The 72,089-nt window shown below is 47.3% G+C and overlaps 1 protein-coding gene across 1 annotated transcript; it reads right to left on the bottom strand.

The window, feature by feature from the left end:
* Nucleotides 1-17,432: 17,432 nt before the first annotated feature.
* On the bottom strand, nucleotides 17,433-17,780 carry LOC138452850 (uncharacterized). The gene has a single exon (XM_069605199.1). It carries the CDS (start codon nucleotides 17,778-17,780, stop codon nucleotides 17,433-17,435), a length of 348 nt encoding a protein of 115 aa, XP_069461300.1.
* Nucleotides 17,781-72,089: the final 54,309 nt, after the last annotated feature.

Here is a 72,089-nt window from a genome sequence, read left to right as displayed (position 1 = left end):
TTAGGTTCGGTACAATCCAATCCTCAGCAATAGTTACAGCAAGATTCTCCCTAGTTGTATGCGCTGGGTAGTGTAGCTGTTCCAGTGCCACCCTTAATAAGGCTGTAGGCATCACTGGTTTACCAGTGCTGTCTTGTTGCCACAATGCTTTAGAGGTGTTTAAAGAACACCCTCTTCGCATCCACAAATTCTTTTCCTCTTGCGGTGTCTCTCGTTGGAGCTCTACTATCTGTGTTTTAGGCATATGTTATATCCCTCACCCACAATCATCATCACATTCATCCTTTCATTCACATCAATGGTTTCAATATTCATCATCCCTGTATCTGTATTTGCTATGCGCTTGGCTTCAGCGTCTGCTGCTTGATTACCGTGCAAGATAAAATCTGTCCCTTTCATGTGAGCTGCGCATTTAACGACTGCTATGCCCACTGGGAGTTGTATTCCCTTAATAAGCCTGTCCAATAAGGCTGTGTGCTGCACTAGCGTGCCGTCCGCTCGGATGTATCCGCTCCTTTTCCAGAGTGCTTACCCTGCATGCACCGTCGACGTCACGTAGGCGGAGTCACTGTATACTGTTACTTCCTGGTCTGCGTGATTCTCAATAGCGAGTATTGATGCCAATAATTCTGCAGCTTGCGCTGAATAATGAGATGGCAATCGAGTTCAACGAGCAGTTGAAATTCACCATTTGCCAGATGTTTTACCACAGCAACACCTGTGTATCTTTGGCCATCATTTTGATCGATTCTTGAAGACCCGGCAATGAAAACAATCTCTCCCCCTGCAAGTGCATTCTCCTTTATTCTAGGCTGCTCATCACAAAACTCTTCATAGTTTGTGCAATTGTGCATGGGCTCTCCTTCTGTGACTGGCTCAGCTATAAACATAGCTGGGTTCACTATTTTACATCGAACTATTTTAATCGCAGGATTGATATGACTACCTCATAGGCAGAAGCCCTTTGAGAAATCAACGTGCCTTTTGGTTTTTCCAAAATGGCAAAAAGTGTGTGTTCAACAAATAACGTCATAGAACATCCCATCACTATGCTTGTAGCCTTTTCTATGGCGAATTCGACAGCTGCCAAACTTTGTCTGCATGGAAAGTGACCTCTCATCATCCCTGTATCTGTATTTGCTATGTGCTTGGCTTCAGCGTCTGCTGCTTGATTACCGTGCCAGATCAAATCTGTCCCTTTCATGTGAGCTGCGCATTTAATGACTGCTATGCCCACTGGGAGTTGTAGTGCCTTAATAAGCCTGTCCAATAAGGCTGCGTGCTGCACTGGCGTGCCGTCCGCTCGGAGGTATCCCCTCCTTTTCCAGAGTGCTAACCCTACATGCACCGTCGGCGTCACATAGGCAGAGTCACTGTATACTGTTACTTCCTGGTCTGCCTGATTCTCAATAGCGAGTATTAACACCAATAATTCTGCAGCTTGCACTGAATAATGAGATAGCAATCGAGTTCTAACGAGCACTCGAAATTCCCCATTTGCCACATGTTTTTACCACAGCGGCACCTGTGTATCTTTGGCCATCATATTGATCGATTCTTGAAGACCCGTCAATGAAAACAATCTCCCCCCCTGCGAGTGCATTCTCCTTTATTCTAGGGAGCTCATCACAAAACTCTTCATAGTTTGTGCAATCATGCATGGGCTCTCCTTCTGTGATTGGCTCAGCTATAAACATAGCTTTGTTCGCTATTTTTCATCGAACTAATTTAATTGCTGGATTTGATATGACTACCTAATAGGCAGAAGCCCTTTGAGAAGTCAACGTGCCTTTCGGTTTTTCCAAAATGTCAAAAAGTGTGTGTTCAACAAATAATGTCATAGAAAATCCCATCACTATGCTTGTAGCCTTTTCTATGGCGAATACGACAGCTGCCAAACTTTGTCTGCATGGAAAGTGACCTCTCATCACTGGGTCCAAAATTACTCTGTAATATGCAAGGGGCTTGTACCCCAATGTGGTTCTCTGTGTGAGTACTGCTGTCATAATAGTACCATCTGTATGCGATAATAAAAAGAATTCCTCTGCATAATAGGGGATGCCTAAAACTGGGGCTGTGCAAATTGCTTTTTTCAATTTATCAAACCTTCAAATTCTTCCATTGCCTGAGTCCACACAATTTTTTCTTGCGTTGCCTATGCTTTCTTTAAGGCCTGTAAGAAAGGCCGTGTATACGAGCTGTAGTCAAAGACCCATGCCCTGACATAATTGCATAATCCCAGAAAACTCTGCATCTGTTTTATCGTGTTTGGCTTAGCTGGTTTTAAAATGGCCTCAGCTCTTTCAGGGGTGACCTTCTTTTCCTCATGTGAAATCAATTGGCCTATGTACAACACTTCTTGTTGACAATATTGTAACTTTTCCCTGTCAACCTTATATCCTTTGTCAGCAAATACAATCATCAGCTGAACAGAATCGCGTCTGCACTCTCCCTCTGTGGTGCAGAAAACTAAAATGTCATCTACGTATTGCAGCACAACGTTTTCTAAAGCAATATTGCTCAAGTCCATTTGGAGGACTCTGTTGAAAATTGATTGGGACTCACAGTATCTCTGGGGCAGCATTGTGCTTTTTAATTGCACTTGTCTAAAGGTAAACAATGTCACATCTTGTGAGCCAATCACTGTGAAATATCGTGCATCAACAGGTATATTACATAGAATTGTAGATGGGTTCGGGACTAAAGGGAACTCGGCCTGTTGCTCCTGTAAAGCCCTTAGTATTCATCTCATTGCCAGATATACAAAATGTGCCCTCACATATACACAAGCATGTTGCACCCGTGTCCACTAAGAACGAAAAGGATTTGCCGCCTATATTTACGTCTATCCTCGGTTCCTCATGAGGATTCGGCGTTACAGATAGGACTGAACACATCAGGTCTCCCAGTGAGCTGTCCTATTGCGGGTACAGTCTCATTCCATCACCTGTGAATGGATTTCCTCCATCAACAGTGACACCTCCTATTATACGCATCATTGGCGATTCTGTGTATGTGTTCTGCTGAAGTTGCAAAGGAGATTGCTGCGATTGTCCTTGCGGGTACCTGTCACTTGCTGCAACTGCAAGCCTTGCTGCACTCTCGGCGCTTGCTGCTGCACTGTTTGATCTTGTGCAAATCCATTTCCGCTCTGCTGCGAATATGCAGGTGGATTTGGCATTCTCTGTCTTGAAAACTGATCATTCTGCAACATCCCTTGGCTTCTACACCTTCGAGCCATGTGCCCTGTCATTCCACATGTCCAACATATAGGCAGTGGTCTCCCCATCTGCCTATATTGCATATTCTGAATACCGTTTTGCATATTCTGAAAACCTCCCTTATTATTCTGCCAATTCCCTTTCTTACCTTGCCAACCTCTACCTCGATATCCTCTTGCTCGTGGAGCATATCCACTATTTGTCTGATCAAACTGTCTTTGGTTATTTACTTGTGGCATGTTCACTGCCTGATGCGAATTTGATCCGCCTACGCTAGTTAACATTGCCCATTCAATGGCGTACTTGGGCAGTTTTTTCTGAACTAATTTTGCTTCCTCACCTTTTCGCCTATCGTCCTTTTTGCGATTCTTTTCCTGCAGAAGTCTGCAGTAATGTGCATTGGTCAACTGGATTTCCAACCATGGTTTAGCTTCTATACCCACTAATTTCTTGAGATGCTTCTGTACTTGCTCTGGGAACCCTTGGCACAATATATGATAAAACCCAGGTATACATTTCCCCCAAGCCTCGCGAGTTTTAAGTGTCCAAGCGGCTTTAAAACTTTGAATGTAAAGCAACGGATTCCCTCCCTCTTTCATCTTTCTTGTCATTATAGCTCCCATATCGGATGTGTCCGGATATAGCACTCAAAGCACTTTCCAAATTGTTGCTCTACAATTGTTAAACAGTGCTCTATCATGCGCGGTGTTGACTGTAGTCACACCAGGGTAACCTGCCCGTGTCCATACGTCATCAGCTCTCTCACCAAGTATGGCAATTAGAAGACCATTAATATCCCCTATAACTAATGTATTCCCTCCCGTAATTGTTTCTAACTCATGTATCCATTTTCCAGCGCTGGAAGTTAAACTCAGGAGTTTACATTTTACATGATCTCTGTTCACCTGGAGCCACGGTATATATTGTGGCCTGGCCCCTCCCTCTGACTCTCCAAACTCATTCTCATCTCTCATCATTTGTCTGTCTTCCGCCGGGGTAATATTCCCACATCGCCATCTACCTGGCAATGATCTTAACCTACTTACATAAGGTCGGGGACTCCTCCCTCTGACCGTGGGGTTGCCCCTTATGTCGGTCTGACTGTGTCAGTGGCTCTGGCGCTTTAGACATAGGAATCTTTAAATCTGATCATCTTACTCCTTTATCCAAAGGCGAATATCCCTCTGGATCACATACATCACTTCTCTCTTCCCTGTGCAAGGTTTCCCTTTCTTCGTCTGATACTTTTTGTGCCCAACTTGTGCGGCTTCTCTCATCATCCTCTCTATTTAATGTTAGTCTGTCTAAAGACAGCGCCTTGTGTCTCGCACTACAGGAGGCTTCCTCCGTGTCATACACCTGAGGGCTTTCAAGACGCTCATTTTTTCCCTTCCCGTGTGATTCCTTCTGGGCTTGCATTTTGTGGTATACTCTGTCAATCGTTTCCCCAATACTTCGCGAGTCAAACTCGTCTTCTGGATTTACCCTAGATGTACCTGGTAATGACTTGGATTCGGGAAAAAATTCCTCTACGTCTTCCCATGCTACATGTTGATTGGGATCTCTTCTCTTTTCAAATATTCAAGATCGCATGCTCTCTGTCTTCTTTTACATTCCGTGTCGTCATCAACTTATCTGCCCTTTCTCGCTTCCTCTCTTACTCTGTCTTCCTCTTTCTTTTTCATATCTCTTCGTTCATATGCCCTTTGTATCTCCTCACCCCTTTGTCTCTGTATTCTTTTCTCTCTATCCTTTCCTGTTCATCATCTTCTATTCTTTTTCTTCCTAGCCTTTCTTGTTCATCGGCTGTTCTTTGCCTATTGTAATGTTTTCTTTGCTCTACTGCTCTCTCCAGTTTTTTAACCTGCTCATCTTGATATAACTGTTCTTGTCTTTGTCTATCTTTTCTTTTCACTCCTTCATCTTTCACTCATTCCTCCCTTTCTTTGTCTTTTCTGTCTTGTTCGTCTTGATCTCCCCTTTGTCTTACATCCTCGTCTCCTTTCCATCTCTTTATTTCTCTCCTTATATCTAGAGATGTACTTGCTCGATTACTTTTCTCCTTGTTGCGTCTCTCCTTGTCCCTCAGGACCTTGGAGGTTAGACCTTTCTCTGTATCTTTCTCTGGGCCCTCGTCACTACTTTGCGTATGTGACTCATATGATGGATTGCTCTATCCCGTCCCTGCTTTAAGTTACCTTAATCGGTATAACCCTTTGTTATCCTTAGTTTCGTCTTTTATTTCAGATGGGGTGGGCGGAGCAGAAGGCTCTTCACCCCCCCCCTTTGCATATGGTCAGTATCCAATCTAAAGGGGGCTCCCCCTCCTTTTCGTGTTCATACATTTTCCAAAGCTCTAGACTTGCTAGGTGCTTTTATAACTTTTTTCCTGTGTATGCAGCATGCAAATATATCGTCATATGCTGCAGAACTGCCCTCGATAATGATCTGCCTTGTGGCCATGGGATAAACATTTTGTCTGTGGTCCCCTTCACCCACTGTGCACTGTATTGTTTAAGCTTAAACGCATGTTTCAGTTGCTTTTTGCAGAGATGCACTAATGGAGTAACCTCTTCCATTTCTAACCTTCGCTTTCCTCTTTGCTACCACTCGCTTATGTTTTCGTTACAGTTTCCAATTTATGTCTCAACCAAAATACACTTTGAGTGAAAACCAATCATCGCAAGCTCCAATCCGTCACAACACAATTTTTTACTTTAATCTTGCTAAAAACAACCATCAAAGTTCAATTTTAAAGCAATCAATATTCACATCTCAACTTCACGCTTTTTTATTACTGAAAATATTTTTTTCTTTCAATTCTGACATCATCACACCTTTCACTCACATAAAACAAACAGACAGACTTGACCGGCCACATGTACTACTCACGATCCTCTCTTAGGACTCGTCTTACCCTCTAAATCTGCTCCGATTGGAACTTAAGCTAATTCCTTTAAAACTGTCTTTAACCAGTCTCGTCTTCTATGCGCCCAGCTAGGGGGCTCTGAATTAAAGCTTCTGTTAGCACTCTTTAAAGTCTAGAAACAGGGCGTATCCTCATAGCGTGGCCACACTCACAACTATTCTTCCTCATATATTGCTCGGCCACACTCAAGACGATGTCTTGTTTCCCATATACATATATATATATATTACACTTTTACTCTTTCGTTATATTTTATCCCGCCTCCCTCCGTTATTCTCTGTTATTTATAATGCATGCATCCCTTTTCCACACTCTTTGGTCTATTCACTCACCGTTTGCATCTTTTTCATTTTCGGACCCTCAAGATCACTGCCTTCATTACCGCCTCTTCTAGTCACTTTCTGATCCGCCTCGCGTAGAGGGAGGAGTTTCTATCTGAAAATAGGGGTCACATCAAACCGTCCCTTGCAAGGAGTTGCCTATTCTAACCACTTATACTGGGAGCTTCACGTCCTGTCAGCCGAATGGCAAAGGTCGTACGATATTGCTGAAACTCTAAAGTTACTTATGTCGACGGCCGATGGTTTAACTTATCTAACCATCTTATCTCTGCTACCAAGTGAACTGGTGGCTCTGTCCAGCCCTTTAAGATGAGTAGTGGTTGCCTGGAGATAGATGGGGATGCAGATTTTATTCATACATCAATAATCAAGATGACACAAATAGTTCGGCAAAAATGTGTCTGTTTTAATGTCAAGTATCTAAAACAGGAGTACAACGAACATCAACAATTGCTCGATACTCTGACTCTAACTACTTCATAAAAAACGTGGGCTTTTGTACCCAAAAGTGGTCATTACTGACGTGCTGACCTGCATCACTATGAACATCATATCAGGAGGTGGGATTGGTTCTAAGTGAATAACTAAGCATAGGTTCTATATCTGTATGGAGTAACAGAGAGAGGTAATTGGATAGTTAACATCAGGTCGGGCAACTAAGCCCTCCCCTAAAATGGCCACTATGAACATCACTAAATGTACAACATCCCATTGGCTACACATGCTATAGGACCCCCAACTACGTGGTCCTCTATAATTGGTTGGCTTCTAACCCCCGTCAGTACTTTTACTTTTCCACCTACGTGAACAGTACGCAGACTGAACAACCAGGTGCTGATGAGCTCGTTTTAGCACCAGCTTCCCACCAATAAAAATATCATCCATCATCACCTCAATGGTCCAGTGTCATTAGTGCTTTAAATTTGGCCTTGAGTTTGTACTGTTCTCTGAGAATTTTTAAGGAGTATGGGCACTAGCCGGCCTCCGTGCGTAGGTGTGATCATCTCGTTCGTCCAACTTCCTTCTATCACATGACTGGACACCCTGAAATTGAGCCTTTTTATGTATTTGATTTTATTTTCAATAGTCCTCTGACGTCTTTTGTTTTTACTTGACCTCTCTGAACAGGAGCTCCTGTTCTTTCACGTTCATTTTATCCAATGCCAGCCAATTTAGTTTGATAAGACCTTGATTTACTTGGATCAGTGAACTCCTTAGCTGAACTTTGATTCTGTTTAATTCAATTGCTTTTCTTGACTGCGGATGTTAAATGAGGCCTTCAGTTTTGTTCAGTACTGCTTATATACGTAGCAGAAACATCCATCGTTTCTTAGTCCATATGTTTATAGAGGTATATATGTATATGTTGGCGCTTGCAGCAGTCTAATTTATTTAAAAGCATGTGGCTAGCTTCATGATTGCTTTGCTGCTTGCGTTTCATTGCATCTGAACACGTTTAAACTTAACTAAGTTTCTTCATCAGGTGTGTGGCATATGTCTCTTCATCTTGATCTCAAGACGTCACTTATGCTTAATACCTTCTTGTGCTTTATGAATCGTCTGCCTCTCTGGTCCGATTATCTTTCTATATGGGTGTCGATTCAATTTTGTATGATGTTACCATTCATTTTTGCCATTTAATTTCTCTGCTTCTTCAGGAATTTTGTTCAAATGGCCATCATATTGTCTTGGATGCAGGTATGGTTCCTCAATGGGTACTTTACCTCCCAAATTCTCTTAGGTATAGGTATTCTTATGGGTCCATGCTCTTCTCTTTGCTGGTTTACCTGTTCAGTATACGTCACATACTTTGGTTCATACGTTTCAGGTAATGTAGACGGGGTAGTTGGAGTGGGGGTACTTGGCTCCTCCTCTACAATGACAAGGCAGACGAAGCCTAATGAAGTGAATGAACTACCAAAAGCTTGAAGCCCAAGCCTGAATTGTTGGATTGTAACAGTAAGCTATAGTGTGCAAGAATGATAGAACTGAGCCATCCACCTATCCTTTTTAGGAAACTCTCTAGACCATGTGGTGCTGAATGTGTGGAAGGGAGTTGTTATTTGAGTCATTCTGACATTTCTTTTGAGACACTATTTTCCTTTTGCATTGCTTTAACACATTTGTCATTTTGAGAAGGAGGGCAATGTTAGTTTATTTTTTGATACAGGCGCTTGGCATAGCTCTCAACCATTTGTGACACAAAGGCGGGTGTAATCACCCGATTTTGTTTTTTGGCGGGTGAGACGCCCATTGGAATGAATGGGCTTGCAGGATGCTTGGCGGGTGAGTCAGCCCTTCACAAGGCGGGTGACACCCGCCAAAAGCGTGTGAGTTGAGAGCTATGGCGCTTGGACTTGTTTCCGATTTGTTTAATGGTCGAGACTACTCCCATTCTAGAGTTAGGGCCAGTTAGGAATTCTACCAACCCAGCCAAAATACCAAATAAAGGTTTTTGAAACTTGTATCGATTGTGTCTATGTCTACTATTGATATCATGCCTTTCTTACAAGACGCATGCAATTAGCAGCGTTTTCATTGGAGGATGGGACAGGATGGCCAGGGGTTTCAACAGATTGGCTTGCGGTCGCAAGCTGATGGTCAGGGGTTGCAGCTGCAGCCACTAGCGACCCCTAAATGGTTCTGTTCAGTCAGATGAAAGGAGATATGCCACGGAAGCTGTGAGAGGCTGGAGTATTGAGAGTCAGTGATGGTTCGATGGCTTTCACAGAGGTCTCCAGTGCTTCATTTGTAAGAAATAAAGTGCCAGGGCCCAGCCATTTTCTGTCACACCTTTGGCGGGCACCTTGATGCGCACAGTTGACACCTCTGACAGGTGCTCCATGCACGGTCAACGTATTTGCGGTTAAAGATGCAACTCCCACAGGCTCATTGGGGGAGTTGGATGCACTGTGTGCTTTACAGGTACTATGCGACATAACATATTATCATATTATTTGTGTCTTCATATAATGTAAATGTTTAAGTGTTTCTTTAAAGCGCATCATCGTTAACGTTTTGTTCTGATCCTATCATTGGCAAGTGCAGCATGTTAACCTTCTATCCACAGAAATAATAGCAATCATGCTTTCCTCATATGATAAATTGATAGACAAACGCAGGCAAAATAATTACTGAACTGATATTGGCCTTTTGACTGATCTTGCCCCTGTGTTAGGGCTGCTGGCTTTTCACTGTCCTGTTGTTGTCAACCCACCCTGCTGGGTATTACAGTAGAGAATGTGCAACACTGTCAGGCAGGCTGAGAGGGGCAGTGTGCAGGCATGGCCAGTATCAGTGTCCAGCACTGTCACCTTCCAACTCATTGTTATTCATGAAATTTTTTTAATAGCCCTGCCCTGCGAATCTGGATCTTCAGGTTTGTGAATAACAATGAGCCAGTGTACACTGTTGTTGATTGATATATTGCTATGAATGTTTGACAGTCAACATATTAAAGTTGTCAAAACACCACAACATAATCAAGCTGGGATCAGAAATAAGTGCCAGGGCTGAGCCCTGGAAAGCCCCCTACCCACAAATTAAGCACTGGTGCTTACCTGTCATGGCATTTTGAGAGTGGAGAAGGACTTGACTGGTCTACCAGCGGCACACCCATTAACGTAGCCAGGCGCCTTTTTTCCATATTCTAGCAATGCTCGGGCTTGGTGTGGCTTTCTATGGCAAGCTGAATGCTAACTCCATTTGCAGCAATCCCGCTTGCATTTAAAGCTTGCAGCATCGCGGCCTCGCAGAGCGGTCCCATCATCACAAACCTGATTCTGCCGACTGGATCACACAGTGCAGTACGATTGAAATCTGCACCGCTTGACTAGCAGGTAACATTAGGAAAGCCTGTGGCTCAACAGTGCTTTTTCATTTGCTCAGTCAGGGAGAGCGTCCCCTCACAAACGGGACATTTAGACGTTCCAAATTAATGGGCCTCATTACGACTTCGGCGGCAGCCATGCCGCTATTGGCGGCATGGCTGCCGCCGAAATCGGGTCCGGGTCCGGATTCCCAGAATGGGGAATTACCGGGCCATTCCGAGTTCGGAGGGCCCGGTAATTCCTCCCTCCAGGAATCCAGGCCAGACCTTCCCCATTGCCATTTCAGCCCCCATAGGGCTGAATGGGAATGGGGGAGGGAGCTAACAACAGGCCGATTACGAGCGGCCGTTGTTAACTCCCTCTTCCCCTCGCGGGACCTGGTAACGAAGCCTGGTTTTACCAGGTGTCCTTACCGGGTCACACGAGGGGACCTCGTAATGTGGCGCAACGGGTTTAACGGGTCCGCCTTCTTTAGCGGAGCCCGTTAACCCGTTCCGCCAGGGTCGTAATGAGGCCCAATGTCTCTAATGCTGGCTATTTGTTTGTTACCCCTCTCCCTTTATCTTTCTCACGCGCCTCATACCGTCCTGGCCCTGACCTCGGGTTGGGCGTACCTCACGGGCGTGAGGACTCTCCTGCCTTCTGGGAAACACTGTCATTCACCCTGAGAAGGCTCCTCACCCTCCACATAGGCTCGACACATGTGCACCTCGGGTAAGAGCCTCACGGCCAGTTTTCCAAAATGGCGTTCATACTTTAAATGTCTGTCTCTATGTAACCACTGATACATAGACGTTATTCCAACACAGTGTGTGTGTTTTTTCTTTCTCTCTTCCTGCCTGCCTCCTCACTCGGTGCCCTACACTTAGTGAATATTAAGGCACTGCAATTCTGCATCATCAGCAGGTTCTTCACAACGGTGACTCTACTGATTTCGTCATCCCAGCCTCCGCCGCTACAGTACGGACCGCCATTTAATCCAAGGCCCTTTTCACCCCTCACAGTAAGAATTGTTCACCGTATATGGGGGGTCCTTTTGATAGCCCGTAACCAATAGTTTTTAGCTTTGTTCCCTTCTCATTTGACTCTTCCCCTTCCCTTTTTTGATTTTTTGCCACCACTCACTCACAGCCCATTAATTTACCTTTAATTGTCCTCCCCACCCTCCTTTCTCAACAGGGTCCTCAACTTCACGCCCTGAAGAAGGTGGCTTTACCTGTTTAACCTGCCACCGAAATGCGATATTGCAAGGGGACACTGGTGGGCCCTCAGACACGTCCACCTTTACTGAATATGGACTTTTCCTCGGGCAGTTGGACGAAGAAATTGTACTTTAATTACTAAAAGTGTTACTTAGCCTCACAAATGCTGAATCATTTAAATGTAATTGCCAACAGTTGCCTTATTTATTCTCTATGCTTTTTTCATTTTGTCTTTTCTTCTCTACTATATATGACCATCCTTCAGGTCACCCACACCGTTTCAACACTGGGTCTTGTCTATTCACCAGTCTATACTGTCTTTTCATTTTAAGTGTAGTCTGTTCACACTTAAGATACAGATTAACATTTCCAGAATATGACAAATGGTTTTATAGTTGCTTCTACTCTGTATTGATCAAGATTTACATTATTCAATGAATTACGCTACCTTCTGTGCTTTTGTCCACATTTATCATTTTTTTGGAACAATAATAATTCTAATTTTTGATATAACCACAGGCTGTGTCTTTGTGTTATTTGGCATACAACACATGTTCCGTTTGGGATTTGATTTTGTTCAAACCCACTGATTGATATCTCATATCTTTGCAACATAGCAGCATTCCAGGTATCAGCACATAGCAGCAGTTTTCTCTTTTTGATATATTTATGAGTAGTGCCCACATTGCTGCTTGTCCTACTAGGGCACCCCAATTTTCTGTTTTCTCTGGCTCGGTGGTGACATTGTTGCACTCCTGCTTTTTCATAACAAACAAAATATAGACAGTATCAATGAATAATTAAATAAATCAAACAGTCACAAACAGTATTACAGGGTCCACTATTAGACATTTCTTTTCTCAATTCCTTGGTGATGGTCAGAGTTGGTGGACTGTGGGTGGCATATAGGCAGTCCTAACACATCAAAAGGAAAACGTATTCAGCGGAGAAAGGGGATCTCCAACCAATGGATGACAACATTGTCAGTAACTGGAACCCTATTCAGCATGCCGACCATCTGTGGGACCACAGCTTCACACACACGTAATTACTGGGACCACTTTAAGCCCATCAATGACATGCAGGCTCATAGCATCAAAAGTACATATTTACTGAGTCCTCTTTGAGCATTTGCATGGCTGCAGGAAACCAGTTTGACCTCACACTTTTAGTCCAAGACATTTGAGAGCACCTTTAATCAACTGGCAAAGCTGCACCCGGGGATACTGGGGGCCACATTAGCTGCAATCCTGATAATGGGCCATTCAGCAGCGAGACATTGATGGCAAGGTGTCTGGGCCACCTTGTGAGGAATTTAGGTTGTTGTCTGCACTGTGGGCGCTGGGATGTCTTCACGCTGTCTGAGCAGGAGTTGTGAAAATCCTCTCTTAGGCTACCACTAAGGCACCTTCCTGGTATGTGTACCAAATTTGGATGCCTGTTCGCTGCTGCAGTAGCTGGGGTAGTAGCACCTTTGTAGGGTCACAGCTTCAAATAGGCCTCAAGGAACACAAACATATAGAACCTTTATGCTTCAAAAACATTATCAATCCAGAGCTGAGTAGAGCACACCCAACTAGCCGGCAAAGGTGCACCGGGGACACTGTGGCCACATCGACAGTTTGATCGTGGGGACGGTCCCTCGTTGGTAGTCCAGAGAAATGGAGAGTGCTCCACTAGCCGGCAAAGCCACACCAGGGGACGCCGGGGGCCACATCGGCTGGTGTCTCACCAGTAAGTCAATTGCTCAGTCTAGGCAGAGCACACAGGCCACCGTTCTGCAGTCGGTGGAGGGTCTTCGAAGCCCCAGTTCCTACAGATCCCAAAGCAGGGTGATGCTTCCGACAGGGCCTGGCGTGGTTCTTACTACTTGTGACAGACAGTTGAGAGTCTTTTGCACCCCCCTTTCTGTGAGGATGGGGGCAATGGAGTGAACCCAATCCTTGCGTCCCCCGTCAGGTGGGGGAAACTGACGGGAATGATGAGGCCCGTGCTGTATTCCTGCTGGGGGCACCCAGCATGCCAGGATGCCGCTGGGGGCGTCAGCGCTAACAGTTGGATTGCTGTGGTCACACAGACTTACATGGTTCCCGGGGCACCAGTCTTCTTGCTGTGGCTGTGGGCACAAACTGGACAGGTGCCTGGTGGTGCCCAGGTTACACATGCTGATCTGTGATCACCCAGATCAGTGATGGCTGCAGTACTGTGGTCACACAGCGTCAACCTGCCGGCCAGGGTTGCAGTACCGTGATCACACAGTGTCAGCCTGCAGGCTGAAATGAGATGCGAGACAGAAGTGCCAGTCATGGAATCTGTCACCATTCTCATCTTCTCCCCTGGTGTTCGTTGTGGCTGCGGTCCATGTTGCGCCATCTGTGGGCTCCCTCAGGTGGGAGCGATTTGTGGTGATGGACGGGGCACAGGATAGGCAGTGGTCTGGGTCGTTCCAACTCCTTTCCCCTCTCCCTGCGGCGGTGGCTTAGGGGCTGCCCCTCATTCAGGTATATCTTTGCTTAACAGAGAGGCAGGCCACTCCCCTGTCTTCACCCCAGGCAGGAGTGCTTTAACAGGCAGCAGACCATACAATCATCTTGACAGGGGGGCGACAGCCCCTCCCACCCTCCAGCTACCTGTCCAGCCCAGACGCACAAGCACCCTCTCAGAGGAGGGCTGCAACTGGGACTGCGCTGGCATGATGGTGTGCCAGGCGGCAGGATGGCTGCCCATGGTGGTCTCCCCCAGGCAGGAGTGTTTCCTTAATGGACTGGCACCATCCACTCTTCTCCCCCAGGCAGGAGCATTGTAGCATTACTGTAACGGCATGGGCTGCATCCCTCCCTCAGCCGCTTCTTTTCTCCCCTCAGGCAGTAGCTGGACAAGGTGATGTGGTGGCGGAAGCAGGTACCGAAGCTCTCTTTCCTCTTCTTCTCTCGTGGGACCCTAGGGCTTGCCACTTCCTGAGCTGGGACGTGTGAGGTGGCCAGTCATTCAATTGTGAAACGCCGCCTATACGGCACGCCCATGTTCCTGTGCTGAGGGAAAGTCAGAGATACCATTAGTGGTGTCGGCCTGCGCACTTATGTCTAGTATGTATTTTGTATTGGACCGGTGCAAACCCTGCATTCACCACCTGGGGTGCACGGCATGGCTTTTGACACTCCCATGGTCCGGCTGGATTAGCATCTTCCCTGCGAGAGCCGCGGCTGGGTGAGCACTTGCTTGGTGCTGGAACGTGGCAGGACAGTCTCCTCAGACCAGTCTCTCCTCTTACCGGATATTCTTGATGCTGCCGGGGCTGCGGCATGTGGCTGGCACCCAGTGTACGAACACATACATGACCCCCCTGTAAAATGTTCACCCTCTTGATGGTGGCACATCAGGGAGGCCAGCCATGTGAAGGGGAAGGTCGCTGTCCCCTGGATTCCACAATGCAGGGATGGTCAGGACAAAGTGTTGCGCATGCCAGGGAGGCTGGTGTCGTATGCCTGCTGTCCAGGGGAATCTTTCAGTGCCTGCCAGGGAGGCCGGCAGGCCGGCGCTAGGGTGATATGGAGGAGGGCGATCCCTGATTTGGGGCCAGCAGCGCACCGAAGATCAGCTGCAGCAATGGCAGGCCGGCCATGTTAGCGCATGTCGCACAGACTGAAGATGCATGCGCTGATCTGAGCGGCACTGCAAGTGAACGCTCGGTGGGGTGGCCAACGTGGAAGGAGGCAGGGTGCACTGCTCTGCGGTGGAGGAACACTGCAAGAGCTATGTCCGGGATCAGCGGAGGGCCGCATCCCATCCTCGTCGCCATTGTTATGTGGCCTGCCAGTCTGGCCCCCACGTTGAGAGGATGCCTGTTTAATGTGAAGGCAGGCAGTTAACAGCAATGCAATAAATCAATACTTCAAATAAGACGCAGAGCCAGGGTTCATAGCTTCCATCTCTTTACTCAGTTAAGCGTGAACTGCCGCCCCTTTCTAACGCGTGGGTCGCAGCCCACTACACCAGAACAACAAAAAGGAGACTGGACTCCTTACACTAATGATAACAGTAGAAATGGGACATTACAACCCCCCCTCCTTAACATATAACTGGGGTGGTTAATTTATCTCCTCTATCCACCTTGATGGCTTGTGTATTGTCCTTCTTGATGGGCTGCGTGCTGGTGGATGCTCACCTGCGTTTGTACAGTCAATGTCACTGTCATCAGCATCTCTGTCTTTTCGGTATTCAGAGTCTATGTCTGATGACTCTTCTGCCCTTGTAACTTCAGTACTTGCTAGTTCTCGGTCGCCTTCAAAAGTCTGGAAGAATGAGGAGTTTCTTGTAATGGTGCCTTGTGGGCTTGCAGCGGTTATCATTGACCCGTGTACGTGAGTCACGGTCCTTGGCTCTGGCTTGAATGCTGGGGTATCTTTAGCATTTTGATTCTGTCGGACCAGAACTTGGTCACCTATTTGGATGGGACTTGGTTTTGCATGTCTCCGGAGGTCTGCATATTGCTTCATCTTTGTTTTGCTTTCCTTGTCTGTCTCTCTTGCGGTGTCCACGGAGGTGTTGGGAAGAACAGCAGAGGGGTTGTGGGGTAGCGTAGTTGTGAGGTGTGTTTCTGTATTCTCATAGTAGTGTGCAGACGGCCTGCATGAACGAGACGGCCTGCATGAATGATCAGTTGGAGATGGAGCAAACCTAAAGGGCACTTTTTAAGTTGCTCATGAATTCCTCCACCATTCAATTCGCTTGTGGCCACAGTGGCGTGATCTTACGATGCTGGAACCCCAGGTGTCCCGCAAACATGGCAAACTCATGTCCGCTGAATGGGGGACCGTTGTCTGATTTTACTATGGATGGGATACCATAGTCTGCAAAGATCATATCTAGTGTTGGAATTACTGCTTGGGCGCTTGTGGAGTGGATGAGGTGCACTTCAGGAAATCGAGACATTTCGTCAACGATCACTAGCACGTACTTGCCATTTGCCAGGGGCCCGAACATGTCAATATCCACTTCGTCCCATAATTGCGGAGGCATCGATTATGTTTTGAGCGGCTCTGGGAATGTGCATAGGGCAACTGCCTGGCAGGCGAGGCACTTGCTCAGTAGTTGTTAGACCTTTTCGTCCATCTGGGGAAGCCATACTTTGTTTCTGAGTTGTCGTTTGGTCGACACTATTCCTCCGTGTCCCGAGTGTGCTAGGGCTAATACTTGTTCCTGCAGACTTGCTGGGACAGCAATTTTGTTTTCTTTTAACAGGAGGCCTTCCAGCGATGTTAACAGTGTGTGTCTGATGAGTTTGAATGTGCGAAAATGTCTTTCTTCACTTAGAGATAGGGTTCATCCGTGGTTTCGTCTGTTGTGCCATTGATCAGACTTCAGGCACACTTGTATTGTTTGGAGTAGTTGGTCCTCCTGTATGGCTTCTATTAGTTGCAACATCGTGATGGATTTGGGGAGAGCATTGTTTATCAAGTAACTTATGTATTGATTCGCTTTGGCAGACTGACGTTTGTTGTGAGCTGGAAGCGGCTACCTGGACAGGAAGTCGGCCGGGTTTTTGTCCTTTCCCAGGTGATGTATGATTCTGAAAGAGTATTCTTTTAGCCTTAGTCCCCACCTGGCAATGCGTGGCAGCATCTTGCGGTTGGTTTGCCGTATATGGTGAAGAGGGCCTGTTGATCAGTGATGATTGTGAATTGGCGTCCATACAGGAACAAGTGGTAGTGTTCACATGCCCATACAACCGCAAGGGTTTCCTTCTCGGGTTGTGAATACGCACATTCGGTTGCTGATAGACTGTGGCTTTCATACACTACAATGCGTCTCAGGGAGTCTGGTGACGCTCTTGGTTTGGATTGTGCCAGTATTGCTCCCAGCCCCACTGGGCTGGCATCCACTGTCAGTTCAGCGTCAAGATCCTGATCTCAGTAGGCCATGCAGGATGCTGATGCGATGCGCTTCTTGATCTCTTGGAAGGATTCCTCACATGTACTTGGCCAGTGGAATTCTTGATGTTTCCCCATGAGTAGTTTGAGGGGCGTGCTTACTGACGCAAAGCCTTGAATGTAACGTGTACAGTAACTCGCCATTCCCAGGAAAAAGAGTACTGCTGACACAGAGCTGGGCATGGGGGCCTCCACCAGCGCTTGCACCTTTTCAGGATCAGGTTGTAGGCCGTTGCTCGAAAATATGTGTCCAAAGAATTTTAATGTGGGTTTGCTGATCGCACACTTGTCTGGGTTGAGCGTGAGATTAGCGTTTTCAAGGGCCATGCACACTCTTCTGAGGGTATCATCGTGTATGTCTTTGGTTGTGCCAAAGATTAAAATGTCATCGCTATAATTTAAGCTATTTGGGATGTGCTTAATCACTTAATGGATTTCATTTTTAAAGATTTCGGCCACTGATGATACGCCGAAGCTAAGCCTTTTGTATCTAAATAATCCCAAGTGTCGAGAATGTCGTGATGTATCTCGACGTTGGATGCAGTTCAAGCTGGTGGTAGCCCTTGTATAAGTCCAATTTCTAGAATACTTTTGCCTCATGAAGTAGGTGCATCATGTCCATCATCCTGGGGGCAAGGTGACGTTCTCTTTCTATGGCTACATTTGGGGCCCTCATGTCTACGCAGATGCGGATGCTTGTCTTGTTCTCCTTTTTGGGCACGGGCATGATCGGGTATACCCAGGGTGTGGGTCCTGATGCCGCTTCAATGATGTCTTGCTGTAGCAGGGATTGAATTTCATCTTCCATGTGCCTCTGAATGTTGAGTGGAATGCCCCCATAGTGTTGAGCCGTCGTGGAATGTGCAGGTTAATATGTAGCTTGATCTGTTTGTCCTTTAGCTTTCCTGGGCCCTTGAAAAGCACCAGAAACATTTTCTGTATCATGTCCTTCAGACTGTGGTGTATGCAGACAAAATTTGATACATAATGAAGCTCAGTATGCTTCCTTCTGGCACTTCTCCTTTTATGATGTAGATCTTGACTCTTTGACTTTTATCTTTATATTGGCCTATGGCCGTGAACATGCCTCAGCAATTGAGGGGTTTGTTTGACCCGTAGGGGTAGATCAGGGTGTCTGCTTCACTTGACTCCTTTTTTGTGGTGAGAGACTTGTAAGTGTCATCATTGATTACATTTATTGTTGCTCCGGTGTCAATTAAGAATTCTCGACTTTGTCCGTTTAATTGTAGCAGTAATGTTGGGCTGTATTCTGCGGCTATGCTGTTGCCAATGGCAAGGACGTACCCTCTCTTGCGGTCCCCGGTGTGAGTCACGTCTCCATTGTGATGATTCTTCCAGATGTCTAAACTTCTGTCTCGGTTTCCTTCGTTGGGAGTCGTGTCTGCTCCTGTAGCGACTGGAGCTGTCTCTCTTTTCTTCTCTCCATCTGTCGTTGCGTGGCGGCTCCTGAGATGTGCTGTGGGACTGGCGCCTGCTGGCGGTGGGTGATCGCCGCATGTGGAGTCGTGGGCTTTCCCGTCTTGAGTGGCGGCCATCTTGTCTCCATGAGTCTCTTCCAGTTTTGGCTGGTCGAAAGAATTTTATGATCCTACAGACAGACTGGAAGTGGTTTTCGCCACCGCATTTGTCACAATGATGATCTATTCCCAGGCATGGGCCGACATGGGGACATTTAAATCTGCATCTATAGCATTTCCTTTGTTCCGCTGAGTCTCCCGGTGTGCGGATGGGGCACACCGTTGCTGCTGAGGCGGGCTGTGTGATTTTAATGTTGCCGAGCGACTCTGTTTGCAGAGTTAGGGCGGAATCAGCTCTTGCTAGCTGTAATATTTCTTCTAGCGTTCTGCTTTTCTGGAGAAGTTTCTTGCGGAATTCAGGGGATTCGCAGCCAGCTATTGCCTGTGATTTGAGTGCCTCCACTGTCGAGTATTGATCAAAATCACAATATTTAGCCCATTTTCTCAGTCTCATTACGAAGTTGTCCATTTTTTCACCTCTTTCTTGGGTGGTGGTGTGGAAAATATGTCTTTAATAGTCTACATTTCTCAATGGTGCAAAATACTTGTTCAAGGAGTCTATGACGCCTTGGAATGTGTCTGTGTTGTTTTCTGGCAGCTCAAAAACAATGTCCCTTACCAACCGGGCCAAGCGAGTCCATTAAAATACCCCTTAGGCGGCGTTCTTCACAAACCCCTGAAGCGTCAATATGTATCTGCAGTACTTTACGCCATCTGGCCCATCTGGGCACCAGGCTACTGGTGTCTGAAATGTCAAAATGTGGCATAGCTTGTAGCTGTAGTGATTCAGTGCCACTCTCTGCTCTGTGGTCAGGGTGGCGGGGAGTAGAGCTGGATTGGGGACTCTGCAGAGTGCTGTCTGCTTCATTAGTTGACATGATGGCAGGTTTGAAAAAATGCAGGTTCTCACCTTAATACTTGGATGAATGGTGGTCTCGGTGTTCACTGTTACTATAGAGGAGGGCAGCTGGAGAGTGTCTCCTGTGGGCATGCAGATTGACAGTAGATCGTGATGCTGTACTGGCGAAGGGAATTTCATGCACGTGAAATGCGTCAGCTTCAGTGATGAGAGTCTCTTCCATGGAAAATGACATGCGCTTGTGGCCAGGATCAGTTTAGGAATGTTTTCTCCGAAGATTTGCTGTGACGCAGGATACTGGGGCCTGCTTGCAAGATCTGCGTTTTGTGCGGTGCGTATGGAATGGTGCACCTTGATACGTAGTCAGCAATAATGCTGGTTGCCACATGTAGCACGTGCCGTGGTGCCGTCTGTCATGGCGGAGCAATATTGATTTGGTACGCTCACTGTCCGTGGCGTGTGGGGAATGCAGCTGCTTGTTGTCCTAGGCCTTGAGCCAGTCCGGGTTGTCAGCCGGGTGGGCCTCTGAGCTGCAACTCTGGTGGAGTAATGTGAGCGGTGCGCAGTGTCACAGCAGACTTGTATGTTATTGTAGAAGCTTTTTCGCCATTGTTAAATGTGAAGGCAGGCAGTTAACCGCAATGCAATAAATCAATACTTCAAATAAGACGCAGAGCCAGGGTTCATAGCTTCCATCTCTTTACTCAATTAAGCATGAACGGGCACCCTGGGCGGTGGCCCCGCCCCTTTCTAACATGTGGGTCGCAGCCCACTACAACAGAACAACAGAAAGGAGACTGGACTCCTCACGCTAATGATAACAGTAGAAATGGGACATTACACCCTAGAAGGTAGGGCGGCCCATTGGGCCCATTACCCAGTCAGCAGCAACAGGCTACAAGAAGCACACTCACTCAGGTGTTTGGCTCTAACTGCTGAGTGCAAGACCACTCAGCTCTTTTATTACCACGGTCACCTCGTCAAACACATGATCTTACACATGTGAAACCGCACGAGCCCTGTGGCTCGGCAGTGACATCACCACACTTGCAGCCAACCTGCTGGACGGACTCAGCTTTGCCTGTGACCTGGACTGCGGTCACTCACATGCTTGCTCTGCTGAAAGAGACTAAACTGTTGCATCACGGTGATGGCACTTTGTGTTCTGGACTCCTGTCCTCTCTGAGTAGATATTACTAATAGCAGGAGCTCCTGGAGATGATCTCACTCCTCCTTCCTATGTCCTTTCCAGACGCCGGAGAGTCTTGGGAAAGTTAAACTAAAAAACATGAAGGTGAGATTTCAACACGATAAAACAGGCAGCCAAGCCAGTAGCAGTGCCCAGTCCATTCCAGAGGCAGCCCTTCCAGGGTAAAGAACAACATAAACAGGTGTTGCCAATTAGGATGGCTGTGCTGCGCTGGGCCAGAGATGGCAATATATTTACATACATGGAAGGCACGTGCTTGGCCGATTGGGCAGCAAGGGAGGGGTGCACAGAGACATAAAGAGAAGCATGGGCGAGGAAGAGAGGGGTTGGGGGTGGGTTGGGAGGGCAAGTGCCCCCCTCGCTCCCTCTCGATCTCCGCCACTGTCTGGGCAACCCAAGGCCTTGAACTTTCTAATTTGTCTGATTTTTGTTGGGGAAAATGTATGAAGCCCAGAAACTCAAAACAGAAATCCACGTGAAACACAAGCTACGTTTCTCACTTGCATGTTTAAATGACCCTCATTTCTATTCCAGCAACACCATGCATTCTAGTAACTCCCAAAAGGTGTTAACATCCTCACGTTTTACAAAACAAATCTTTTACCTAATGGCAACACATATTTGGTACTCAACTGTTTCTTCGTTCATGACAGCTACTACTCCTATTCCCAATGACCAGCTGAAGGCCAGGGATGGCCCTCTATATTGTCATAACTGGAATTGTTGTAACCAGTGCTGGAAATGGGAACATTGTACTGGGGGGCCCCTCTCCTCCTTGGAGGGGTGGGGATATAGGGTGGAGGGAAGTGGGCTGAGATGCTTGGCCCCATGCCAGGTTATGTTGTGTTGATTTATCCCGCACACCGCTGCCATTTGCATGTTCTCCAGGTGTTCAAGGGAAGAGGGATAGGACAGAGGGTGTGCTCTTCTGTTAATGCTTGCAGAACCAGGAGAAATTGTCGTCTGTGTGTCAGATTCTGGGTGTGCTTTGATTGTGTGCACTGGGCTTGTTTTCGGAGGGGTAAAGCCGAGTGTCTAGGTTGTTTGTTTGCCTCTGTTTGTTCTTGTGGCGTATGTGCCGCTTGTGTGTGGTATGGCTGGCCCCTGGGCGTGTGTCATACGTGAGAGGCATGCTGGAGAGGAGCAGGAGTTAGTAAGTTGAGCTCAGCAGGATTTAAAGCAGTGGTAAACCTCACAGAGCAGCCAGATTCAACACAGTGGCAAACTTCGCACAGCAGCTAGATTCAACACAATGGCAAGTGTGAGAGCACAGCAGGCATTAAAGCAGTGGCAAGGTCCACAGGGCAACTCGATTTAACACAGCAACAAAATTCAAATGGCAGCAGGATTCAAAACAATGGCAAACCTCAGAGCGCTGTGGGATCCATATCAGTTGCAAACTTCACATGGTTGGTAGATTGAACACAGTGGCAAACTTCATAGGGCAGCTAGGTTCAATACTGTGTCAAAATCCGGAGGGCAGCAGGACTTGAAACAGTGTTAAACTTCACAAGGTGGCTAGACTCAACACATTAGCAAACTCCAGAGTGCAGCAGGATCCAAAGCAGTGGCAAACTCCACAGGGCAGCTAGATTCAACACAGTGGCAGCGGAGCAGGATTCAAAGCAGTGGCAAACTTCAGATGGCAACTAGATTTAGCACAGTGGTAGAGTTCACAGGGTGGCTAGATTCAGCACAGTGGCAACCTTTAGAGTGCAACAGGATCTAAAGCAGTGGTAACTTTGCAGGGCGGCTAGATTCAACACAGGGGCAAATCTCTGAATGCAGCAGGGTCTGAAGCAGTGGCAAACATTCAATGGTAGTATTAAAGTAGTGGCAAGTTTTCAGAAGTATAGCACTGGCTGTACTCCCAATTCTTACCACCTTACCTGATGGTTGCAGCAGATGGCTTTTCAGGGCACAAAAGGTGAACTGACGGTGGAGGCGCCAAAGGAGGTGCCCCTTGCCGTAGACGCTAGCTTCTCACCTGGGCAGGGCTGCCCTGGGGGTTTCCATAAGGAGGGCTCTGGAGGGTCAGCTGATCCTATTTAAGCAGCCAATCACAGGGCAGAGAGGGCAGACAGAGGGAGAGAGTGACAGAGAGCTGGGGACAGGGGAGGAAGCGGATGAGGAAAATGGAGTCTTGCAAGCCTGGGGAAAAACTCACAGGACCACAAGGAGGCCTTAAAGGAGATGGTATGCTGCAGGAGCGGCGTGAAGGCAGCTGTACAGTGTGGAAGCACACAGCGAGAAGGAATCTTCCTGCACTGGGATAGAGGTTGTGCTCTTCTGTTTATGCTTGCAGAACCAGGAGAAACTTTCGTCTGTGTGTGCTTTTTTTTCTGAGTGTGCACACTTGGCTTGTTGAATTTGGAGGGGCAACATCCAGTGTCTAGGTTGTTTGTTTGTTCTTGTGGCATATGTGAGGCTTGTGTATTTTTGTGTGTAGTATGGCTGGTCCTTTGGGCATGTGTGGTATGTGGGGGGTATGCTGGAGAGGAGCAGGAGTTAGTAAGTTGAGTGCAGCAGGATTTAAAGCGGTGGCAGACCTCACAGGGCAGCCAGATTCAACACAGTGGCAAACTTCACACAGCAGCTAGATGCAACACAGTGCAAACTTCAGAACACAGCAGGCTTTAAAGCAGTGGCAAGGTTCCTAGGGCAGCTCGATTTATCACAGTGACAAAATTGAAACGGTAGCAGGATTCAAAACAATGGCAAACTTCAGAGCGCAGTGGGATCCAACGCAGTGGGAAACTTCCCAGGGTTGCTAGATTCAACACAGTGGCGAACTCCACAGGGCAGCTAGGTTGAATATAGTGACAAAATAAGGAGGACAGCAGGACTTGAAACATTGGCCACCTCCAGAGTGTAGCAGGATCCAAAGCAGTGGCAAACTTCACAGGGCAGCTAGATTTAACACAGTGGCAAACCTCAGAGCGCCACAGGATTTAAGCAGTGGCAAACTTCACAGAATTTAAAGCAGTGGCAACCTTCACAGGGCAACTAGTTTCAACACAGTGGCAAACCTCAGAGCGCCACAGGATTTAAGCAGTGGCAAACTTCACAGAATTTAAAGCAGTGTCAAACTTCACAGGGTGGCTAGATCCTACACAATGGAAAATTTCAGAGCAGAGAAGGATTCAAAGCAGTGGCAAAATTCAAAGGGCAACTAGATTTAGCACAGTGGTAGACTTGACAGGGCGTCTATATGCAATACAGTGGCAAACATCAGAGCTCAGCAGGGCCCACAGTAGTGGCAAACTTCACAGGATTTAAAGCAGTAGCAAACTGCACAGGGTGGCTAGATTCAACACAGAGGCAAACTTTAGAGCGCAGCAGGATCTACAGCAGTGGCAACTTTGCAGGGCAGCTAAATTCAACCAGGGACAAACCTGCAAGTGCAGCATGGTCTAAAGCAGTGGCAAAAATCCAATGGTAGTATTAAAGTAGTGGCAAGATTTCAGAAGTACGATAGTTGCAGCAGACGGCTTTGCAGGACACACAAGGTGAACAGACAATGGAGGCACCAAATGAGCTGCCCCTTGCTGTAGCCCCTATCTGGCTGCCTCTGCAGGGCCGCCCTCGGGGTTCCTTAAGGAGGTCTTGTGAGGGTAAGCTGACCCTATTCAAACAGCCAATCTAAGGGCATGTAGAGCGGGCAGAGGAAGGGAGAGCTGAGGGCAGGGGAGGAAGAGGATCAGGGAAATGGAGGCTTGCAAGCCTGGGAAAAACCTCTCAGAACCACAATGAGGCCTTGAAGGAGATGGTACACCGCAGGAGTGGCGAGAAGGCAGCTGTACAATGTGGAAGCACACAACAAGAAGGAATCCTCATGCACTGGGCTTCCGGGCAGTTCTGGAGGGTTGGCTGACCCTTTTCTAATAGCCAATCGCAGCGCAGGGGGAGGGAGCAAGGGAGGGCTGAGGACGGGGGGAGAGAAGAGGATGAGGGAAATGGAGCCTTGCAAGCCTGGGAAAAAACTTTCCAGACCACAGGGAGGCCTTAAATGAGATGGTACACCACAGGAGCAGGGAGAAGGCAACTGTATCTATGGAGGCGTGCAGCGAGAATGAATCCAATGAGGTCCAGATTGTGAGAACGTGATGCTCGCCTTGTTGAGTTGCAACCCATGAAGGGATCCCAGCGCTCCTTTGAAAGCACCATTCCATTCCTTTGGTGTTACATCCTTCCATTTCGCCACCTGATCGCCCGCTTCTGTTCTACTTACACTCACAGGCCACAGGTCAGGTCACACAACACAGTATCTCTTCACAAAAAATAAATCCTGGTGATTAGCATAAAAGCAAATAGCATTATGGGAACATAAGAATGCCCAACCTTTTACATTTGAAGCATGTCTTGTGTACAGACGGTGGAGGTGCCAAAGGAGGTGACCCTTGCCATAGCCCGCTAGCTGACTGCCTGGACAGGGCTGCCCTGGGGTTTCCATGAAGAGGGCTCTGGAGGGTAGACTGACCCTATTCAAACAGCCAATCGTAGGTCAGGGAGGGTGAACAGAGGGAGGGGGTGCGGGAGGACTGAGGGCAGGGGAGGGAGAGGATGCGGTAAATGGAGGCTTGCAAGCCTGGAAAAATCACTGGGGAGGCTTTGAAGGAGATGGTATGCTGCAGGAGCGGCAAGAAGGCAGCTGTACACTGTGGAAGCACGCAGCGAGAAGGAATCCTCCTGCACAGGGCTTCCGGATGGTTCTGTAGAGTCGGCTGACCCTATTCAGAAAGCCAATTGCAGGGAGGGCGGGCCAAGGGAGCGAGCGAGGGAGGGATGAGGGCGGGGGGAGAAGAAGATGAGGGAACTGGAGCCTTGCAAGCCTGGAAAAAAACTACCCGAGCCACAAGGAGGCCTTGAGGAGATGGTATGACGCAAGAGCACCGAGAAGACAGCTGTACCCTGTGGAAGCATGCAGCGAGAAGGAATCCCATGAGGTCCAGATTATGAGAAAGTGATGCTCGCCTTGTTGAGTTGCAACCCATTAAGGGACCCCAAAGCTCCTTTGAAAGCAGCATTCCATATCTTTGGTGTTACATCCTTCCATTTCGCCACCCCATCACACAATTCTGTTCTGCTTACCATCACACGTCACGGGCCAGGCCACACACCACAGTATCTCCTCACAAAACCGAATCCTGGTGATTTACATAAAGCAAATTGCATTATGGGAACATAAGAATGCCCAAAATGTTAAATGTGAAGCATGTCTTATAGACAGGGTGTGGAGGCACCAAAGGAGGTGCCCCTTTCCATAGCCCCTAGATGGCTGCCTGGGCAGGGCTGCTCTGGGGGTTTCCGTGAAGAGGGCTCTGGAGGGTCGACTGAGCCTATTCAAAGAGCCAATTGCAGGGCAGGCAGAGGGAGGGAGTGGGGAAGGGCTGAGGACGGGGGAGGTAGAGGATGAGGGAAATGGAGCTTGTGAGCCTGGAAACACTCACTGGACCACAAAGAGGCCTTGAAGGAGATGGTATGCTGCAGGAGTGGTGGGAATGCAGCTGTACACTGCGGAAGAGCTCAGCACGAAGGAATCGTCCTGCATGCAGCTTTCGGGTGGTTCTGGAGGCTTGGCTGACCCTATTCAAAGAGCCAATTGCAGGCAGGGAGGGCGGGCAGAGGGAAGAAGGGCTGAGGGTGGTGGGAGAAGAGGATGAGGGAAATGGAGCCTTGCAAACATGGGAAAAAACTCACTGGGTCACAAGGAGGCCTTGGAGGAGATGGTATGCGGCAGGAGAGGCGAGAAGGCGGCTGTACCCTGTGGAAGCGTGCAGCGAGAAGGAATCCCAGGAGGTCCAGCTTGTGAGAAAAAAATGATGCTCACTTTGTTGAGTTTCAACTCATGAAGGGACCCCCATGGCTCCTTTGAAAGCAGCATTCCATTCCTTTGGTGTTACATCCTTTTATTTCGCCACCCCATCACCCAACTTTGTTCCGCCTACCCTCACAGGTCACAGGCCAGGTCACACAACACAATCCTGGGGATTTTCATGAAAGCAAATAGCATTATCAGAACATGAGAATGCCCAACATTTTAAATTTGAAGCATTTCTTATAGTGATTCAGCAACAAACCCTTTTGAGGGAACAATGGAAGTGGCACTCTGCTGTTTTTACTGGTCACAATACTCACCCTAATAAAAACATGTCTGTCAATTGCAGGAGATATACATATACCAGTTTGGACAGCTGTGCCTCCCGTGCCGAGTCTTTATTTTACCCAGGTGCAAAACTTAACACTACATTGTCCAGACTACATTTTGTGCTTACATTTTTCTCAATGACCTCTTATGGAGAAGCAAACAATAATGCAAAAAGGAAAGCCTCCTGCTTGATGAAACGTGAGTTGCTGAGCCTGAAATAAATTGGCTACAGAACAGAGCTCGCTGGGAGTTTCCTGCACTAACCCCTGGAACTGAGGAGAGATCTGCTCTGAAGTTGAGTTATCACACGGACAATCAACTGGCGCTTCAACGTGCAGATCGCTTTTAGAAGACTATGCAGCTGAAGCGCGGGTTGCTCAGGTGTGCCAGAAATCTGCTTCAGAGCAGATCTGTGGGGTTCATGTGCTATCATTGGCCATGGGGACAACGCAGCGATCCCACAAGCCAACTTTGACAGAGTGCCGCTGTTCCTTGATCCTGCCCAATTCCTGCCCTGGTTATAACATCTACTTGCTCCCTGTGGAGCATAGAAATATACTTAAAATGCTTTAACTGTACAAAATATTTAGGATGGAAGGTTCACATTACTGGGAAAAGTGCCTATGAGTACACATCCGTGGTTGGAACCTTGAATAAAGCAAAGCCCAATTTAATTACCAAAACAAGGCACATTAAAATGCATGAAGCATGGAGGAAAAGTTACGAGGCTGCAGAAGGGGTCGTCATTTCACCAAAATGCCTGGGGTAGCGGAAGTGACATCACCCGACCCTTGTCCTGTGATGACATTTGACCCCACCCCAAGTGACATCATGGGAAGCATGGAACACAACCTTTCACCCCTTGACAAAACAGGAAGTGGCATCACACAGCATTGTTCCTAAGTACACTACGATAAATATGGATACGAACGATATCACTGTAATGTGATGTACATTTCATACAAGAAAGAATCACCATATGTATCATTAATATCAGTGTGTATAGGCACATATTACCGTGAATGCAAGCAGACGTTATTCATAAAGTATCACCCAACCTTTGTTAGTACTCATTTATAGACCTCAGAAGGATGAATGGCTAAGCTGGCCTTGCCGGGACTCGAACCTGCAAACTGCAGATCACACACACGTTGCTGCAGCAAGCGCTCAACCTACTGAGCTATCTTACCAGCTATAGCTATCTTACCAGCAATAGTAAAATTAACAATTACATGTCTGAATGTTCTCAAAGTCGGAAAGCAAATTACACTCTGTAGTGGATACCAATAAATTGGTAACTGAGATTCAACAGCAGGCCATTTCTTCTGCAGGTCTGGTGCAAAGTTGGCCACATGTCAAGTTTGTGCTGATCTACTTTCCAGGCTTTAGAGTTTGGCAAAATACATACCATTGGGAGGGTTCATGACTGTGTATTAAAGAATTTTAAAGAATTTAGAGTAGCGCAGGGAAAGCAGCGCACTCACACAGCATCCCGTACTCTGGACACCCATTACCTCATACATGCAAACAAATATCCTGAACAGGGAGCTAGGAAAGATAGATACATTACAACAAAGCATTAATTGTGGGACAACGAAATCAAGGGCCACTTGATGTGCTATGGTAAAACATTTCTACACTGTAGGCAAGCTTTTAGGCACAAGGATGTTGTCAAGTAACAGAGGACACCGAGATGGAATGTCTTGTGATGATTGTAACAGAGACAACGGCAGAAAAAAGCATGCTATAACTGCAACTTGCAATATACTTATAGTTTTTGTCTGCATTGTGAATTTGAGGTGTTTCAGAACAGTCTACGCCCTGAAGTGTGCCTAAAATAAACCTTCAATGAGGCCTGAACAAGAAAGCCAGCCATATCAGAAACAGAGACCCACATGACGCTGGCCACAGCCCAGGAGCTTCCATTTAAAAAAAAACAAACAAACCCCCCCCCAAAAAAAAATAGTATATATAAATATATATATATATATATATATATATATATATATATGTTATCTTCTTCTTTTAGGGGTAACAAGGGAGACCACATGGGTAGAAAGGGAGACCTCAGGAGTCGCAGTTGCTACCCCTGGTGACCCCCAAATGACATCCCTGAATTGAAACCTGGAAACATACCTGTAAAGAAAGTCTCAGACAAACATTCAGCTGCTGAGAGAGACATAGCATCTCCACCTGTTCACAGATCTGGTACCATACAGCAATGAACTACTACTTTATTGACCCACTGGCTTCAGGACAGTGATCAGAGCTGATCCGAACTACTCAGCTTGCACATCACTAGGTATTTAAATAAATAAGGTATATCTGTCTATGGCCCTATTTCTTTGCTTTTCAGTTACAAAGTACAAGCCTCACAGATGTACCCCAGTATGAAGTATGTGTAGGGCGCTTCATATTTTATTTATTTATTTATTTTAATTCATGATTACGCACCAAATCGCCCGTAGGCCTCAGGACGCACATATAAAACAAACAAAGAACAAAAACAAAGACAATGAGACAGCGTCAGTAACATCGAGGACTATATCAGTGGAGCCCAAAGAGATAGGTGTTCAAGTTCTTTCTGAAAACAACAAGGGGTGTGGTTGTTTTCAAATCCAGTGGAATGGGATTCCGTGTGGCAGGGGCCAAAACATCAAAGATTGTTTCCCCAAATGTTCTCAATATGGCACCTAAAGGCAATTTGCACCCTGGGTAGGTGTGCCACCCAATCTGCGTGTTCCAAATCTAGGCTGAATCTAATGATCCAAGCTTGGGTTCAGAGCAATCTGACTGCTATTCATACCTGCCCGACTCAGCTGCCCAACCATCATTCTCCTGCTGCTCCCCCAGGCCCCAGAGACCCTGACTCCGCTTACCTTCATCTAACTTCTCCTGCTTCTCCTCTAGGCCCCAGAGACCCTGACTCCACTTACCTTCACCTAACCGGAACACTGTTTTATCGACCGCGACGTGGAGAACCCCCCTGAATCTTGGATTATTTTTTTTCTTTCAAAGAACATGTTGAGGGCCAACCAAGACTCCTTATTTCAGAGAAAATGTTACTATTAGCAACCCGGTCAACACACCCAGGGTGCTGTAAGCAATAATCACCTGTCCCCCCTGCTGTACTGCATGGTAATGCCTGGGGACCCTCGTTAAAGGCCCATTATGCGTTATGGCCTATTAATTTAGGCACATGGTTGTTACCACCTGGTACAGGTCATGGAACAGGTGCTTATTGATTGCTTAATCATACCCATGTAATGTTCATTTGACATCCTCATTGCACAATTTGTGCGCTCTAAAAAGTGTTAAAACCCACAGATCGTTCAGAATACCACATTCCAAGGCCACCGCCAGCACAGCACACAGCCACATACAATTTTTCATGATCACCTAGGCAGAATGTTGTACAGCCAACAGGCCCTGGCTTCGTACCTGCAGCCAATTCCCCATGACTGACCATGCAGATTTGAAATGTCAAAATGTGCTCCTCCCCCCCCCCCACCGCCCCAGCCTGCCCATGTTCATGTTATAACCAAAAGCAGAGCAGGCACTGCCCCATGAAGTTGAGAACATTAATACAAGTGTTAAGCGGCCATGCAGAGGCATTACCTGCATTCACCCTTTCTGCCCTTCTGAACTTTATTTCCTATCACATAAAAGAGCGGCATGGACTGCGAGCAGGCCTTTAACTTAGGTTTCAGGTCCCATAATGCCCGGTAGGGTCCTCGAGCAGCGCCTGTAACGCTTAACTGGCATATGCATTCTATGAACCCTCCTGCTTCTCAATTATGGGTAAAGCATCTTTTTAAGATATGTGCTTAACAGCCCCAGCAAGGGACGCCATCCCTCTCAGCCCAACCGTTCCCTTCCGTCTCTGCATGATAGAGCTCTCACTGCCCACATTCCATATTCTCACCCTCTCAACATTCCATGAATACCCTTTACCCAGTGCACGACGTTGAAATGTAAATTTACAATTAGAGGGATGAGCAACACAGAAACAATTGCCTTCACCTGTGTGAAGTCAGAGAACAGTATCTGCTGTTCAATTCCTTGTACTGACAAGTTGCAATGAAAAACAAAAGGTGTAAAGCTCATTGTTACTCACTGCATTTTAGTTACATTACGTGTAACGTGTGCATGTTCGTGTTTTCCTCAAAGATTAAACACCTTCCCTTTTAATTGCACAACTCTATGTGCTAATAGCCTTATAGAACTCCCTTATAGAACTCGGGAGGGGTTGTTATTGCTTGGAACATTGACCCTTCCCTAACGTATAGCTTTGGCTTCATCTAGAGCAATAACTTGGGAGTGGGCCATGGCCCCACTCTCGATCTTTAAGGCTTAAATCAATCATCTCCAAGGACAAGTAGTCTGGAAGCTACCATAGAGACTAGCTTTATATACTCAGGCCCTGTTATTGTGTGGGTGTCGAATGAACTACATTCTGTTCTGGGGTCTCCCCTGTGCAATGAAACTTCCCTTGCTAGCAAAAACAAGCCGAACACGAGAACGAGAAACCATGGAGACAGCAAGATGGCGTCTGTGAACGTGTGTATCAACACTCCCGCCTGCTCAGCTTATCTTTAATTCCGATATGTTTAAAACTGCAGCTGCTGCATCAAGGGCTGTTTTAAGCCACCAAGCTGTGATCTAATTGAAGTCCTCTCCTTATAATAACATTTACCTCACAATTCGGAGAGATGTACAAGGCATCATGCTGGGTAAGACCATATTGCCAGGGACATGAATATCCTAATGTACAAATTAAGTGAAATATTATGCAATATAAATAAGCAAGCAAGAGCGATGCAAGAAGAGCGAAATACCTAGCCCCTAACGGCTGCATTATAAAGCCACCAATAATACTTGGATGTGCTGTCAGCCAATCAAACGAGCGAATGAGATGAAGGGAAAAAGCCAAATGGAGAGAGGAAAGGAGAGAGAGGAAAACATATGCATACGTATATTGTAATACACACCCACGTTTGAATGAGATAATTTTGGTTTAATCGGTAACGAATGAGACTGTTCTCTAAGAGGTCAGACTTATTATACCTGAGTGCGACTATGCTATTCAGTGAGTGAGAAAGTTTGAGACTCACAAGCAGTTTGAACGCAGGGCTCCAATGTGTGACCACAAACAAGCACCCAATTAGTAAGATTGCATTTTACATACACACTGGGCCTCGTTATAAGTTTGCCGGGCCAGTAACAACATTACCGGTAAGCTTTCCGGTACCATTGTTACTGGGCTGACAAACTACGAGTTCTGCTTGCGAGTGCCTTTTCGCCCGCCAGGCCTGATCTGGCGGGCAGACCGACACCCGCAAGCAGATCATGTTGGATGCACCGGCACCATTCACGAATGGTGCTTGTGCATCTGGCCTCCCCATTCCCATTGAGTCCAATGGTGCCCGGGAATGGGCAATTACCGGGTCCGTAATGCGCCAGTAATTGCCCATTCCCGGGCGCTGGAAAAAAATGACTCCGGCGGCAGCCGTGCCGCCGGTCTTATAATGAGTCCCAGTAACTGTAATTGTGCTCTCAGGTGTGAGACTTCATCAAAATAAGTGAGCATGTTTTTCAAGTTATTAAACTCACACGCAATGATTGAGACTATGATCTTTGGGGTGAGACCCACATGTAACCCTGTTTTGAACCATCCAAGGCGCTACCTGTATCCTGTGTGGTGGGGGGTAAATATAAGGGTACCTGTAAATACCATAAATCCTCCAGGTAAGGTATATAAAAAATAAGTGATGGACCTAGATATCAATGAAGCTAGCGAAAATATTTTCACAATTAAAAAACCGTTCTTGCAATATAAAAATATATTTTATTTTTACATATAATTTTAAAGTTCTTAACTCAGAACGTATTTACAAAACATACATTCTTTCACATCACACTCTCTTCTTTCATACTTTCACTCATACACAAAATATACAATGGGCCTCATTACGAGTCAGGCGGTAACCGTACCTGAAATTCCGTCAGGTTACGGCCGGACTCATATTACCATTCCGCCTCTGTGATTGGGGAGGCGGAATTCGGTAAATCCCCATTCCCATTGAGCCCCATAGGACTCAATGGGAATGGGGAAGTGGAAACACCGGCACCATCTCGTGATGTTTCCGGTGTTTCCACGTCCGCCTGCAGGCGGGTGGTGTTAAACCCGCCAGGTCAAACCTGGCGGGAATGACACCTCCGCCTGCAGGACTCGAGATCACCCGGTATGGAAACAACAGTGGCGGCGGGTTTACCGCCACCGTTATTTCCATACTGGGTGACTCGTAATGAGGCCCAATATCTTTTTCTCTTTCTCAAAATAGTGAAACCTAAGTTTGTTTGTTTGTTTATTTATAGGGCGCCCTAAACCCTTAAGTCGCTGGGCACACAACATGACAAAAATACTTATAGCTTGGTTACAGTTTCCTTAGATACAGGTATGGACAAGTACAGAGAATATTTACAGGCACAGTTACAACAGTTAACAGATGAGAGGCAAGACATGAGAGCCGACACCTTTGGCCATGGGTCTAGTGGTTGTTGTGGCGTAGCCAGGTACGGGTGTTGTGTCTAAAACTGTCATAAGACTGATCCCTTCTTAGCTCAACTGGTAATGCATTGCATTGCTGAGCTGCTTTTACAGGGAAACTGTTGCCTCCTGTTTTTTTCTGTCGGAATCTGGGTATTTGGAAGCAGTAGGAGTTGACTGTCCTGGACGTTCGTGCAGAGGACTTTCTGGTTATTCTTTCCTTCAGGTATGGGGGGGCTGCATTATTTAGGCATTTGAAGGTTAAGTTAACAGTTTTGAAGAGGATACTATCGCTGATTTTTAGCCAATTGTAGTTTCTCCTAGCGTTAGATATATGCTCTCTAGTAGGGACGTTCAGGGCCATTCTGAGCGCATTATTTTGTAATGTTTGAAGTTTGATAATGATGTATTTATTAGCTCCTACATACAGTGTATTGCAGTATTCCAATTTTGATAGGATGAGGGCATTGGCTAAAATAATGCAGCTTGCTAGTGAGAGGAAGGGTCTGCATGCTTTAATAAGTTTGCCAGTGTAGGCAGTGGATGAGGCCAGGGAGTTTACTTGTTTTTTTAGGGATAGCGTGGAATCCAGGTAGACGCCAAGAGTCTTCACTTCTTTGGCAACTGTAATTATATTGCCATTGATGTTGAAGACACTGTAGTTGGTGTAAGGTTTTTTTAGGTTGTTGGCTGAGCCAAGGATCAGAATCTCTGTTTTATCGTCGTTCAGGCAGAGGCCATGGGTTGCCATCCATGCTTGAATGAGGATGTAAATTTTGTTACTAAGGCTGTACCCGAGGTGAAATTGCCTGAAAGGCGAAGGAGGATCTGGGTGTCATCTGCGTAATGTGTGTAGGTGACACCCAGTCTATCCAATTTGTCAAATAAAGGCTTAGTAAAGATATTGTACATGGTTGGGGAGACACATGAGCCCTGGGGGACTCCACATGTTGTTTGAATAGGGTCTGCAGATGCTGAGGTGGAGAAGACTTGCATACTTCTGTTGTCAAGAAAGGATTGGACCCAGGCTATAGCTTCACTTGAAAAGTAGGCAGCCGATGCTAGGTGTTTGCATAGTACTGCATGGTCCACCAAGTCAAATGCCACTGACAGATCCAGGAGCAGTAGCATAGCTGTGTTTCCTTTGTCGTTAAGCTCATCGATTTGGGCTTTAGGGTCTATTAATGCAGTCTCAGTGCCGTGCTGAGGTCTGAACCCAGATTGGCCAGAGCCTAATAGTTGGTTGATCTCAAGGTACTTTTGAATTTGAAGATAGGCCGCTCTGTCTATTATCTTCAGGAGGAATGGGACTGTTATGATGGGCCTGTAGTTTGTGGGAATGGAGGGGTCTAAGGTTTGTTTTTTAAAGAAGGGGTAGAACCCAGGATTCTTTGAAGATGCTTGGGACGGTATTGGATTCAAAGGAGGCATTGGTGAGTTTAGAGATAATGGGGCTAAATCTCTGGCTGCATCCTTAATTATTTGGGCCGGGCAGTTGTCGCCTTTGCAATTTGATGGCTTTAGTAAGGCAATGATTTTTTCAGTTTCCTGAATGGAGACTTTAGAGAATTTAAGTGGTGCTAGGTTGGGCTTGTTAATAGGAGGGGAGATAATAGGAGTTTCCATGAGTGGAAGCACAGCTTTTTTTATTGAAATTTTGGTTTGTAGTGTTTTTATTTTATTTGCTAGGATGTTAGAACACCATTGCTTATCTTTGGGTACATTATCCGGTGGAGGTATGGGAGATTCTAATTCTCGCAGGATCACAAATAGTCCTTAGTATTGGAGCATGCTTTGGAGATTCTTTCATTGTAGACTTCTTTTTTGGTTTGGATAATTTCTTTCTTGTAGTTGGTGGCACAGAGTTTGAGTTTTAGTTTATTTTCTTCCTTTGGGGTATGTTGCCATATGGTTTCTAACTTCCTTTTTTCCATTCTACGTTCTTTTAGGTAAGGGGTGAACCAGGTGTTGAGGTGAGTCTGTTGTTTACTCTTGCAGTTCTTAAGTGGGGCAATGGGGTCTAGGATCTTGGCCATGGTATCATTATAGGACTCCACCAGCGTATCTGGATCAGAATTGCTTGGCAGGGCATTAATCACTGGAAGGAGAAGAGGTAGGATGTTGTCTGGTGTGATATATTTTCTTGATCTTGTGGGGAGAGAGGGTGCCATTGTTTTTTCTTTGTTTACTTCTTTATTGAGTATTAAGCTGAAGTCAATTAGGAAGTGGTCAGTCCAAGGATGGGGTGTAATTTTAGTAATCGTAGTTGGGCAGTTTGAAGTGGCTACCTTTATCATGTGTAGGGGTGAGGCCTTTTTGGGTCAGACCATGTTCATCAAGCATGGTGGCTATTGCTTGAGCTTGTTTATTATCCGGGTCGTTAAGTCCTAAATTGAGGTCGCCTAGGACCATTATCTAAGATAACTCTTTTATATCACTAGCTAAGAGCCTAGAGATACCCTCTTCAAATGAGCCTAAGGGCCCTGGTGGCCTATATATAAGGTAAATGGTTAGAGAGTGACATGGGGTTATAGGCAGTTTCGCTGATAGTAGTTCACATGCTTTTAGTGGAGGTAGCATGGATAGTCTTAAGTCCAGGTTGGTTTTAGCAATGATAGCTAAGCCACCTCCTCTAGCATTAGGTCTGTCCATTCTTAGGAGTTGGTACTCTTTAGGTATCACGAAGGAGAGCGCTGGACCTGCTGCATCATGTAGCCAGGTTTCTGTGACTGCTAGAAGGTCGAGGTTATCTGATGTTAAGATATCAGCTATTTCAGTGGCATGGGCCACGACGGATCTAGCATTGATCAGTGCTCCCGCTATTGTAGTTGTTTTGGGTAGGCTTTGGGTGTTTAAAGTTGCTGGTGTAGGTTCTTTCAATTTGGCATCTGCAGATGTTTGTAGATATTCTTGCGCCAAGTTCCTAGTAGTATTTTATGGGTTGGTGCGGCGGTTTAAGTGAGTATTGCTGGACAATTTAGGTTCGTAGAAGGAGGAAAGTCTAGCACAAAGCCTAGTATTTCTATGCGTAGTAGGGCAAGGTGCTTATTTAATTTGGTCCATGGTTACCGATATTAATTGTAAGAGCAGCAAGGGTGCAGATAGCAGCAGAGTTGTGCTGACATACATTATGCGGTGGCTAGTGCCGGTTAAAGGGAGTAGGGTGAGGTGGTCTAAGGCTGAGGCCAGGTTAGCGAGAGTGTGGTCAGGTAGTGGTCAGGCTAGGAATGGTTAGCTGTAATAGTTTAGGTTCAGGTTTGGCACAGGAGTTCTGTCTAGATTAGGGCATAGGCTAGAATCATAGTGGTCACAGGGGGGCTAAGTACAGCGTGTTCACAAATGACTAAAAACAGCCCTTTTGCTGTAGGCTGAATAAGGCATGGGCTAAAATCAATGTGCTTACAGCGAGGCTAAAGTCAGCATTTCGTGGATGGCTGAATTGGGCTGGAGTCATTGTCAATGTGGTCACAGAAGGCTAAAATCAACATTTCACAGAGGGGCTAAAATCAGCATTTCACAGAGGGGTTAAGAACAACATTTCACAGAGGGGCTGAAATCAACAATTCACAGATGGCTGAATTAGGTTAGAGTCATTGTGGCCAATGTGGTCATATATGGGCTTTGTGCAATATATTCGCAAATGACTACAATCAATACATGCACAGTGGGCTGAGTTAAACATAGGCTAGCATCAGTGTAGACAGAGAGGTTAATGTCGGTGTGTTAGCGATAGCTGGACAGTATGAAAGCATAATGGCAGGGCTTACATGAACGGCAAGACACACGTGCCGAGGCAGGGTGTAGTATAGCGAGCACAAATGTTCATTGTTGTTTATGCTCTATATGGCAATGTTACAGGTAGGTGGGACAATGGCCAGGTCATTGTGAAGTCATGTGGTTCTAGACGGGGGCAGGATAGCGTCTTAGGGGGGGATGTTGCCTTAGGGCTTACAGAGACCATGTAATGCGAGTGTTCTGGTAGGCGCAGGTTAGAGTGGGTGTAAAGCAGCAGCTCTTACCAGATATTCGCTGGATGGAGGGCGATGCTGACGGAGTAGTGTGGTGCCTGGTGCCTGGCCCACTGCCCATACGGCTCCAGACAGGCTCCCAACAGGTGTAGGTGCCTTGGTGAGTGCCTTCGTGTGGGCCGCTCGAGCCTGCCGGGTCACGATTGGTTGTAGAAGAGAGGCTGTTGGCCAATGGTGAAGGACGATGGGGCCAGAGGTCTGCTTCAGAGCCAGGAAGGCGAAGCAGCATTGCAGGTGGCCATATTGGACTGGATTTCTCCCTCGTGGCAGCTAATGGCGATTTGGCATAACGGTGCAATGCAGGCTGTTAGCTGCAATCTGGCAAGTGGAAGGGGCTATCCACAGGGTCAGGATAAATTGCGGATGGCTCCCAGTAAGATTTAAGGATATTACCGGCGTCGAGCAGCAGACTTCAAAATGCTGCAGAATTAGGCGGGCAGCCTAATATCAATTGTGGTGCGCATCGGAAGGCACCTCTGAACGGGCCCTGCTCCTGCAGTGGGGGGGGGGGGGCTCCAGCTCCGCCTGGGGACAAGGCAGCACTGTGAGACAATGTGATAAGTCATCACATATGAACATAAGACAATCCTGTCTGTATCAGTATTGTTCTTTCTGTATCTCAGTACACATTAGATGTTCACAGAGTAGTTTTAATTCCTTTCTCTTAGATCTACATATGTTTCGGTTGATCTCGGACCCCACTGGGTCTGCTGTTTCTCCGACCTTCTTCAGGATCTAGGAACCCCTCATCCGGGTTCCCAATATAACTGAAGAGTGATGTCTTCTATGATATATTTCTAAAATAAATACACAAAACAACCTATTAGACTCTAGCCTCTTCACTTTTTGTGACACAATTAACTGGTGTGTATCCCTCTCTCTGATGATACTCATCCGCACTCACCTCTAACCGAAATCGTGTCAGGGGTTGTGTTGATGCCAGAAATCAATCCTCCAAGTCACTGAATTCAATTGCAAGCACCTAGAAACATTTAAGCAGAAAGGATATATAAATATCACATCTTTATTTCTTCCTTGTAATTATGTATGTATCCCCAAAGATTATACACTTACATGTATCTTCTACTGATATAGGGCCACAGAGGTCATCTCCCTCGGTGGAGCTGTACTGAATTTAATTCTTGTGGGAAATTCACAAAAGATCTCAACAATCCACTGCCACTGCAAGAAAATGTAAAGGGTGCCAATCAGTCTAATATCACTGTATGCCCCACAGTTACAGAACAAGAACACTTCTATCGATCACCTATTCCACTCACACCCTCTCTGTAGTTTAGAGGTATGCAGGGTAATCACGGTGCCACATACAACTGCCTCTTGGTACACTAGAAAGATTTACAAAAACGGGCTTTAGAAACATGATTTTTAAATATGATTTTTTAAATAAGATTTTTAAATATGCTCGCCATGCGTACAGAATTGAAATAGTACATATATATCCGCTAAGTACACATTACACTGGGCGCATTACCTGGTATGCTCACAGTACACTCATGTGATCACCTCCCACCTAGTGCAGCAATCCTCATTAAATTGCCCTTGTTGGAGCATCACATATTCTTATATGCTCAGAATGCACAAACATACGTTTTCTACTCATGCCCTTCCTACTCTGGGAAACGCCTCCCTCTTAATTGCTATAATGCCTGCAAGACCCTATGTTCCACAGTCCATAGGGCAGAGTGGCCAGCAAGCTCCCAATGTATTCTTATAAACATCCGCTGAATGGTCCTTCACTCCTCATGGTATTGCCCTAATGTGTGCAACATTCCCACATCAAATTGTGTGAGTAGAAATATACAAACACCAGTCTTCGTTCCAACCCATGCTTTTCATATTCTGGGGGGACGCTTACCTCCTCGTATCTCGTGTGTCCCTTTTTCCACAACCGTTCGAATTTGTTTCTGCGTGATCTACATCCACGTCTATTGCCGGGTGATAAACAATCGTGTAGCGGTGGGTGTGGCTTACCTAACATCACTGTTCCTAGAAAGAGGACTAGTAATTAGTCGGCCATGGAGACAAAACGCCTTGCCGTTTTCGTGGCCACGGTGAGAGTCTTCCACAAAAAATCATAGAAGAAGGACTCAAACTTATGTGGTAGAGTTCACCACAATAGGAAAAGTCAGTGCACTGTGTGGCAGGCATGACCCAGCCCACGTGACCAGTCATGGACAGACCACTGAACACTCGCATGGCCATACTGGGGAAAGCCTTGCCACTTTCATGGCTGCGAAATGCCATCCACAATGAGCCCAAAAAAGGGGACAAAAACTAGTGTGGCATGTGTGGTGGGTCAGAAGAAGGAGGCAGACTCTCAGGGGATATTTCAAAGCAGTATTTATATAAAATAAAAATAAGGCCTAACTTTCTCTATTGCTACAGTGTGTTCGCTACCTTCAAACTAACTAAGGTGCTTGCAGTCGTCTGTGAATGTCCCAAACAATCTGTCCACAGTCCTAACTAGCCCTAACTGACTACCACGTATTCTAATAGCCAAAGACAGGAGAATGACTTCCTTCTCCTGGGTGTTGCTTTGTGCAAACTTCTTCTTCCTGGTTCTTCCTAATAGGGGAATTCTAAATAGTCTTTTGTGACTCGTTTAATCAGTCCATGTAACTCTTTCAGGACTTTATTATACTTTTGTTCCTTCTCCATAGATGGTCTCTTTGACCATGTTGTGGGATATATTTACCCACTCAGCAGTACTTCCCCACATCACCAAGCTGCACTTCAGCAGAACCAGCAAAATGGCTGCGCTGGCTCCTTTGAGCGCCACTGCCTCACACCAAAACTACGTTTGGCAGCAACAAAAAGATGGCTGCACCACCTGGCCAAGCACATATTGGGCAGGAGGGAACAAAGGGGCACACTGAAAAAGCCTGCCAGTGTGTTGCTTACATGTACAAAATAAGGGGAGTGAAAAAGCAGCGCTGCTTTGCTGCAAGCCCAAAGTTCCCATTTGAAAAAGTGAAATATCTACATTTAAAATGATGCCGCTCTGATGCTATTTTTCCCTGTTCTTCATCACACTACCTTTATCAAAAAGACCCTGCCATGCCCATTCACATTCACATTGTGCTCCATCAGAAAAGAGCATTATTCCTGAATGGCAGGCTGTACCAGCCAAATCTGAGAAAATCAACAAAAGCTTTACTTCAGCTGCACGGAAAAACATTTAAACTTTTGCTACACAATGTCAAAAATCACTGCTTGAAAAGAAATTCTAGCTTTCTGTGCACATGTCAATTTCAGGAGACCTTTGCCTGGTACAGACTGTGGTGTACATGAAGCTAACTATGGCTACAAACAATGTGGAAATGCAGAGGCAAGGGACAAACCGAATTTGCAAGGAAACTGCCAGCTGCCTTTACACATGGAAAAATGGGCTTTTGCAAACCATTAAAAAATGCCTGTTTTCAAAGTACCATGTTGAACAAAAACTTGTCCGTGCCTAGCAATGTAAAGGGGTTTGCTACTGGGAAAATATAGGGGATGTTTTATCCAACAGCTTTGTTTTGATCCAGGACAAAATAAAATAAAATAAAAGGAATCAAACTACAATGGCTGAAGTTTGCAAGCTCCAGAACAGGTCTTATCCTGCTGGCTGAGCCAAGGCTTCCCCCAAAAGGAACCACCGTAAACTTCTAGGACACAAAAGTGATAATTGCTAGCTTGAAAAACTTTGAATGGACCAAGACAAAGAAAGTTCACACGCTCGTTAGACATTTGTCTGTGCTTCAGGCTGGGACAATAGGATTTCTGGGACACAGATGTGTGAAGTGGATAAGGGGCAATACACCTTCAATCAATCTGGGAAAATCCCATCCTCCCTCTGGGGGAGATGACAGTTGGTGGTAGCTGAAGAGAAAAAACTGTCCATTGAAGGACAAAGGCCAGCCCATTTGCTTCCAAAGACTATGTTATTAATAAAAATTGTAAGACTTTTACCTTTGCAACAGTTGAAATGTGATTTGATGGGCTTTTATTTAAGACGTCACAGACTTCAGTGCTACATGGGTAATAGAAATGGCAGAGAATTGGGTATTATAAGGAAGGTATCCATGATGCCATGGCAATTTTAATACTTACATGCCTAATGATAATCCACAGCCATGTATAAAGTTATAGAATTTAAGGCTGAAGATTTCTCACTAAAAACGATGAAAAACTGTTAAACGGATGAAAAAGAGTCTCACAGAGTTGGACTGGAATGATCTGCACAAAATATGTAATCTGCCTATGTAATTGGTTAAAATGCCACAACTGTACAAATGTGTAAATTATGTTCAGGCTGATTTTTGGCAAAAAGGTCTGTTGGAAGTCTTTTCACCTCATAAAATGCAACTTCATACACTGTGTTACCTCCTAGATGAGGCAACCAACATTGATTGTCCTATCCGGTTCTTAGGGGCGAACCAAGCTCAGTTCTGACCACCTATAATTTTGTGATGTCACCATGCTCTATTAAAAGCGTGGTTGATAGATCTACAGGGACTGTTTCCTGAATTTCCTGCACCTGCATTCCTGATCTGCTACATTCATTTGCCTGATTCCAGATTCCACTGAAAGGCCAAAGCATTGCTGATCCTATCCCAGCCAGGCCAAAGCATTGCTGACCCTACTCCAGCAAGGCCAAAGCATAGCTGATTCTATCCCAGCAAGGCCGTTGATCCGAAAAAACCCACTAAAATCCCATAACCAAAGGGAAAAGCTGCAGTACCCTTTTTTGGGAAGCATCCTGAAACCACACCGGCTTCTTGCCACTACCTGCATGCCTGCTGACCTTTAGTATCCAGTGAACAGACCGTTGCCCAACTGTCTTTTGCCAGGAGAGTCTGCTATCCGGTGACCAGAATCTTTCGTGACAAGAACCTGTTGACTGTCCAAAAATCCCAGATTCAAAAAGTGGACTGTGAGTATTTTTCCCCACCCCATAGAAACACATAGCCTACCTTGTACTGACACTTTGTTTTTGTTCCACTTTCTAGTAATCCTATCCATGCCCTGGTGACTTGTTAAAACTGTTAGAAGTCTCTGTGCATCTTGTCATCTATCTCCAAGCGTTAGCGCCACTTTCCTATTCCTTCTTGTCCGACATAGATCATAAGCCATCAGTCACATTTGGAATAATCAAAATAATTTCTGGATAAAGATGAACACTGGGGTGACAGGGTTGATGTCGTGAATCAACCTTGGATCTCATTGTGTGCCTCTTTATCAATAGAGTCTTGATAATTTAGTTTAAGTCAAACCTGTACTTTTCTCAGCGGATTTTCTTTTCTCTTTCACAGCTTCATTTTACCCAAATCGAACCTTTTTGTATTTTGCATATGTCATCCAGTTTTATAGCTAGAGACATCCTGTCACTTCCATATTGTCCCTCTGATATACATCTGTCTCCCGCATTGAAAATCTAAGTATTTCACCAGTTTTTTTTTTTAAACATATTTTTATTGGTTTTACACAAGCAAGGACTGCCTTATGTCATGTGCAATTAAGGTAATACAATCTGTGAAGCCTCGCTTCAGAGTGCAAATTAAGAAACAAACACAAAATATAAACAAAACAGTTGGTCAGTGAGGAAGGTTTAGCTGCATGTGGTGGTCAAAGTTCGGTGGGAGTGAGTAAGTCTCTCAAGGCACATCATCGGACTCAGAGCTCCCAGAGGTGGAGCATACTTCAGGATCCCGCTGTGGGGCGGGGGGGGGGGCGGCTGCTCTTTAGATCCAGACTTTCGCTGTATTTGCTTTATTTTGCTGACATGGGCAGACCACTCCAGCTGGGTGGCCCCGATTACTCCATGTTTATTTCAGTCACATTTGCCCATCCAGCGTAGGGAGGGAGGCTGTCGGGCCAGGCCTGGGTATGACTGAGCGTAATCCAGGAAGGGCGACCAAGTGTGGTAGAATTTGTCTCTGTTCCCAAACCTCAGGGCAGTGATTTTTTCCGCCGCTATTATGTCCCAACACTTGGTCCACCACATTTGGACCGACGGGACTTCTGGGTTTTTCCAGAGTCTCGCCACTGAAATCTAGGCCGCGGTCAGTAGATGGGAGCAGAGTTCTGCCCTGTGGCCTGATCGGGGGAATTGGCCCTCGCCGCTTGATCCGAGCAGTACGATCCCTGGGTCCCAGGGGATTGGCAATCCTGTGATCGAGTTGATTTGTTCTAACACTGCTTTCCAAAACTGCAACGACTTGGGACACGTCCAGAACAGATGGTATAGTGTGCCCTTGTCCGGGCACCCTCTCCAGCACGTTGGTGGAATCGCCGGGTTGTATTTGTTGAGGGATTCTGGGGTCCGGTACCACCTATAGCATACTTTGAATGCCCCCTCCTTGTTGGAAACACATTTCGAGCTTCTTTTTGCTCTAGTCCAAATCTGGTCCCATTCCTCCGGCTCAATGGGTCTGCCAATGTCTCTCTCCCATTTGAGCATGTATGTTTCCTTGTGGGACGGGTCGGTCCTATCTAGGATCTTGTAGAGGATTGAGATCTTACCCTTGGGGGAAGGTGATGTGAGGGTCTGTTCTAGGGCTGTTAGGTCTCTGTTTCCCAGGTTTTTCATGCTCCTGTTTGATAGCCAATGTCTGAGTTGGGTGTATCTGAACCTCTCGTTCTTAGGAACCTTGAATTTCGCCTTGTAGGCCTCATAGTCCAGAGGATTGCCCTCCTCAAAGAAGTTGCGAACTTTCTCCGGTCCTCCCTCCCTCCATTTCTGGAAGTCCTTGGGGTTGGCACCCGGTGAGAACTCCGGGTTCCCCCAGACTGGGGTGAGCGGGCCCGTAGAGCTGCGGATTCCCCATCGTCGCGCCGCCATCTTCCAATTCTCCACCATGTTTACGGTTGCTGAGAGCGGCCCGTTGTCCGGGTAATCTCTGGAGCATTTTAAATGTGGTAGTGAGGTGATCGGGACTGGGCTCCAGGCTTCCTCCAGCTCCAGCCAGCGGGGCTTCGGGGTGGTTTGTGGCCAGGCGAATGCGTGAGAGAGCTGGGCGGCTAGGATATATCTGGCCACGTCGGGGGCTCCCAGTCCCCCCACGGCTCGACCCCACAGCATGATATTCCTAGGGATCCGAGGCTGTTTTCCCTCCCATATGTATCTCATGATACTCCTTTGAAGTTTCTGTATCGCTTGCTTCGGGATAGCCGTTGACTGGGCTGAGCAGTGATAGAGCAGTCTTGGAATGAGGTTCATTTTCAGAGCGGTTATTCTTCTGAACCAGGAGACTTCTTGTTTCTGCCAGCGTGCAAGATCGCTTTTAAATTTTTTGAATAGGAGGGGTAAATTGGCTTTGTATAGTTTGTTGGGAGCCACTGGTAGTTGGACCCCTAGGTATGATAGGTGCTTTTCAGACCAGAGAATGAGATATTCCTTTGCAATGTCCGTGATCATCGACCGAGGTAGGTTGATGCCCAGAGCCGATGATTTGGACAGGTTCACCTTGAACCCTGAAGCTTCCCCAAATTCTTTCAATTCAGACCATAGAGCTTTTATGGATTCCCTGGGCTTAGTTAATGTTAAGAGTACATCATCGGCATATAGGGCAACTTTGTATGTTTGGGCTTTGATAGGTAGGCCTTGGATTGCAGTGTTTTGTCGCACTCTGCTTGCGAACGGCTCCATAGAGAGGGCGAAGATCAATGGAGAGATGGGACAACCTTGCCTTGTGCCTCTTGACATGTGGATTGTGTCGGATCTGGTTCCGTTAATTCTCAGCCTGGTGGATGGATGCTGATAGTTAGCTAGAGTCCATTTTATGAAATTGGGACGAAGCAAAAGTGCCTTAATGTATTGTGTATGTAGCCCCAATCTAGCCTGTCAAAAGCTTTGTGAGCATCGAGCGAGAGAACCATCAGCTCCCGACCCTTCCTGCTGGCTGATTCGATAACATTTATGGTTCTTCTGATATTGTCGTGAGTGCAACGGCCGGGGATGAACCCTGTTTGGTCCGGGTGTATGATATCCGGTAGTAAAGGAGCCAGCCTGTTTGCTAACATTGTGGCGAAGATTTTGGCATCGTAGTTCAGGAGCGTAATGGGTCTGTACGAGGCACATAGGCTCCGGTCCCTACCTGGTTTAAGAAGCAGCACTGTCAGCGACTCTTCCATTGAGGGGGTGGCTGTTCCCGATGAGAGGAAGGAATTGAAGAGGGCGGCCAGGTGGGGGGAGAGTATGTATGAAAACTTTTTGTAGAATGGAGCTGTGAGCCCATCCGGCCCTGGAGACGGGTTTTTCAGTTTAGCTATGACCTCGCTCACTTCTTCAGTCGAGATAGGAGCTTCTAGAGCTGCCAGGTGAGGATGTGGGTCACGCGGCTGTATCCCAGCTAGGTATTTTGCATGAGCGTCTGCTGCCGTGGGGGAGCCCGACATGGTTGCTCTGTGGTGCACCGTCATGATGTCTATTTTCTCTGGGTTGGCGTAGCACGGCGTTCCCTGGGCGTCCTGAAGACAAAGGATTGTGTTCCGAGAGTGCAGCTTTTTCAATTTGTGGGCAAGGAGGAGATTAGCTTTGTTGCTGTGCACATAATAAAATAGTTTGGTGTATGTGAGTGCTCTGGCTGCCTTGTCTGCTAGATGCATTTCCAGAGAACGTTTTGCTCTCTGAAGAGCGCGGCAAGCCTTCCTGTTCTGCCCCTGCTTCAGGATGCGTTCAGCCTCAGACACCTCCGCTTCGAGTTTGTCCTGCTGCAGCTTGCATAGGCATCGCAGCCTGGCGGTGCAGTCGTTAGCAGTGCCCCTGATCACCGGTTTCATGGTATCCCAGATCGTGGAAATGGAGGTGTCTTTATTGGTGTTTTCCTTGAAGTAGTTCTTGAGGGCTTCTGCTATTTCCGTTCTGATTGCTAAATCTGTCAAGACTTGGTCTTGAAGTTTCCAATGACGCTGGGTTGGCTCGGGGAAGCTCTGTACCCTCAGTTTCATTATGACCGGGGCGTGGTCGGAAAGGGCTCTGTGTCCTATTTGGATGGTTTCAACACAGGGGACGAGAGAGCTAGAAAGGAGCAGGAGATCAATCCTTGAATGACCCAGGTGGGCGTGGGAGAAGAATGTGTAGTCTCTGGTCCCCATGTTAGCCCATCTCCAGACATCTATAGAGTCGGTTTCCCTCAGGAATTCTGCCATAGCGAGGGCTTTGCTGAAGTCTTCTTTGGCTGGGGGGAGAGATTATACAGATTAGGGTCAGGAGTTAGGTTGAAGTCGCCCCCAATGAACAGCTGCCCTTCGGTGAAGGTTGAAAGTATCGGCAGGAGGTTCCGCAGAAATAGGCTTTGCGCTGTATTTGGGCAGTATATAGCTGCTATGGTGATGGGCAGCTCCACTAGCCGGCCTTTCAGGAGAATATAGCGCCCCTCTGGATCTCTTTTGATCATTATATTTGTCAATGGGATGTCTCGGCTTATCAAGATGGCTACCCCTCTTTTCTTGAGGCCTGCAGAGGCAAAGAAGCGTTTAGGGTAGAGTTGGAAGGCTATTCGGCGCTCATCCGACCTGAGGAGGTGAGTCTCCTGAAGGCATATAATATCCGTTGCTAGTTGGGAGAGCCTGTGCTCCACGGATTTCCTCTTCCGAAGGGCGTTTAGACCCTGGACGTTCCAGGTTAACACCGATAGCTCTCTATCCGGAAGACTCATTCGAGGGCGAGACTGGTTATCCCCTGCTTCTGTCCGTGTTTGGAGTGGAGGCCTCCCCTCTCCTGGTGGGCCGAGTTGTGCCTAATCCAGAAACCCCCTGTAAGGGGAGCAGACCCCTTGCAGCTTGCGCCCTGACCCATGATTCGTCCCCACCTAGAGGCAGCCTCTTGGTTCTCGCTTCCCCTTTCCCTCTGACCATGGAGAACAAACATGAAAAACTAGAACAAAACCTGAAACAAGGAACAGGTATCGGTGTCCAGACCAGCCTTCCACCAACGGGGCTGTCGGCTGGGCCGTGACTACCATCTAGATGCGAGACCCTAGGGTCTCATGCGTGGACGGTGAAAACAGAGCTAACGGAGCGGGCTGGAATGTGGATCATAGTTTCGGCTAAGGGCTCCGGCATGCTTGGCCTCCCATATTTGAGCAATGACCGCAGCCGAAGTGGAGGCTGCAGAGGTCAGCCAGGAGGGCGGCTTCAGCGATTGTTGCCATTTTTCTTTTTGGAGGGCGGGCCACGTATCCTGCGACGTCCCTCTACTCGGGACCACCAGCGAAGAGACTCTCTGCTAGATCCCTCGGGAGAGTGTCCAGAGTTCCCGGGGGCTTCCGCAGCTGCTTCTGGGTTCATTAATATTTCTGCGTCATGTGGGGACGGGATTTGTCAGGTTTTCCCCTCCCAGGTGAAGGAGAGACCCGAGGGGAAGTTCCAGCGATAGGTGATCTTGCGTTCGCGCAGCCACTCAGCCATTGGTTTGAGCGCTCTACGTTTTGCTAAAGTCGCTGCTGCCAAGTCTTGGAAAAGGGTATTTCCGAGTCCCGGAAGTGGATCTGACCCATTGCTCTGGCTTCTTGCATTATCTCCTCTTTGAGCTTGAAAAAGTGGACCCTGACCAGCACGTCAGCGGAGCCATTAGGATTTTGTCTGGGTCTGGTCCTGTGCACCCTGTCAAGCTCGAGGGGGGCATCGTCTGGAAGGGTGATGACGTGACGGAGGAGGTCCGCCACATAAGTTGGAAGGTCTTTCTCCGGGATTGCTAGTGGGATGCCTCGAATCCTAATATTATTCCGCCTGGAGCGGTTTTCAGCATCTTCCTGCCTGGCTTCGAGAGCGTCACATCTGCCCTCCAGGGCCCTAATTCTATCCGCTCCCTCTCCGATCTCAAAGTTCTGTTCGCAGAGCGTTGTTTCAATTTCCTCAGTTCTTGACTAGATCTCTCCCACTCTCTTATCCAGCCTAGCAATTTGGGATTTTACTTCTTCCGTACCCTTTTGGAATTCTTTAGTGAGGGCCGATAAGAGTTCGTGCAGATCAGCTTTTGTGACCGACTGGGAGGCCATGGGAGCTTGGCTCTCGGAAGGGGGATTTCCCATTCCCCCCTCGTTGCGTTTGCACTTCTTGTTTTTCTCCCCTCCTGTCGGCATGTTCAGCAGCGTGGAGATGTCAGTTTGTTTGGCTGATTTGTTGACTTTGGACATAGTAATGCCGGGGGACCCATGCACAGAGGGAGGAGAGTGGGGACTGAACCCCGGCCAGATCCTGCAGGATATTGCAGACCCCTTTTCACTCTGCCTTATGCCTCGAGGAAGAGGGGCTGATAGCTTGGAGGGGTGGATCGATGCTTGCTTGAGGGGGGAGTTTCTCGGAGGCAGCTCCAGGCAGCTGACCCCTAACAAGTCGTGTAGAGCTGCAGGGCGTCCGTGGTCTGGTCAGAACCTGGCGAGCGCTCACAGAACCGGGCCCAGACAGTGAGGCGACGAATCCGGGAGGGCGGGGGGCCGCCCCAATTCTTGTAGCACTGGGGTGGAGTTTCGCTGGGTGAGGCGAGGTGCGGCAGGTGCCGCCTTACCTTGATATAACCTTGGGTTGGGCTGGTGATGAGGGGGGCTTGCCCCGGAGCGTGAACTAATGTTCGGGGCAGATGAGAGTCACTGTGGGGGTTGCCGGCCCAGGAGGAATGAGGCTCAGAGCTGCCTGAGTACTGGTCTGGTCAGTCGTGGAGAGGGGTGTTAGGGCGGCTGGGATTCGGAGCGCCTTGAAGGTTTTCCTCGAGGATTTCCTGGATCCACTGGGCTATGGAGCCACTCGGCGAAGTGTGAGAGGTGTAGCGAGGCTCCGAGGGACACAGGACTTGAGCCCGGAGGCCGAGGGCCCTTCGAGGAGAAGTGATCTGGATGATTTGATGCTTGGGGAACTATCGGGGGAGTTGCGGCTCGTTCCGGAGGGCCCCCACTGGTGGCCTGCCTCTGCCAGGCAGGAGAGTTCGTGGGAAGCCTGTGAAGTCTCGGCGGGAAAGTGGGGACCTTGGGCAGTTCAGAGGCCGTCCCGATGACAGACTAGTACTTCGGGGAGAGGGCCCGGGCCCCGCCGCAATTGGCCCCCGCCTGGAGTCCGGGATGGGGCACCTCAGTGCCAGCAGTCCAAGTCTGCGGGATAGCTCCTCGGGGGTGATGAGGGTTACTATGCCTCCTCGGGTTCGGATCCAGCCCACCCCACCACGGCGAGCGGCTCCGGATCCGAGGCGCCGAAGTGCTCCTGCACCCCAGCGGGTAGACAATGGCTCTTCACGGGGTCATTCCAGGCTTCGTCCGTGGGCTCTGGGGGCGGCTCAGGGCGGAGGCTTCAGGGGAGGGATCAACCCCCACAGCCCCGCATGAGGGACCCCGAGGAGGCAGAGCGGGCACTCTACACAGGCTGCCAGCGGTGGATCGGTGTTTCGATGAGGCAATCCCCCGCCTCCCGGCGCAGTCCCTGGGTCGGCGGCCGCGGGGCGCAGGCAGGTAAGGGCGTGGCTATAAAGCCACAGCCAGCTGGTATTCCCGATGCGGAGCTTGGGGGCACTCCGTGCTGTTCGGCGGGCTTTCGCTCAGCAAGTGGGCTTCGCGCCCCCCGCTAGCCCCTGTGTAGGTGCTCTGGCGGGAAAGCGATGCTCGGCTAGATCGAGGTGCCCTGTCCCGAGAGCAGCCCGAGAAAGCAGGCAGTCCCCCCTGGGCGGGCGGGAAGAGCGGAGGTCAAATTCCCTGTTCTGGGCTAGTCGTGGGCTGCGCTTGATTCCCCTTCATCAATGGCGAGCCTCGGCTGCAGTGGGATCCGCCATTTTGAGACTGCTTCATGGCGGGCTCCCCGTTGACCAGCAAAATCAGCCGTTTATGTCACCGTAGCTGGGCAGGAGACCTCCCAAAGCATGCCCCTTCTCCTGCGCACCGCAGCCGTGATCTTTATTCGGTGGAAGACTCAGGATTTACTGGGCATTGTAGATGGTAGCGAGGCACCAGCCGGGAGCTCTTAGAGAGCTGTTCCGACCGCCATGGCTCCAAGCCACGCCCCCCATTTCACCAGTTTTTCATAAAATTTGTTTGTGTCATTTTAAACAGGATTTGAAAACAAATGCAATTTTCAAACGTGTGAATTCAGCTGCAGCATGTTCTAACTTTCCACTTGCTTTAGAATTGTACGCCTTTTGTTGATCCATTGCCTTGTGATTGCTAGTGTTTATGCATTACTACCTTTGTCAGAAATCATATTTGCCTCAAACATTTAACTGCACATTAATTATTTATTTATCAATTTCCGAGTGTCATTTCATGCCATTGCAAAGGGCATTGATATCCGTATTTCCCTCTTATTTTGTGAGGGAAGGTCGGGTTTTGATTCTGTTTGCTGCCTCTTATCCCTGACTACCTGCTGCTTCTTTCTAGGCCCAATTAGATGCCTTAAGAATGGAGTGCCAAGAAAAGATTGACTCCTTGGAAGAGGGCAAACTGAAATTAGAACAACAAGTAAGATACAATAATGCCAGTACAGAGCAAATGGCCACTTTACAGAATCATATAAAAAAGATTGGAAGAGGAAAATCATAAATTAATTCTGAGACCTCCACTCTCAATCAGAATTTGATGAAGAGCGCCAGAAATTAGGCGCCATAACACAACAAATGGATGGCCTGGCTGAACAAAGAAACGCCCTGTGTCAGGAGAAAGAAGCCCTTCACCAGGAAATGTGCAATTCAAAAACCAATCTGGAGAGAAAGGAGTCAGATCTTCATAGACTGAATGGCCTAAAAGAAGAATATGACAAATGATTAGGACATAGGAGACAAATGGAACTCGAGTTACAGCAGGCCATAGAGGCTCTAACTGTGCAGAAAAGGGACGCTCACCTCCTACGACAGAAAAGGGCTCAGGGTGTCCAAACTATACAGGTACCACAGAGAGATAATGAGGCCAGTAAAGCCCTGGTAGCCGAGCAAAAGGCTCAGATCTTTGCTTATTATCAAGAGATAGGGGCTGAGAAAGAAGAACTAGCAAGGTTGGAGAAAGAGCATCCTAGATCTAATACAAACTGGAGGGACCCCGAACATGTAGAGAGGGACAGGGCAACCCCTGATCATAGTATAAGGACCTCTGTACTAAGGGACTCAACCCCATTTAATACATTAAACCCTTCCGACTTCCTGTAAACTGCTCCATATGGACCAGAAACCATGAGGCTGGCAGAATTAAATATGTTTGGTATGATGGATCTGACAGGTCAGCGCCCCCCAGAAATTGATGGATGGGCGTCCCTGTATAGATACCAAAACATCAAGGCTGATGTCTGTGACAAGGAAGTTTCCTGTGAGGGGAAAGTCAGGGAATTAGATCTACAAAAATACTACCTGTCAAGGGACCAGTTGGTTCAATTTGATAAAAAACCGAATGAAATGAGGCCCAAAAAGAGCATTTCTGTCACACCGCGGGGTATCTGGCGGCTGTGGAATAGGTGGAGACTGCGTCCGCCTTTACTGGCACCATCACGTCCAATGAAAACGTGAGGTGTCGGTCTAGTTGTTTCCTGCAGCCTCCCGACACCGGTATTTATACATTTCACTTCCGGGGTCGGGTTGCGTTGCAACGTACAGTTTTCGTTCTGTCTCTTGCCTGCGCTATCTCCGTTTGGTATTCCCTTTCGGGTTATTACTGTTTTCTTCCATCGTTTCCTCCCCGCCTGTTTTTCTGGTCCTCTTACAATTCCCTTCCACCCTCCCGTCTTCCGTGAGTGCGCTTCCCTTTGTTTCTTTCAGTTTACTTTTTCCTGGCTACCCTGGTTCCTTCCCCTCTCGCGGAGTTTGTTCTCCTTCCTCTCTCCTTCTTTTCTTTTCTCTCCACTGATTTCCCGGTTCCAACTTTTGCCTGCATAACGGATTGCCCTGCCTCGCCCATTCCTGCTTGGATTTACCTATTGCTCCTCCCGTGTATCGACCGCTGCCTGTTATTTGGATTGCCTTGCCTACCATTTCTGGCTGAAGTACTTACGGCTTCACTCTTTCTTTCGCTATCTGCCTTTCTTGTCAGCACCTCCGCTGTGTTGGATCCGTTCCTGCTTCACTACAGTATCCTTTGGAGTCATAATACTCGAGCCTCCTTCAGCTGCGGAATCTCATCTCTTCCGGGGTTTTTTATGCCTTTGGCTTTTTCCCCAGTACTCGGCGGCTGCGGAGGGTTGCCACAGACCACCCTTTGGGTGTCACTGTGGCGTCCTACCTTGGTCGCCTTCATCTACAAAAAAAAGGAGTAAAGACTCGAGCAAAAGACAACCCAACGCTGTCACAACGCCGGAGACTTCAAGGTGAGGTGGAAAGGGAGGAAGGGGAGTCGGGGGCATTTTCGGAAGAAGAGGATAAATTAGACCATACTGACAGTTTGCAACGCCCAGAATCAGATATGGCTACGCCGCAACAGGTCCAGGAATTGGTCGCGGCGGTTCAAAGCCTGAACTTGGAAGTCCAAAACCTCAAGACCGCCAACGTTGCGCTACAACAAAGAGTAGCAGAGCGGGATCCACCCACTGCTGACTTACCCCCTTTGCCACTGGTGTCTGGGAAGTTTGATGGGTCGCCTAAGAGGTTACAAGAATTCTTGGATGCCTGCCACCTGCATTTTTCTTTTCGGGCTCATGCCTTTTCTACGGGTCATGCCAAAGTGGGATATATGATAACTCATATGTCTGGCAATGCCTTGGCATGGGCCACCCCACTGGTAAACAGAACCGAACCGGTTCTCCAAGACTATGATGCTTTCAAAACCCTGATGAGACAGACATTTCTACGAACCGAAAGCACCTACATGGCCTCTGAGGACCTCTTAGATATCAGGCAAGGAAGCTCTGACCTGATGTCCTACATTACTTCGTTTAAGCAAGTCGCAGCGGAAGCTGGGTGGCAAGAACAGGCCCAGTATGCCATTTTTCGAAGGGGTCTTCGAGAAGAGTTGAAGGATGAACTTGCACGTATTGAACGTCCCCTAAACTTTGCAGATTTGATCACTGCAACACTTCGGATCGACTTCCGACTGTCCGAACGTCGAGCGGAGCGCCGCAAGATCAAGAGTGGTGGTGCCATGCCCCTTGTCCCTCCTTCCTCGATGCCACCTCCCTCTACACGTCTTTCACGAGAAGAACCTATGCAAATCGGAACCACTCGTTCCCCTCTCACTACTGAAGAACGCAGACGACGAAGAGAAGGAAATCTATGCATGTATTGCGGATCCTCATCTCATTTGCTTCGGGATTGTCCGTCTGTTCCTCCCCGGCGCTCGGGAAACGAGCACCCTCGGTAAACTTAGGGACTTATTACCGAGGGAGTGATTCCAGTCCCTTTGTTACACTTTCAGTCACTACTTCTGACCGTTCAGATGAATCAGATGATGCCCGACTCATGGTAATGACCGTTACTCTTCTGATTGGCAAGAACTCCATTCAAACCCAAGCACTCCTTGATTGCGGGGCTGCTGGGAACTTTATGGATACTCATTGGGCAGAAAGCCAGGGCTTGTTACGGATTGCCAAGACGGAAGATCAAAAGGTGGAAGGTGTTGATGGGGAACCTTTGAGCTCAGGCCTCATTACTCATGCCACTGAAATCCTCACGATGCACATCAGGCAGCATTCCGAACGTCTTTCTTTTGATTTAATCCGAGCGGCCCACTTTCCTCTGATCATTGGCATTGGATGGTTACGTAAACACAATCCCACCATAGACTGGTCCAGAAACCTGTTGAGTTTTCACTCCGAGCACTGCAAGACAAACTGTTTGGCAAAACCCACTTTTTCTACCATCCAAACCTCCTGTGGAGAAGAAGAAGCAAAGACCATTCATTGTATACCCGCCTATCTCCAGGAATATACCGAAGTGGTTACGGAAAAGAACCCTTTGGAACTTCCTCCCCACCGACCAGAAGACTGTAGCATCGATTTACATCCTGGTGCTTTGGTCCCGTTTTGTCGGATGTATCCTTTGACGGTACTAGAAAGACAGGTTTTGCGAGACTACCTAGATAAGAATCTGGCCAACGATCTAATCAAATCCTCCAAATCCCCTGCTGGCACTTCTTTGTTTTTTATACCTAAAAAAGACACCCAGGAGCTACGACCTTGTATAGACTACCGGGGGCTGAACAAAGTTACTGTCAAGGACAGGTACCCGATGCCCCTGATCTCAGAAATCATCCATGCTGTAGAGTCAGCCACGGTGTTTACCAAACTCGATCTCCGTAATGCATACCATTTGCTTAGGATCCAAGCAGGGGACGAGTGGAAGACGGCGTTCAGAACCCCTTTTGGGTTATATGAGTACCAAGTGATGCCCTTTGGCCTGGTGAACGCGCCGTCTACATTCCAACGTTTTATGGACAGACTCTTTTCGGATCTCTTAGGACACTCAGTCATCGTATATCTCGATGACATTTTGGTCTTTTCCTTCTCTAAGGAAGAACATGTTGCACATGTCAAAGAGGTGTTCCGCAGACTCAAAGACAACCACCTTTCAGTCAAGTTGGAAAAATGTAAGTTTTCTGTGACATCTATCTCGTATCTGGGTTACGTTCTTTCCTCTGAGGGAATATCGATGGATCCTCAGAAGGTTAAATCTATCTTGGACTGGCCATCCCCTAATTCTGTGAAGGAGATCCAAAGATTCCTAGGATTGTCAAATTTCTATCGGAAGTTCATTCCGAACTTCTCTCACATGGTACTCCCGATGACCACACTCCTAAAAAGGCTTCCCTACCATTTCAGTGGACTTCTCATGCTGAGAAAGGATTTCTACTACTGAAACAGGCCTTTTGCTCCGCTCCCATACTAAGACAACCTGATCAACACAAACCCTTCATCGTGGAGACGGACGCCTCTTCAGCTGCTGTAGGAGCAGTCTTGCTGCAGGAAAATCAGGGTGAAGAACATCCAGTGTCGTACTACTCTAGGACACTGAATCCTAGTCAGCGTAATTATTCTGTTATAGAGAGGGAACTGCTGGCCATGAAATTAGCTTGCACTGAATGGCGACATCTTCTTCAAGGTGGTGAACACCCTTTCACCCTTCGTACCGACCATAAGAATCTACAAGTGTTACGTCAATTTGAATGTTACAATACTAGGCAGGCTAGGTGGGCTCATTTCTTTGCTCAATTTGACTTTAACATAACCTACATCCCGGGAGAGCAAAACGTTGTGGCTGATGCCCTGTCCCGACGTAGTGACTACTTGTCAGAACAGGAAACCGCCGTTGAATTGATGTTTGCTAGATCTCCCTGTATCGGTTTGGTATCGACTTTCCTACAACAAGTCAAGGATGATTCAAGAGAGAGATTTGAAGATGAAATGCAGGGAGAGAAGTCGGAGTACATTCTGAAAGATGGGCTGTATTTAGTCAACGCAAGGTTGTACTTGCCAACCACATCCTTGAGAAGGACGGCCTTGTTCTGGTGTCATGATACCAAGATAGCAGGTCATCGTGGAGTAAAAAACACTCAAGATCTCTTATCGCGTTATTTCTTTTGGCCAAAGATGAAGGAAGAAGCCAGACTATACGTGCAATCTTGTATCACCTGTCTCCGTAACAAGTCTTCTACCCAAAGACCATTGGGATTGTTGGAATCATGCCCGGTTCCCACAGGCCCGTGGACCACATTATCTACCGATTTCATAGTGGAATTGCCCGAATCTCAAGGATGCACCTGTATAATGGTGGTCGTTGATTCTTTTACCAAAATGGCACATTTCACACCTTTACCCGGAGTGCCTTCAGCCTCCAAGATGGCAGGAGTATTTCTCAAAGACATATTTAGACTACACGGTCTACCTACCAAAATCATTTCTGACCGTGGCACCCAATACACTTCGCATTTTTGGGCAGCCTTTTGTCGGCGGTTGGGCATAGAAAGAGCTCTGACCTCTGGGTTCCACCCTCAATCAAATGGTCAGACGGAACGTCTCAATGGTACATTAGAACAGTATCTTCGATGTTTCGTTAATCAACAAGACGATTGGGTCCAGTTGCTTCCCACTGCTGAATTCTCGTACAATAATTCTTCCCATTCTGCCATCGGTACCAGCCCTTTTTTTTGTACTTACGGTTTCCATCCCCGTATTTTTCTATCATTGACTGACATCGAGTCCTCAGTCCCTTTTGTTGAAACAACATTAGCAACCGTAAAAGAGGCCCAAGACCGGGCTAGACAGGGACTCAAAGAAACACAAGACAGGAACAGGCTCCAAGCCAACAAACACCGGAGACCTGTCCCAGATTGGACAGTCGGTTCTAGAGTGCTTCTCTCCACTAAGTTCTTACCACGGTGGGTGCGTCCTTCAAAATTGTCACCTAAGTTCATCGGGCCATACAAGATAACACACGTGGTTAATCCAGTGGCCTTTCGTCTTCTATTACCCACACAACTACGCCGAGTGCACCCAGTGTTTCACACCTCCCAACTAAAGACATTTGTTGAAGACAAATGGCTTCGGACGAAAGGGAAGGTATCAGTACCTCCGGACCCCTCTAAAGAATTTTATGAGGTCTCCCGTATTTGCGACTCTCGTTATCATCAAGGTCGATTGGAGTACCTGGTCCACTGGAAAGGCTATCCAAGCTCTGAGGACACATGGGAACCCAGATCCCACTTACGTACCCCCTTCCTTCTACGACAGTTCCATGTCAAGAACCCTTCTAAACCTGGGGGTGTGGGCCTGGGGAGGGGGCATACTGTCACACCGCGGGGTATCTGGCGGCTGTGGAATAGGTGGAGACTGCGTCCGCCTTTACTGGCACCATCACGTCCAATGAAAACGTGAGGTGTCGGTCTAGTTGTTTCCTGCAGCCTCCCGACACCGGTATTTATACATTTCACTTCCGGGGTCGGGTTGCGTTGCAACGTACAGTTTTCGTTCTGTCTCTTGCCTGCGCTATCTCCGTTTGGTATTCCCTTTCGGGTTATTACTGTTTTCTTCCATCGTTTCCTCCCCGCCTGTTTTTCTGGTCCTCTTACAATTCCCTTCCACCCTCCCGTCTTCCGTGAGTGCGCTTCCCTTTGTTTCTTTCAGTTTACTTTTTCCTGGCTACCCTGGTTCCTTCCCCTCTCGCGGAGTTTGTTCTCCTTCCTCTCTCCTTCTTTTCTTTTCTCTCCACTGATTTCCCGGTTCCAACTTTTGCCTGCATAACGGATTGCCCTGCCTCGCCCATTCCTGCTTGGATTTACCTATTGCTCCTCCCGTGTATCGACCGCTGCCTGTTATTTGGATTGCCTTGCCTACCATTTCTGGCTGAAGTACTTACGGCTTCACTCTTTCTTTCGCTATCTGCCTTTCTTGTCAGCACCTCCGCTGTGTTGGATCCGTTCCTGCTTCACTACAGTATCCTTTGGAGTCATAATACTCGAGCCTCCTTCAGCTGCGGAATCTCATCTCTTCCGGGGTTTTTTATGCCTTTGGCTTTTTCCCCAGTACTCGGCGGCTGCGGAGGGTTGCCACAGACCACCCTTTGGGTGTCACTGTGGCGTCCTACCTTGGTCGCCTTCATCTACAAAAAAAAGGAGTAAAGACTCGAGCAAAAGACAACCCAACGCTGTCACAACGCCGGAGACTTCAAGGTGAGGTGGAAAGGGAGGAAGGGGAGTCGGGGGCATTTTCGGAAGAAGAGGATAAATTAGACCATACTGACAATTTCGAAGACCCCACCCAATTAGGGCAGTGGGGGGGATCCTCTGCCAACCTTGGAGGGAGGGAGGAGTCAGAAAACTACTCTCCTGTGTGCCAGAGGAAAGTAGAAACTGGTCCCCACCATTCTGCAAGCCTCTCCCAAGCTCAAAGAATCAGGGAGCGCCGAGAAGATCAGGAGGGTCCTCCAACAGTAGAGCCTCTGAGTCTGAGGGAGAGTGGACTCGGGTGACAAAGCCAAAGAAGGCAAATAAACTAAAGAGAGTTATGGCAAAAGACCCAATTAGGCAGATTAAGGCCAATAGGAGTTTCCTAACCGCATACCACAAAAACTCAAAATATTCTGTCTGGGAACATTTGGAACTCTACGAGCAAATGATGGATACTTTTCACCCTAAAGACAACCAGAACTGCATAGAGTATGCTAAGTGGCGCTCTCCCCAGAGTACTCCAGCTTCTTTGCTGGACTAGAGGACCAGAACCATTCAAGGTGGTCCACCTACAGGGCGGCCATCTTGAAACACTTTTCCGCCCAGAGAAACTCCCAAGAGGCTTGCAAAGTGGCCTACAGTTTGCAGTGCGGGAAGATCAGGCCCCACTAGAATCTGTGCAGGAGCTAAAACGCGCCTTTGCACAAACCACTAGGAGGGTGTGCATGGATAGCAGGGAGTTTATAGATACCTTCTTTCATGGGTTCCAAAATATATCATGACCCAGCTGGTGAGAGATTTCCATGACAAAAGATCTTTGGACTGGGTAATAGAGCAGGCGACCCGCATTTATGAAGTCCAAAAACGGTCATGACCACTGTGAGGGGGCACAAGTTTTTTTTAAAATGTCTTTATTGGTTTTAACTACATAAACAAAGCCATTATCATTTATCAAACGGTATACTTTATCAGAAATAAAAGTGCCCTCCCTTACCCTCCCTCCCCACCCTCTCCCAAGACCACGGTTAGTTCCCAGTTCTCCTCGAGTCTGTTTCCTGGTTTGGGCTGCCCATGCTGCTTGAGGCGCTATCTGCTGCCCTGGGATGGAGCAGGGGCACCGTTAGCGCTACCCAACAGTGCAGTTCCTCACTGGAGTCCAGCCTCAGTAATCCACTTCTTAAGATCACCCCACCACTGGGCCTCATTCAAACTCCTGGGGCTTTTCCATCCCATGGCTATGTGTCTTTTTGCCGTTATATATATTAGGTCTCAAAGTTTGTTTAAGGGCTTATTTTTCCTATTGTGCCTATATCTGCCCAGGATACAGGTTGTAGGCTTATGCACCTCCACTTCAATGTCTGCGTTAGCCACTCTATCCTTCACTTGTGTCCAGAAAACTCTTACTACTGGACAGCCCCAGAACATGTGGGTCATTCCCCCCTTGGGCTCGCTGCATTTGGGGCATACTTGGATTCCTGCGCCAGTGAACCTCGATATGACTTCAGGTGTGAGGTAAGCCCTGTTGGTGATATATAGTTGAATGAGCTGCAAGTGGGAGTTTCTGGAGGTTTTTTTGTGATAATAAGTTATTTCCCCCCAGTCTTTGTCTTCAGATACGAGGCCCAGTTCGGTTTCCCACTTCTTCCTGCATTTGAGTTTGTCCCCAGTCGTGCCCAGCAACAGGGCCTTGTTGATTTGTGAAGTCTCGTGGCCTCCCTCAGTGGTGTCTAGCATTGTTTCTATGCACTCGTTCTCCAAGGCCTGGTCAACAGCCTCCGGCCATCTGTTTTTCACGGCTTGCACCACTACCCTGTGGAGCAGGAACTGCCCTGCTGGAAGACCTGTGCCTTTGCTGAGTTCCATGAATGTTAAGGTCTCTTGTTCTTGGATCAAGTCTCCCAGTGTGGCCACCCTGTAGGGTTCCCACTGGGTGCGTGTTTCAAGTTGCCCCCATGAGTGTTTTGCCATAAGTGCCGCAATGGGGATCTGCGGGGAATACGGGTCCGCCGACCCAACTAGCTTACAGGCCTTTCTCCAAAGCCGGATCCCGAGCTTGGCAAGGTATGGGCTGTGTCTCAAAGCTCCCTTCCCGGCCCAAATTAAGTCTCTTAGTAGCAGATGAGGCAGGGCTGGTTAGAGGAGGCGGGTATCTGTTGTTTCCTCGTCGGCCATCCATCACGTCACATGTCTCAGCTGGCTTGCGAGGAAGTAGAGCTCGAAGTTGGGGACCTTCAATCCTCCCCTCTCGTAGGGTCTATGGAGTGTCGCCAATGCCACCCTGTGCCTACCCCCCTGCCAGAGGAATCTCCTACAGAGTTTGTTGATTTCTTTAAAGAGTGAGGGAGGGATGTTGAAGGGAACATTTGTGAAGTTGTGTAGCAGGCGGGGGAGAGCCGCCATCTTGAGGAGACCCGCCCTCCCAGCCATTGAGAGCAGGAGCTTGCCCCAGAAGTCCATGGATTTCACAAGAGAGTCTTTGGCCCTGACCGTGTTGAGGATGTGCTCTGTGTTGGGATTGCGGTGTATAGTAATCCCCAGTTATTTGAAGGAGGTCACATGCCATTCTAGATCTAGGGGGGGAGGGACCTGTGAGGGGGCACACGTTGTGCCACAAGCAGGCTCCCCCCAGAACCCTGAGGGCTTTAAAACCACTGCAAAAGGGCTCCTGCAGGTATTTCCAGCGCCTTTGGCACCAGGCTCATATGTAGGAAGCAAGGGCTGTTCAAACTAGGTCCCAATTTTGTACATGGGCCTTTAAATCCAACATGGAAGCACCCACACAGTCTAGTTCTAAGAACCAAGCCATGCGGTCTAGTGTTTTGGGTATGGCAGGCCTCGAACTACTTTCCCTGGTACTACTTTACCTGGGCTATATAAACTACACCCTGACTGCAGAACATGCTTTGTGTTATAATGCAACCAGCTGCGTGACTCTCATCGTGTCCAGCTCCTGGTCTTCAGCATCTTCCTGTAATCCTGTAAGAACAAGAACAAGATTATTCTGTTTTACCTGAGAAAACACCATTCAGCACTCAGCATTTCAACTGGGCTGCAATCTGTGGAAACCGGGAGAAGAAGAAACATCACTCACCTGTGAGTACTGGCTTAAGGACCTCCGGCGGACCGCTACCACGGCTTCTGTTCGAACATTGCGACCTGCAATAACGAGAAAGGGAAAAACAATATTAGAATGTGCGCTTCCAAAACATCGAACTCCATCAGTCTTATCTGAATTCCATTGCGCTATGCCACAAATCCATCTGGAGCACCACAGCAACATCTGCAAAGGAAAAGAGACATATTCAGGTTTGCTTTCAATATTAAACAACCGCACAGCGCTGTATTTACCTTAACGGATTCCGGAGGCCTGTTTTTCATCGCGCTCTCATCCACTCGCAGCACCACAGCGGCCTGTGAGGAGAAGAAGAAGAAAACACAGGTTAGCTTTAAAAGACAATAAAGGCGCTGTGGTTCGCGTTTTCTCTTACCTAGAAACGTGCCTTTCAATCCGGCACGCCAGCATCAAGACCTTCGCACCTGAATAGAAGGAGATAAAGACATTAACGAATTCCCACCATAAACAGAACAAAGACAATTAACAAACCTACCTGCCTACCAGCAGATTCGGGGTCACAGGAGGCCTGGGCCCAAGGAAGGCATACTGCACCAGTGAAGCAACTCGGGCAGCTCACCAACAAACGTCAAGCGCGCCTGCACAAGAAACACAGGACGAATAGCTCACCCTACGAATAACTAGGAGTCAATATTCAGCACTGGGCAACTACGCATCCAGGGTTCTAGATCTCAGAGCCTTCCAGACACCCCCAGGGATATCAGGCGAGCGTAACAGCACACAAAGCCCTTTACACTTTATCCACCTGGGTGACATGGAGACATCTGAAACTGATCAGTTAGCCCAGCTTTTGGGACAATTACGCGCCGAGGTGCATGCAGCCCAGCAGGAAACCAATGCCTTAAAACGAGAGTTAATAGTCACAAAAGACCGTACTGATGAACTAAGCAAACAGCTACTACAAACACAGGCGGGGCAGGCTCCATTGCCCGGATTTACCCCATCCGTCGCTACACCATCATCAGTCAATCCAGTACAGATAACGTTGCCGAGAGCAGTACCCCTGGTACCACCAGAACGTTTTAACGGAGACCATAGAAGGGACGCAACATTCATGAACCAGTGCCGCCTCCATTTTCTTTGTTGGCCTGGGGCTTTCCCAAACAAACAGGTGAGGGTGGCCTTCGTGTTATCATATTTGAGTGGAAGTGCTGCAGACTGGTCAGTACCTTTAGTGAGCCGGGATGACCCATTACTGCAGGACTTCATGGGTTTTCATAAGGAGATGGAAAAGTTATTTGCTCAACACTTGCATGGACAAGCTCATGATTACAAACTCCTGTCCATCCGCCAAAGGAATCAAGATTTGCTGACTTATATTGCCACCTTTAGTAGACTGGTTGTAGAAGCGGGGTGGCCAGAAGATAAAAGAACCACGTTGTTTCATCAGGGCCTACGAGGAGACCTGAAGGATGTCCTTGCTCAAGTGGTAGACCCACCTAAAGACTGTGTAGAGTTTATCAACCTGGTAGTTCAGTTCGACCACAGATTACAGGATCGAAGAACAGATCGAAGTAGACTCGAAAATCGTGCATTGTACGTACGTTCAAAAGATAATGTTCAATGTCCATCAGAAAATACCACAGAACCCATGCATATTGGAGGAGTACGACCCCCTTTAACCAAGGTTGAAAGAGACAAGAGGAGACAGTTACACTTATGCATATACTGCGGTAAATCAGGTCACTACCTGAAAGAATGCCCAGTGAAACCTCTAAGGAAGGTGGTAGGCGCTACAGAGAAAGAAGATGATGGGAAGGAATCGGAAAACTACCAGGCCCGGCAAGCGTAGAGGTCCGCTAGTTGAGCGAGAAGGATGAGTCACAGACCTCACATTTCGCCCTACCAGTAACATTGATCAATCAGCAGCGACCGTCACGGATGCATGCCATAGGTGCATATATATCGATATATGTCGACAGCAGAGCAGTTGGTAATTGCATAGATTGAGATCTGGCAACAGAAATGGGATTTCCCTTATGCACAAAACCAACAACTGAAAAGGTAACTACTGTTGACGGTACAGAAATTGCTTTGGGACCAGTAACCCAATGCACAACAGAATTAACCCTTCTGTGTCAGGATGGACATCAAGAAGCAATCATGTTTGACCTCATCAAAGCTCCTCAGTTCCGGTTGATCTTAGGGATGCCATTGTTAGTAACTCACAATCCCCACATAGACTGGCAGGCAAAGAGACTGACCTTTTCCGACGAATGCGCCCACGCTTGCTACCCGAAATCTATACCACAGCCAAATCTGAAATCTGTTCAAGGAACAGCATTGGGATCACAGAACCAATGGACACCTCACCAAAAGAATATCAGGATTATCAAGATGTTTTTCAGAAGGAACAGGCTAACACATTACCGCCACATAGGCCCTATGACTGTCAGATCGACCTGATACCTGGCACACAGGTTCCTTGTGGTCGTATTTATACACTTACGGAAACCAAAAATCTCCACTTGAAGTCTTATCTGGATCAATACCTGGCTAATGGGTTTATCTGCCCGTTAAAGTCACCGGCAGCCTCTCCCTTATTCTTCGTACCCAAGAAGGAAGGAGATTTGAGAACTTGCATCGATTACTGCGCACTTAATCAAATCACAGTAAAAAAACGCTACCCTTTGCCTCTTATCCTGGACCTGTTGGACCAAGTCAAGGATGCCCGAATCTACACCAAACTAGACCTCAGAGGAGCATACCACCTTGTACGTGTTAAGAAAGGGGATGAATGGAAAACCGCGTTTCGCACCAAGAATGGCCTGTACGAATATCAGGTAATGCCTTTCGGGATGTGCAACACTCCCCCAGTGTTCCAATACTTCATGAATGATGTATTACAGGAATTAATCGATGTCTGTGCCCTGGTTTATATTGACGACATCCTGGTGTATTCCCCCTCTGAGAGAGATCATGTCAAAGATGTTCGTTCAGTCCTTGAAAAACTTCACCAGCACAAACTGTACGCTAAACTCGAGAAATGCTCCTTCCATGTCACCGAAGTTGAGTTCCTCGGTTTTGTTCTCTCGCCAAAGGGAGTCAAGATGGATTTACACAAAGTTGGCCGTCACCTTCTTCACTTAAAGGAACTCAAAGCATGTTCAGCTTTGCGAATTTTTATCGCTGATTTGTTCCAGAAGATTTCTCACGGATAGTACACCCAATCACATTGTTACTGAGAAAAAAACAACAAAAAATTCCAATGGACTGAAGAGGCTGAAAAGGCCTTTCAAGAACCCAAGAAAAGATTCACCTCCGCACCAATTTTAGCAACATCCTCACCCTGATCTCCCATATGTAGTGGAAACTGATGCTTCCAGCATAGTTATGGGAGTAGTTCTCTCTCAAAGAAATCCAGAGACAGGCCAATTCCACCCCGTGGCCTTTTGGTCACATAAATTCTCACCACCAGAACTTAACTATGCAATTACAAACAAACAATTGTTGGCAATAAAATCAGCCTTCAAAGCCTGGCGGCAGTATCTATTAGGTGCCAGACATACCATCACAGTAATCACAGATCACCGAAACCTTCAATACCTAAAGTCAGCAAAAGCCCAATCATCACGACAGTTGAGGTGGGCTCTAGTCTTCGCAGAATACGATTACATAATAACATACCGACTGGGAGTTTGGAATGGGAAGGCCGATGCCTTGTCTTGTATGGGTGTTGAAGAGAAAACAAACAGTACCCTGGACCCCGTTGCCATCATCCCAAGTGATAAACTACTGGGACTCACCACCATATTGACTCTGAGTGAACTTCAAGATAAGATTCGAACCTTAATGAACCCCGGGATCTTGCAGAAATGGAATTCCCAAAAATGACATCGCATGGTTCTGGATGGATTACCCTACTTCAGGGAATGACTTTATCTACCAAGTAAAGATCTGCAAGAATTGGTCATGTCTGGTTATTACGATTAACTGATCCAAGGCCATCCCGGAATTGCTAAGACTCTAGCCAAGGTTAAATGGAATTATTGGTGGCCAACCTGGCGTAAGGACATTGCTCTATTCGTTCTATCTTGTGGGATATGCTCACAGAATAAATCACAAAAACAGAAACCTGCTGGCCTCCTACAACCACTGGATATTCCACCGGCTCCCTGGCATACTCTTTCTCTTGATTTTATTACGGACTTACCTCCCTGTCAAGGTTTTAATACCATTCTGGTGGTTGTAGACCTGTTCTCTAAAAAGGCACATTTCATTCCATTCAAAGGACTTCCTAACGCTACCGGTCTGGCAAAAGCATTTCGTTAACAGATTATAAAACTGCATGGTTTCCACTCAGTCCTAATCTCAGATCGTGGAAGACAATTTGTATCCAACTTCTGGAGGAAATGTTGTACCATGGCACAAATTGATGTTCGATTATCCACTAGCCATCACCCCAAACGGATGTACAAACAGAAAGAACAAACGAGACATTAGAACAGTATCTACATAGCATGCTGCATCAAGTGGAAGAGAATTGGAAAGACTTGTGGATAGCGGAATACGCATACAATAACTCCATAAACACCAGCACGGGACAAAGTCCGTTCTACACAATATACGGAAGACATCCACGTACCTCTGAACTAGACTCCCCCACAACCTTGGAAATGCCATCAGTAAAGGCTCTACACACAAACATAACCCAAGCCTTCAAAAGGGCAAATGAACATTTACTGCAAGTCAAAGACAGACAAAAAAAATTCTCGGATTAGCATCGAAAGAAAGCTCCGATTACCAAGTTGGAGACAAAGTCTGGTTGGCATCAAAATATGTGCCCATAAAAGGTACCCGGACCTTTCGTCCAAGATATCTAGGACCCTATACCATCGAATCGGTGATAAATCCGGTGGCCGTCAAGTTAGCCTTAACACCAAGCAGGCAAATTCATCCGGTGTTCCATGTGTCACTTGTAAAACCTGTGCAACCAGGTACCCGAGTCTTAACACCACCAAAACCTATGCTAGTGGATGGAGAGCCTGAATTTGAAGTTAAAAACATCCTGGATTCGAAACGTACCAGACCTAAGCTATACTATTTAGTGGACTGGAAAGGGTACAGGCCTCAAGACAGAACTTTGGAACCAAGTGAACATATTCACGCACCACGTCTGATTAAGAGGTTTCACCTGGATAACCCCACCAAAACCGGACCAGACAGGAAGGATACCATGAGAGGGGCCTTGGGGGGGAGTGCTGTCATGACCACTTTGAGGGGGCACAAGTTGTGCCACAAGCAGGCTCCCACCAGAACCCTGAGGGCTTTAAAACCACTGCAAAAGGGCTCCTGGAGCCAGTCCTGGCACCTTTGGCACCAGGGTCATATGTAGGAAGGAAGGGCTGTTCAAACTAGGTCCCATTTATGTACATGGGCCTTTAAATCCAGCATGGAAGCACCCACACAGTCTAGTTCTAAGAACCAAGCCATGCGGTCTAGTATTTTGGGTGTAGCAGGCCTGGAACTACTTTCCCTGGTACTACTTTAACTGGGCTATATAAACCGGTTTATGGTCGCTTTTTTTTTATGACGTTTTTTATCCGAAATGGGGGGGTTCCCTCCCAACCCCCTTTTTTAATTTATTTTTTTAACCATTTTTTTTAAATCCCGGACCCCAACATAAATATATAATTAAAAAAAGAGAAATTCGAGTCGAGATTTTTTTTTCGAGATTTTGACCGACCACCATATAAACCACATCCTGACTGCAGAACACGCTTTGTGTTATTCTGCAACCAGCAACGTGATGCTCACCGTGTCCAGCTCCTGGTCTTCAGCATCTTCCTGTAATCCTGCAAGAACAATAACAAGATTATTCTGTTTTACCTGAGAAAACACCATCCAGCGCTCAGCAACTCAACTGGGCTGCAATCTGTGGAAACCGAGAGAAGAAGAAACATCACTCACCTGTGAGTACTAGCTTAAGGACTTCCGGCGAACCGCAACCGCGGCTGCTGTTCGAACATTGCAACCTGCAATAACGAGAAAGGGAAAACAATATTATAATGCGTGCTTCCAAAACATCGAATTCCATCACTCTTATCTGAATTCCATCGCGCTATGCCACGCTTCCATCTGGAGCACCACAGCAACATCTGCAAAGGAAAAGAGACATATTCAGGTTCGCTTTCAATATTAAACAACCGCACAGCACTGTACTTACCTTAACGGATTCCGGGGGCCTGTTTTTCATCGTGCTCTCATCCACTCGCAGCACCACAGCGGCCTGTGAGGTGAAGAAGAGGAAAACACAGGTTAGCTTTAAAAGACAATAAAGGCACTGCGCTTCGTGCTTTCCATTATCTAGAAACGTGCCTCTCCATCCCTCACGCCAGCACCAAGACCTTCGCACCTGAAAAGAAGGAGATAAAGACATTTACAAATTCCCACCATAAACAGAACAAAGACTTACAATTAACAAACCTACCTGCCTACCAGCAGATTCGGGATCCCAGCAGGCGTGGGCCCAAGGAAGGCGTACTGAACCAGTGAAGCAACTCGGGTAGCTCGCCAACAAACGTCAAGCGCCCCAGCACAAGAAACGCAGGACGGATAGCTCACTCTCAAATAACTAAAAGTCATTATTTAGCACTGGGCAACTACGCATCCAGGGTTCCAGATCTCAGAGCCTTCCACACGCTCCCGGGTATATCAGGTGAGCATAACTAAAACCTGCCAAAAATAAAAATCTTGTTAAAAACTCCAAGCCAGCCAACACTCTTGCTGCTGCTAAAGTAGCAGAGGTGAAGGTTGTCCCCATTTCGGACCTAGAAATGGGGGAGCCTAAAAATTCACCAATCCCAAACCAACAAAACCAGAGGCCAAGAAGGCCTTCAGGTTTATCACAAACAGGTGGCAATCAGGGAGGTAATCCCACTAACGGGAACCCTAATTCTCCTGAGTATATAGGTCCCAGGTACAAGGGCAACTGGCCTATCTTGGGGTATGTATGGACTCCTCCAGCCCAAAGGGGGGTCCCGCCAGGTAAGTACTTCCCCAGGAATCTCCCCTGTAACTTCCCTCAGGAGGGCAGTAAACCCCCAAATCCAGGGTTAAGGTTCTTTCCACAGTACCCTCCAAACCCCAACCTGCAGGGCAACCCTCCTTTCTTTCCCCGGTTTCAGGAGCCCAGACAACCCAGTCCGGGAGACGGGAGGCCAAGGGGGGAAGGCTACCAAAATCCACCATTTCCAGGGTACTACGGGAGAAGGGATAGTTACCCTTCCCGTGAACCACCTAGATTTGAAAAGAGACCCCCGTACCAGCGGGAACAGGTGTCCCTACTGGAGCGCCAGGTTCAGAACCTCACCCAGGATCTGGGTCACATGTTCAAGCCTCAACAGAACCCTCAGATGAACATGGCTGCTCAGAACCCCACAAACCAAGGGTCTGGCGCCCCAGAACAATGATGGAGAGAGAACCTCGACAATTCACCGGTTCCAGAGGAGAAGGCACAGGGGAAGAAGTGTGGAAAGCTCTAGAGGAAGCTTCCTTCCTCACCTGTGAAAGGCCCCTGCACACCCAGGAACTGGAACAAAAATCTCCTGCCCCTGAAAATCTGCAACCCAGGCAACAGAGGGTGGGTAGGATAAATAAAGACCTCAAAAAGGCCCATTTTGGGGAAGAAGTTAGTGTCCTCTAATTTGAAGGGGAAACTCTTTAGAGGATTCTGGGAAAACAATCTTCTCCTTCAGGGACGGGGTAACTCCATCCCTGAATCCCAGAATGAGCATCCAGAGAATCAAATATTAAAGGAGGGATCCCATACCTCACAAACTGTTTCTGGTGACTACCTCCAAGAAGGGGGGGGCAGCCCACAATCAGAAAAAGAGGATTCCCAAACTTCCCAAATCAATTCTGGTGACTGCCTCCTAGAATGGGGGGAGCAGCCCAGAAAAGCAAAAGAGGATTTCCAAATGTCCCAAATCAATTCTGGTGACTGTCTCCAAGAAGGGGGTGAGGAGGCAGCCCAGAATCAGAAAAAGGGGACCCAGAAACTCCCCAAATATCAGAATGTCAAATTTTGCTTTCAGATTCCCAAACTCCAACACAGAATTATGCCCAAACTGCCCCTGTGTCGGAGTCCAAAATAAAGAAATTGACCACCCAGCTTGCCCAGAATTCCCATTACCTTTGCCCATTGGAGGAGAAAGAAGGTCGATTCTATGCCTCTGTCCAAGTGCAAGGGCAATGTGCATTTCCAGCACTGGTGGACACTGGATCCCAAGCCACTCTTCTGTCACAAAGGGCCTTTGAACAGCTAAATTCAGAAAGGGGGGAGAGATACCAGATCGCTCTCACCCCTCTTTCTGGACAACTCAATGAAATTCCTGTTGAGGGGACTGCAGAGCTGGAAATTAAAATAGGGAGACACAAGATGAAGCACCCTGTCATAGTCATGGCTTCAGAGGGAACCCCATGTCTATTAGGGAATGACATCCTTCGTAGGTTGTCTCCCCTAATCGAATGTGTGAACAAGGACCCAGACTCACAGGCCAATAACATTAAAACAGAGTGTCAACCATGTTAGTCTAAATGGCACATGCCACATTGTTGAACAAAAATCAGATCAAATTAAGTTTTATCTTCAAAACAATGAAATACCCAACGTCACAATAATTGCTGTAGGACAACAAACTGGTGATGGGAACTCCTCTCCATTCCTGAAAATCAACCTTACTTCCATTTTTAAGTGGCATTCCACACTGGAAGGAAATACTTTGACATTTTATACAGATTCACAATAATTCTATAGCCAAAATGGATGTCAAACCAGCACAAAGCATAGCTGGCATTCAGAAAAGGGTGAACAGCTCTTCTTACCGATTCAGTTAAATGACGGGAAGGAGTCTGTTCTCGCCCAAGTTGACTTGAATAGCGAAGAAAGCTTCATCAACAAAGTATTATTCAGGAAACTTCCAAAAGACCAGACCCTGCCCGCTGTGGAGTCAGTTTATCAGTGGGTATGGGGGCTGGAAATTCCCCGTTCCAAACATCTTCTGCTTAGCAGTCGTATGCTAAAAATGTTTATAGCTGACAAAAGCATAGAACATAATTGTTGGGTCGTGCAAGGTATTCCTTCCACCTTTTACATGGGCAGTCATATCATCTACCGACTCGAAATTAAGTTGGATCCCAGTTATTGCCAAGCCCGGCCCCAACTGGAGAGGACATCTCAGGGCCCTGGCAGTCCTAAAGAAAGCCTTACGGTCAGCCCCATTGCTACCGTAGGCAATTGAAGTTAAAAAATGAAGATGAGGTCACCATCCCAGACCTAGCCTACAGAATCCGCATCCCCAAAGGAGAACTGACAGAAGAGAAATGGGTCCATATTAATCAGCTAAAGAGTTGTCACCCTAGGCATACTTTGCAGCAAATTGAGGAGCCCAGAGAAAACCAAATAGAGGAGACATCTGGAGCATGAGAATAAGAAAAAGAAGAACCAGAAGAGAACAGATAGGTTCATAGGTATAATTATTTAACAGGGAGTATGTTTCTTCATTATACGGATGAAAGGGATTCCCAAAATGTCTAGAAAAACCAAATCTATAGTTATCTGTGACTTGTGAGTGAACATGTGTCTTGTTATCTGAATATTGTCATTATTGCAATGTATGTATGTCCCACTGCTGTCACCCGTTCCAGAGGGCAGCCAGTGGGAAAATGTAGTAACTGGTGCTTTATTTTATAGATTCATACTGGTTTCGCCCTTCAAAGACCAATGAGGACTTCCCTGGGGACCTGGAAAGGAGAAATCAAAAATCTGGTGGTGTCGCTCAACACCATAAAGGACGACCTTAGGGAAAGCTCTGGGTGTCGCTCCATACTATAACGAGAGACAACAGGAGTATCATGGAGTACCGCTCCCTGATGGAAGGACTTCACCTGATGAACCCTGCTTTGCTCCATTGATGAATCCCACTTTCCCCTAATCTCAGAAGAGTCGACGGGGGGATTTGTGGGATATATTTACCCACTCAGCAGTACTTCCCCACATCACCAAGCTGCACTTCAGCAGAACCAGCAAAATGGCTTTGCTGGCTCCTTTGAGCGCATCTGCCTCACACCAAAACTGCGTTTTGCAGCAACAAAAAGATGGCTGCACCACCTTGCCAAGCACATATTTGGCAGGAGGGAACAAGGGAGGCACACTGAAAAAGCCTGCCAGTGTGTTGCTTACATGTACAAAATAAGGGGAGTGAAAAAGCAGCGCTGCTTTGCTGCAAGCCCAAAGTTCCGATTTGAAAAAGTGAAATATCTACATTTAAAATGATGCCGCTCTGATGCTATTTTTCCCTGTTCTTCATCACACTACCTTTATCAAAAAGACCCTACCATGTCCATCCAAATTCACATTGTGCTCCATCAGAAAAGAGGATTATTCCTGAAAGCCAGCCAAATCTGAGAAAATCAACAAAAGCTTTACTCTAGCTGCACGGAAAAACGCTTAAACTTTTGCTACAAAATGTCAATAATCACAGCATGAAAAGAAATTCTAGCTTTCTGTGCACATGTAAATTTCAGGAGACCTTTGCCTGGTACATACTGTGGTGTACATGAAGCTAACTATGGCTACAAAACAATGTGGAAATGCAGAGGGAAGGGACAA

Source organism: Ambystoma mexicanum, chromosome 4p, assembly GCF_040938575.1.
Source record: "Ambystoma mexicanum isolate Mex_15411 chromosome 4p, UKY_AmexF1_1, whole genome shotgun sequence".
Taxonomy (NCBI): domain Eukaryota; kingdom Metazoa; phylum Chordata; class Amphibia; order Caudata; family Ambystomatidae; genus Ambystoma; species Ambystoma mexicanum.
Note: the sequence above shows the minus strand (reverse complement) of the source record. Positions and strands in the feature narration are given on the sequence as shown.

What these genes read in the sequence shown, in the direction of transcription:
- LOC138452850 (XM_069605199.1), bottom strand. Translation starts at nt 17,780, where the DNA reads ATGGCCCTTGAAAACGCTAATCTCACGCTCAACCCAGACAAGTGTGCG.